This window comes from Leptodactylus fuscus, chromosome 9 (assembly GCF_031893055.1).
Source record: "Leptodactylus fuscus isolate aLepFus1 chromosome 9, aLepFus1.hap2, whole genome shotgun sequence".
Taxonomy (NCBI): Eukaryota; Metazoa; Chordata; class Amphibia; order Anura; family Leptodactylidae; genus Leptodactylus; species Leptodactylus fuscus.
The window spans coordinates 41,109,421-41,181,509 of NC_134273.1; positions in this window are offsets into that span (position 1 = coordinate 41,109,421).

The window sequence follows — 72,089 nt, forward strand, 5'->3', positions numbered from 1 at the left end:
AATAAAAAACAGACTTATTCAAAGATTACTGAGGCAATTTACATACAAAAGGTAGGTGTAGAATAGACTTTCTAAAGGCTATGCAAGAATGTACTTATCTAAAAATGACTTTTCCCAACGATAGAGCCCCTTTAAAGTCTATAAAACCCTCCAAAATAGGCTGGATTTTGCAGTAGTATTTCTTTGGCAGTCACTGCAGGTATCCAGATGCTTTTACCCGCACTAATAATTGACATGACGTGACATGAAACCCACAGCACAGGTCAATTTACTCTATGTTTTTTTGTTTTTTTTTGTTATTGTGGCATGTGGAAAAGATTTGCTTCAATCTCATACATTTTTCTACTGCTGTACATTGCTGTAGGAATGTCCCATGAGAACCCAACAATTTAATTCACACATGGCAGATTTGTTACCCATATTACTACAGCTGTCCCACTCATCTAATGGGAACTTGGAGAAATCTATGTGCTACTTGCCAAAACAATCCCATCCAGATGAATGGAACGGATTCTCATTCACAGAACTGTCTGCTACACATCTGCCACATGTGACCATCCCCTAATATTCTTTATAATGTTTTATGCTTACAATAATACAGGGCTTGTAGGATTAACCCATAGAAATACAATGGTAAAAGCATATGGTTCAATGATGTTTAAGCAATATTACCACACCAATAATCATGTACAAAAGATAGAACAAATTTACAATCATAAAATAATGGTATTACAGTCCATTTAAACCTTCCTTGAGGTAAGATTGATTCCTATAGGATTGAGTTTGTGGGAGGCAGGGATACCCATATGATGTGCAGGCATGGCGATATATGCTGTGCTATGCTGGCTGTCCTGTAGATTACTTCTAGATATGTATAACTGGTGCATTTGTGTGTATTGTGTGTGTGTGTGCGTGTGTGTGTGTGTATTGTGTGTGTGTGTGTGTGTGTTGTGTGTGTGTGTATGGTGTGTTACTGTTCCTATAAATCAGTAGATGGCGCCAAAGCTTATACTAAGCATACAGTGCTAAGACTATTACTGCAGTGCAGCTTTCTACAAGTACAGCCTGATACAAAATTTATGGCGACAGCTTTGTGGGTAAACATTTTAGTATTCACAGTTGCGCGCTAAGGATTCTTTATTCTGAAGTCTTCATTGATAAGTGTTGAAGATTGAGTAGCTGTTGCCATAGAGACATAAATAAGCAGTTTTACGGATCTTGACACCTGTCATTTGTCGTATTGATCATAGGAGGTAAATAGACAGTGTGTGAGAGTTAAGATATGCTCGTATAGCTTTATGAATTCTGATGCCATGTTTTGTTAAATGTAAATGCAACCCTATTCCCCATTCACCCTAACCATGTACTTTACTGTTATTCACTTATATTTGATATAAGATATGTTATAACCACTGGTTCATCTAGCGCTTCTTTACACCCTGCTGTCCCTGGGGTTGTGCGCAGTGGCTGAGAAAACTGTCCTCCCTCAGCCCCTTGGCCACAAAGGATGCCCAGGAACAGTGGTGGGCACCAGCCTTACCAGTCAGTTCTAATGCAGGCACTCATTACAAGCTGCAGGTGTCCCAGGAAGTGTAAGTTCACATCTCAGCACTCTTCTGTGCAGTTCCTCCATTCTCTAGGTGCTGAATGCTGACATTACAGAAGGTCTTGGTGCATAGTGGTGACTAATGAATGTAGCTCACCACTGGACCCTTAAAAATCTCTGGGTGTAGGGACACATTATACTAAGTGTGGGTGTCATTATACTAAGTGTGGGGCTATTATACCATACCTCCAAACTGTCCCGGATTCTGGATGCTGTCCTGGTCAGTAAAAGGCATGTCCTGACTTCAACGCCACTCCCTGCTCCACCATTTGGCCTCTCTGCTCCAGGTGTCTTGGAAGCAGTCGGGTTGATGTAGTGACATTACTTACATTGTACAATCTGCTTCCTGAAGTCTGTGGGAGCCAAGACAGAAGAGAACAGCAGGGGAATGGGGAGAGATGAATATTTTTTTATTTGTTTGTTTGATACTGTGGGGGTGCCAGGAGAGGGACATAATACTGTGGGGGTACTAGGATAGGCACATAATATTGTGGGGGCACAAGGAAAGGGACTTTATACTGTGGGGACAACTGGAGAGGGACATGAAACCATGCAGGCAACTGGACAAGGCCATAATACAGTTGTCGCACTAGGAGAGTGACTTTATACTATTGGAGTAGCTAGAGGGGGACTTTATACTGTGGGACAGCTGTAGAGGGACATTATGCTGTGAGGGCAAGTGTAGGGGGACATTCTAATGTGGGGGCATACTGTGTCAGAGCCAATATAACAGTGATGGTGATCCTTTTAGAGGCTGCGTGCCCGACTGCAACCCAAAACCCACTAAATTATTGCAAAGTGCCAACATGATAACCTTAATACTGTGCGGATCTACAATTGCAAATAGTTACGGACCCGCAAATTACAGTGATGTGAATGGGATTTTACAGAACTTTCAATAATACAGACAACTTTGTACTGAAAGGTAGAGGTCTCTGCATTTACATCGCACAGGATATGTTTTATTGTTACCGTACTTACCTTACTAAAATATTTAACCTCTCTCTCTCTTCTGGAATCTTCCCATCCTCCTTCAAGCATGCTGTTATAACCCCGCTACTGAAAAAACCCTCCCTGGACCCGTCCTGTGCTGCTAACTATCGACCCGTCTCTAACCTCCCCTTCATCTCTAAACTTTGGGAACGCCTGGTTTATTCTCGGTTAATCCGCTATCTCTCTGCTAACTCTCTGCTTGACCCCTTACAATCTGGTTTCCGCGCTCTGCACTCTACTGAAACAGCGCTCACAAAAGTCTCTAATGATCTACTAAAGGCTAAATCCAATGGTGACTTCTCTCTTCTTATTCTTCTGGACCTCTCTGCAGCTTTTGACACTGTTGACCATCAACTTCTCCTCACTATGCTCCGCTCAGTCGGCCTCAATGACACTGCGCTCTCCTGGTTCTCCTCTTATCTCTCAGACCGCACTTTCAGTGTATCATTCGCGGGCTCTGTTTCCTCCCCTCTTTCCCTTGCTGTTGGGGTTCCTCAGGGCTCGGTCCTCGGCCCCCTGCTCTTTTCTCTCTACACAGCCCCCATTGGACAAACCATCGCCAGATTTGGCTTCAGGTACCATCTTTATGCTGATGACACCCAATTATACACATCTTCCCGTGACATCACCCCTGCACTCATACAGAAAACCAGTGACTGTCTCTCTGCTGTCTCTAATATCATGTCCTCGCTCTATCTGAAACTAAATCTCTCTAAGACTGAACTACTACTGTTTCCACCATCTAACAGATCTGTCCCTGATATATCCATTGCAGTCTCAGGCCTTACTATAACTCCTAGGCAGCATGCCCGCTGCCTCGGGGTCATATTTGACGCAGACCTTTCCTTCACCCCTCACATTGAATCACTCGCACGTTCATGTCACCTCCACCTCAAAAACATCTCCAGAATACGCCCTTTCCTTACCAGAGATACACTAAAGACACTTATTGTCTCTCTGATTCATTCTCGCCTTGACTACTGTAACTCCTTACTAATCGGTCTAGACGCTACAGCGATGCCTCTGGTCTGTGCCAGTCACTACATTGGCTGCCTATTCATTATAGAATAAAATATAAAGTTATTACTCTCATCCACAAGGCTCTCCATAATGCCGCACCTCCCTACATTTCTTCCCTCATCTCTGTCTACCGCCCAACCCGTGTTCTCCGCTCACTCAATGATCTAACACTTACATCCTCTATTATCAGAACCTCCCACGCTCGTATACAAGACTTCTCCCGAGCTGCACCACTTCTCTGGAATGCTCTACCCCGGACAATAAGATTAACTCCCAACTTCTACAGTTTCAAACGCAAACTAAAGACGCATCTTTTCAGACAAGCCTATCACAATTCCTAATGCACAAAATTGTCTGAACACTGTATAAGCAATGCCGCCCCTGCTACCTCTTGTGTCACCCCCTCTACCTCATAGATTGTAAGCTCTTTTGAGCAGGGCCCTCAGTCCCATTGTGTGAAATGACGTTCTTTGTTATGTATGTCTGTATCTGAACCCTATAAATTGTACAGTGCTGCGGAATATGTTGGCGCTATATAAATAAAATGTATTATTATTATTATTATTACCGTACAATGTTATTACAGCCTGTACTAATATCACATCTGCTATAAAGGAGATACTGTATGATATAAATAGTGAAGGCCTCCACACAGTACAATATGCTCCACAGTGTCCCACACACAGTATTATATGCTTCACAGTGGCACCCAGACATTATTTTATGCTCCGCAGTGGCATCCAGACAGTATTTTATGTGCCACAGTGGTCCCAGACAGTATTACATGCTCCACAATGGCCCCCAGACAGTATTATATGCTCCACAGCACGCCCCCCCCCCACAGTATTACATTGCTCCACAGTAAGCCCCCATCACAGTATTATATGCTCCACAGTAGGCCCTCCTATGTCATCACACCTGCAGACCGTGGCCTACACTGACAGCTTTAAGCTGTATGTGCATTTGTACATACACCTGAAAGAAGTGATCCTTCACTAATAGGGAATATTGTACCAGATTCCCCATTAGTGAGCGATCTGGACAGCGGCGCGCATGCCAGCAGAAAGTGCTCTGTGTGCCTTCTCTGGCACGTGTGCCATAGGTTCGCCATTACGGCACTATAGGATCATTATACTGTGTGGTGGCAAAAAGCGATATAGATGGAAAAGGGAAGGAGTGGAAATGCGTGTCGCTAAATTTGATACAGAGAAAAATGGACCAGCCCCCTTGTAGGTTTCAGCCAAGAAGGAAACAGCGCTCGCCCGATAAAGATAATAGATACTCTTTTATTGACACACAACGCATTTCAGGCTAAACAGCCCTTTCTCAAGTGTATATGTAGCGCCCCACAGAGTGGGTCACTACAAATGTCATCTCATGTGATCTATACTGTGTACTGTGAAGGTATAGTGAGATCCAGTCAACCTGTTAGCACACACAAAGTTCCACAGCCATTATCTCTTTAATAAAAGGGGTGGAGCTATAGACTGGAAGAGGGTCTCTCTTTCGGTTTCAGGTCAGGGAGTGCAAGAGAGAGGAGAGGTGTGTGGAGGTGCAGTGTGTGCTCCAGTCGCATGGTGTGATAGAACAGCACAGGAGGCCGGAGACCTGCAGAGGTGAGACAGGACCTTGCAGGGACGGAGCTGCAGTCATAGGACCATCAATTCCTAACTAGTGTGAGAAACACTAAGAACATTGAGAGATTCACTAGACTGAGGCCTAGTGAATGCAAGTTACCTGGAGGCTCAGTAACATACAGAGCTGGGGTGAGTGTGAGCATCCAGCATCCCAAAGAACTCGCGTTACCTGCTGTCCAGAAGGGGGATCTACCCGGTTGAGCTCCTGGAACCCAGGACCAGAGGAAATCTATTAGAGAGTTTGAGCAGCAGTGGAAGGCTGAATCATACTGGTGATAAAAGGGAAGACTGGCATCTCACTATACTGGAGCAAGGGGAATTCTCCTGTAACATCTGTTATCTCCTGCTGACTACAGAAGTAAACTGTAAGTGTTTGGTTAACCCCTGTCTGGACTGTATTCTTTCATCGATCCTCTGTTACTCCTCCTGGAAATCATCCCTTCTTCACCTATATCATATATCATCCGGCCCTGGGACCTGCCCTGGTTGGGGAGGGTATAACATCTGGCACTGCATCACCACCTATTCCCAGAGGCCCTATCTACAGTGCCTGGCTTCACCTCAAGCCGAAACCCTAACTGGCGTCACAACAAACTTTTATTTTTCTTTATTTTTCTTTAATCCATTTTTGCTTAAAAATCCCCTTTTTCAAGGCGCTGCAGCCCCCGGTGTCGGGCGTGCTCACACCGTGAATCTACATAGGCCGAGCCGGGGCGACTCATATACATTTCTTTAGTATGTAAATTGCCTCAGTGGTTTCTGAATAAGTCTGTTTTTATTCATATGCTAATTAGACTGGTGCACGATAGATCTTACACACCTCTCCCTGTTGTTTTCTATGGGAGACTGCTGCTGCTGATGACTCAGCTAAATTTGATACGGCTTTGAAAATTTGATTTGCTGATTCCTTTGTAAATTGTGGGGGCCATTATATTATATGTGGTGGCAGTGAAATGGGTTATTATTTTACATTTGGGGCAGTGGGGCACTATGGGGGCCATTTTACTGAGCCTGAGTGCAAATATACTACATATGGGTCACTGAGGGGGTCATTACATGACCAAAGGTTCCAAACTAAGGCTTGTTTTGTTATAAGTGATCACTACACAGGGCTTCTCATTTGAGGCTTTTTCTCATTATACAGTAATTTTTTCCAGTAGTAGCTTGCTTCTTAGCCCATGCTTCTGATTGTTTCTATCCTGGGGTTCTCTTAGTATCTTGTTGCATGTCTCTTTCCTTGAGCTAGGGATATGTACCCACACAGCAGCAAAGCACAGGCAGCAACAAGATGCAGCAAGATAATTGGGCCTGGAGGGAAGCATAATGGGTGCCCTGACTCTGCATTTAGATGTCATCTCAGCCGCCCAGTGTTTCTAATCTATATAAAAATAAATCTGGCCAGTACATTACACTGATACATAGCCTGGTCAAGATGCTGTATTAAGAGTATCTGTATAAATATTTAGTCAGGGCCAATTCTGGCTTTTCTGCTGCCTGAGGCAAGAATAAAAATGTATTGCCCTCTCCCCTGAAGTTAGAAAATTAGGCTTGACTACTGTGCATGTGCACCGCTCAGCACTGAAGCCGCTTAAATGAGATACATCACTGAGCCCCCATTGCAAGAACAGTGATTGACAGAAGCTGTAGACATACACTTAGCCTCACTGCTTAGGGCTTATTCACATCTGCGCCCGGTCTACGTTCTGCAGGTTTCCGTTTCCTGCACAAAACAGAGGCAGGAGACGGAAACCTGCAGGACTCTTTCATACCCATTCATTTGAATGGGTGAGAAAGCTGTCCGGCAGTGAGCATTTTATGCTCTCCGCCGCTAAACCGTTGTTTTAAATCTGAACACAGAGTCGGACATGCAGTACTCTGTGTCCGGATTAAAAAAAACGGTTTCGCGGCGGAGAGCATAAAATGCTCACCGCCGTTCACGGCTGGACCTGGTCTGTGGTTTCCATCGTTTTGCATGCAGAAGACAGAAACCACAGAACGGAGTGCCGAACGCAGGTGTGAACCTAGCGTCAGCCTGCTTAGGGGTTGTCCAGAAATTGGGCAGGTGTAACAAAAAAAAAAGCCCTGTGCTCCATGTGGCTGCCAATCAGCGCTTGGTGGAGAGGGATAAGTGATGTTTGTGAGAGACATCACCAGTTCCTTTCCAGCAATCTCTGGGGTTGCCGATTGGCCTCAGGAGTTATGTGGGGTGCAGGGCTTCCAGGTAAAAAGGTGCAGTGTTCAACCGAATGGCTGCAGCAGCAGACACCAGAGCACCAGCAACAGGTACGGTAAGTATGTTTTTTTTTTTTTTTTTTTAGGTTATATCTGCCCCAGCCCCTCTGGAGTTTGTCCAAATCCTGGGAAACTCCTTTAACCCCTTCCCGCCGATGGCATTTTTTGATTTTCGTTTTTGACTCCCCTCATTCTAAACCCCATAACTTTTTTTTATTTCTACGCTCCCAGAGACATATGAGGTCTTAATTTTTGCGGGACAAATTTTTCTTCATGATGCCACCATTAATTATTCTGTAGAATGTACTGGGAAGCAGGAAAAAAAATTCAGAATGGGGTGGATTTGAAGAAAAAATGCATTTCTGCGACTTTCTTACGGGCTTTGGTTTTACGGCGTTCACTGTGCAGCCAAAATGACATGTCCCCTATATTCTGTGTTTCGGTACAGTTCCAGGGATACCAAATTTATATGGTTTTATTTACATTTTGACCCCTTTAAAAAAATTCCAAAAATGTGTTAAATTTTTTTTCTAAAAGTCGCCATATTCCGATGGCCATAACTTTTTTATACGTAAGTGTACGGGGATGTATAGGGCGTCTTTTTTTGCGGGGCCGGGTGTACTTTTTAGTTCTACCATTTTCGGGAAATGTTATTGCTTTGATCACTTTTTATTCAAATTTTTATCAGAATCAAAACAGTGAAAAAACGGCGGTTTGGCACTTTTGACTATTTTTCCCGCTACGGCGTTTACCGAACAGGAAAAATATTTTTATAGATTTGTAGAGCGGGCGATTTCGGACGTGGGGATACCTAAGGGTGCATTCACACTGAGTAAACGCTAGCTTATTCTGAACGTAAAACACGTTCAGAATAAGCGGCGTCTAAAGCAGCTCCATTCATTTCTATGGGAGCGGGGATACGAGCGCTCCCCATAGAAATGAATGGGCTGCTTCTTTCACTCCGTGCAGTCCCATTGAAGTGAATGGGGAGTGCCGGCGTATACGGCAAGCTCTGCTCATGCCGGAGCGTACACGCCGGCACTCCCCATTCACTTCAATGGGACTGCACGGAGTGAAAGAAGCAGCCCATTCATTTCTATGGGGAGCGCTCGTATCCCCGCTCCCATAGAAATGAATGGAGCTGCTTTAGACGCCGCTTATTCTGAACGTGTTTTACGTTCAGAATAAGCTAGCGTTTACTCAGTGTGAATTCACCCTAACATGTATGTGTTTCACAGTTTTTAACTACTTTTATATGTGTTCTAGGGAAAGGGGGGTGATTTGAACTTTTAATACTTTTTATATTTTTTTTAATTTTTTTTTGCATTTATTAGATCCCCTAGGGGTGTTGAACCCCAGGGGGTCTGATCACTAATGCAATGCATTACAATGCTAATGTATTGCAAAAAATCATCCTCTCTTTTGCAAGTGTCATGGCAACATGACGTCGGCCCTGGAGCATGCTCCAGGAGCCGGCGATCCCGGACAAAATGGCGGTGCCCATGCGCCGCCGGGAAAATGGCGCCTCCGGCACCTTTGATCGCGGCGCCGGAGGGGTTAATGGCATTAAGAGGCATTATTGCTGGTTGTCTACTGCTTAAAGCAGTAGACACCCGGTGGCTATGGCGGCCGCCTGGCTCCCGGGTGGTCGCCATAGTTACAGACCCGACATACGCCGTACTATTACGGCGCATGTTGGGAAGGGGTTAAGACTAATGTTGTATAGAGCACAGTATAATGTTCCATAGTAGCCTCTCCACACAGCATAATGTCTCACAGTAGCACTTCCACACAATATATTATCTCATTATGGCCCCACCACATAGTATAACGTCCTAATCTGGCCTCTATGGATTTTGTTACAAGTTTTCCATAAATTTTGGGCTATCCTTCAAGGGATACTCTCATCTAGGCCAAACATGGGGAGTATATTGTAAATCCTATAGAGGTATATGAGAGTTATGGAAACAACATTCTAATACTCTGTTTCCACAGCTTCACTTCACACTTATGGGATATATGGAAACAGGTGAGAGCAGTGCTGCTTGACTGTACCTGTATATCCTGCTCTAGGGGCCAGGACCTAGAAGCAGTTATACCCATGTGGTTGACTGAGATGGGAATAACCCTTTGAGGCCAAGGCCTCATGGGCCAGAAATGTCACGATTTGCGAAAAATCGTGGTGTTTTGCAGTACAGGCAAAGTGGATGGGATTCGAATCCCATGCTCACTTTGCGGTAAAAACTGCCGTACGGACACGCCGCGATTTCCAAAACTGGCCTGGTTTTGGAAATCGCAGCATGTCAATTATACCTATGGAAACGCCAGTGATTTCCCAATAGGTATAATTGCAACAGAAAGTCCGCAGAGGAAAACTCTGCAAACTTTCTATTTAAAGTGAAGAACCGTGATGCGTTCCTGCTGTGGTTTTTCCCTCAGCTCTTTATTGCCGCAGGACGTCCCGTGGAGTCTTAGCCTCAGGCACATGCACACAACTGTAATGGATTTTACTGTCCACAAACCTCAAAAAACATGTTCAGCGTGTGATCTGCAAACTTGAATCCACAAAAAGACTTGTATGATCCCCTACATTTGTCTATTCCACCAGTGCGGCCACGAATAGGACATTCTTCATAATTTGCAGTCCTATTCTATGGCTGGGAAAAACAGCCTCAAAAACTACGGTTGTATGTATGGGCTCATAGAAATGAAAGTGACCATACTATTATTGGCAATTGCAGATAAAAACTACAGTTGTGAGCATGGGTCCTGACTCTTTCAGTTTTATATCTGTGGAGGTCTAACTATTGCTTCTCAGAATAGCCAGCAGGGGGCTTTTTTTTACATGCTGTGTGCTGAACTGCTAGCTTGGTCTTTTAGCAGTGATGGTTATCAGTACTACAGTGGTGTCACATAGACCTGAATATGACACTTATACAGTAGCAATAATCTCTGTTACTCAAAGTGTGCTGAACACTCAGGAGGGCCAGGACTGATATCATGGGTAATATGTCAGATGTGGCCGGTTTGTAGAGAGGCCCTGGATCCCAAACATGCACAAAGCCTCTTTTTGATGTCCCCAACTACCCGCCCCCATGTGGTACCTGACAATGACAACAGACAACCAGGTCTCAGGGGTAGTCATTGCTCTTTCACTAGCAGGACAAGGTAATACAAATGTACAGATGGAGTAATTCTTCACATACAATTCTGTGATCACTGCAGGTAGTGTCTAGTTGATGCAGGTGATGGAGCTTGGAGCAGGAATACTTCGGGCTTGGTTAACTAGTAGTTGCTTGGGTAGTTAAACTTGGATATACTTGTAAAGATGGCCTGTATCCAGCGGGTTAGTCCTCAACAAACTGGGTGCACGTATGTAGAAGAGGAAATAGGGGTGTCGACAGCGGGAGACCCTCAAATTCTGTCAGACTAGCTATGGCCTCCTTAAATATAGATTTGTCCCAAAGACTTACTTGCATAGAGATACGTGTGGGGTTCCCAGATGTATGGTTAACAGGTCAGTAGACTTTAGTACTTGCAGACTTGGAGCTTCAGAGGAAAACACTCTCTGAGGAGAATCGTGTGCACAGAGGAAAAGACATCTCTGGTTGAAGTGCCCTGATGCTTGGCTCCCATTTTCAACTCCACATGTGTAGATCTTTTCACACACAGAACAAAGAACACAAGGTTTCCAACCCCCACTCTCTAGAGAGGCTGTAACTCAACTCCTCCTCCAGGCCAATCAAGGGAGCTTGATTGGTACTGAAGGTCACCTGATCATACTGGACACTCCTTTACAATAGCACACTAGGATGATGCAATCACGGACATAAATTACAATGGAAAGTATAGGCAGGTGCAGTTCACAAAACATCCACAAGATGGTGCATTAATAGACCCCCCCCCATGTGTGCTGGCTCCTGTGAAATAGATGGGGAGATACCTCTTTACCTTATATGCAAATGTCCATACCATCTCGGTCTGTAAGGACTATTAAAGGGAATGGGACGAGCAGGACCGGGACATTACAGTGCCTTGTCAGCAACAGAAGATATTGAGGCCAGTCTTGAGAAACCTTCCTCAATATCACTTTTTCAAGTGCCCAACACTTGTCTGCAAGTTCCACAGTCCACTTTGGGGTTATTGGCATGATCCACGTTCCCAGTGCTACATGTATACTTTGTTACCTAGATGTATTTCTCGGTCCCTGGTCTATTCTGCCATCCTTGGTTCTTCATTGTTCATCTGTTGCTGATTGGAGTAACTAATGTGAATATTAATGATTCACTATATAAGAGTAGGGTAAAGATAGAACACTACACTGCAGAACTTTAACCAACCACATGTGGATTTTATTAAGAGAGAAACCCAGAGAACATAGAGAGAGAGATTCAGGCTATTCACAAGTCTATAGAAGAGTTTTGTACATATAACCTATGTAGGGAAGGAGAGTAGATAAGCTCCTATTGTCAGCAGTGGATATAATGATGAGTTGAAAGTGTAGTTATCTACAGAGGTGTTATCTTATATTGTAATTCTGTCTGTGACAGTGGCGTATATACTGAGGTAGCAGCCACTGCCACAGAGCCTGGAACATTAGGGGGCTCGTCAGGGCCCTGATGCTTTTTCTTTTTAATATGCCAGTAGGTAATGGGCCTTATTTACTTACCAAGACCCGCTCCTGCTCACGGCCGCCTACGTTTCCCCTTTTGCATCCCATATCATGTTGCTTGGTCCCCCTGAAGAGCAGAAAGAGAGGCGGTTTCGACTGTGTACCGGTGCAGGGATCGGTAAGTGAGGCCAAGGGCCCGCGAACCCTAACAGACACTATCGTTATACTCGTGGGTCTTTTCAGAGCCCCGACAATAACGATCAGAGGCCCAAGGAAGGTGAGAGAGAACATAAAAAACAGTGTTACTTACTTCTCCTGCGCTCCAGCAGTCTTTGGGCCTCTTTGGTGAAGTCTCAAACGTCATGTGGCCCAGGCTGGCACCATTAAGTGTTGCAAAGTCAGCCTGGATCATGTGATGTTTGTACCAACATTGAAGAGGGCCAAAAGCATTGGGGAGAGCACCGGAGCCATGGAGAGGTAAGTAACAGTGGTTTTTATGTTTGTCACATCCCCTGGTTCTCCGATCATTATGTTCTGGGATCTAAAAAGACCTCAAAGTATAATAATTGGGCATAATGGTGTGTGAAGGGGCCACTATGAGACATAATACTTTGTGCAGAGGGGCCCTGTGTGACATAATACTGTGTGCAGGGGCCACTATGAGACATAATACTGTGTGCAGGGGCCACTATGAGACATAATACCATACCTCCCAAGTATCCCGCATTTGGCGGGACACTCACGCTTTCCTGCGGTCCCGCCCAGCCCCCTGCATGTCCCGCTCTGTCCCTTTAATGTTTTATTAAACAATCGTTCCTCTGATCAACAGATAAAAGTCTCTTGTGATCGGAGGTACGTTTCAGTATTGTAGAAGGACCTTGTGTGACATCACACGGTCATGTGATTAGGTGGGCGTGTCAGTGTCCCGTGCAGTGAAGAGATGAAGAGACGTGTGTAAGGTACTGACAGGGGGGAGGGGGGTGAGATGCAGGATGGAGACGGTGTGAGTGTCTGTCTGTCTGTCTGTATCATACTGGGGGCAGAGATGGAGAGGAGGAGATGAAACTGGGGGCAGATGAAAGGGGATATGAAACTGGGGGAGAAATGGAGGGAGGGATAAAACTGGGGGCAGAGATGGAGGAAGGGACATAAAATGGGGCAGATGAAGGGGGCACTTAAACTGGGAACACCTGGAGGGGGCATTAAACTGTGGGAGTAGCTGGAGGGGGACCTGTCTGCTTCTAGTTGCCCCCAGTTTAATGTCACCATCCAGCTACCCCTATGTCTGTTTCTAGCTGACCAAGTTTAATGTCTCCCTCCAGCTACACCTACGGTTTAATGTCTGCTTCCAGCTGCCTGAATTTAATGTCCCCCTCTAGTTGCCCCCGTTTAATGTCCCACATCAGTTGCCATTAATTTATTGTCCCCTCCAACTACCCCTACTGCTAATGTCCCCCTCCAGCTGCTCCAGTTTCATGTTTAAACTGGGGCACCAGGAGAGGGACTTAATACTGTGGGGCAGTTGAAAGGGATATTATAATGTGGGGGCTTATAATGTATGGGTGACTGTAGGAGGATTATACTGTGTGGGGGCACATGAAAAATAAATGAGAATGGGTGGAGTCAATGTAAAAGTGGGCGGAGTATATACTATAGGGCATAATATTGTGTGCATGGGCCACTATGGGGCATAATAGTGTGTGTGCAGGGACCATAGCGGGACATAATACTGAGTGCATGGGCCATGTTTGGACATTATACTGTGTGTAAATGGGGTGTTATGCTTTGTGGAGGCCAGGAAAGGGGGCGTTATGCCGTGGGGGGTCTAAGTCAAAAGTTTGCTGTAGGGCCCAGCAGTGCCGCACCTCCCATGAGGGGACCTAAAGCGAGCGCTTCAGGCGGCGCTATGGCAGGGCCTCAGGGAGGGCAGCATTTTTTCTTACCTAAGCCAGTCCAGGACAAGCTGTCCTGGACTGGCTTAGTACGGAGCGGTGGATTGGGGAGGCCACTGAAGCAGCGCTGCTCCGGCAGCCTCCCCTCACACTCAGACAGAGAGCAGGCCTGCTCTCATGCCTGTGAACGGTGCTAAGCCCCACCCCTCCGCTAAGCCCCTCCCCTCCGCTAAGCCCCGCCCCTCCCCGGCGGGGGGGGGGGCGGCTTTCTCTTGTTCGCTTCGGGCCGCGAGAGGGGCAGGTTCACCCCTGGGGCCCAGTCTCTGCTAGTTACGCCACTGGTCTGTAATGCAAATGAGGTGACTTCTGCAAATGCAAAGAATCCCAAGAGAAATAACAAGTGCAAGATATCATACTTTTTCATATCTATCTATCTGGTCTGACATAAGAAATTGTTAAAATATCATCAAGCATTTTTACTAAATATGTTTAACATGAAAGCTCAGTATAAAAAAAAAATTGATCTTTTCCTGGTGATGCATTCCCTTTAAATGATCACATGTTGCAGATGTATTACAGTGTATGTCCTATAAGCATAGACTTTCCATAATTACCTCCTACAGTAATAAGATCTCTAAAGATCTACCAGCATTCATTCTATATCCAGTATGTACTAAAGAGATAGCTTGTTATTTAGTCTACAGTACACGGTCTCTCCCATACATCTTATTTCTCATCTCAGAAAAACATACTGTAATATCTAATATCATTATGGTACGTTCATATGTAGCAAGGGTTGACATAACTCATAGCGCATTCACAACACTGTGGCACTCTTTCAAATGGTTTACAAATAGCTTTTAGTGTCTTCAGAGATAACATATCACGCTGCAGAAAGTCGAGTCAAACAGCGCTATCAGAATTACTGTTTTTTTCCAGTGCTGGCAGATTAAGGCAATGTTCACATTAGTGCTAACTTCCATTATTCTGATCTGTTATAGAAGTAAAGTAAGCGTCGGTTGATTAAAAAGATGGACCCCAACAGGGCCCAAAAGATACCCTTGTCTGTAATAGACTTCCGTGCCAGTACCGTCCCTTTTTTTGTGCACAATTTTTAAAAGATTCTGTGATAGAATCGCCTAAAAGAATTTCCAGCGCAGATGTGGATTTACCCTAAATTCAGTAATGCTGAATATGCTGCAGATCTTATTTTCCATTTCCAGACTCAGTATATAGTAAAGGTTATGTACAACCGGCATAGTGCAGACTATCGGCTTCTCTATTTCTGGAGCTTATAGATATTCTGTCTTCCAGCATCTTCAAGGTTATTTGACTTGTCAGCCTATTAAATCTAATTGGAAGAATAGGAAACAAAGTGCCAGCGTATGAGACACATTGTCAGTTTGTGAGTATAGATTATTATTCTGTTTTCATAAGCAATTACACCGCAATGTTGTAAATTTATAGACATTTGTAATTCCTATCCTACATATCTCTCTGTAGGAAGCCGGTGCCGGGGCCCACGTGGCGTAAACGTTTTATAGTTACTGCAAAGTTGTTAGGATTCTAGCGAATACCATCCACACATTGCAGAGAAATATGCGCAGCGGAAACACTGAGATTTCCAAAAACGTAGTGTTTTTGGACATTTCAGCGTGTTAATTATATCTACAAAAACACCGGCGGTTTCCCTATAATGGAAGCAGAAAATCCACGGAGGAAACCTGTGAATTCTCTGTGAAAGTGCTGTGGGAAAAAACGTCATACGTTGCTGCCACGGTTTCTCTTGCAGCACTTTTTTTGCTTCAGCCTGCCACATGGGGCCTTACCTTACCCTTGGTTCACATCTGCATTTGGTAATCCGTTTAGGGCAGGGCTAGGGAACCTTCGGCTCTCCAGCTGCTGTGAAACTACAACTCCCAGCATGCTCCATTCACTTCCATGGGAGTTCCAAGAACAGCAGAGCAAGTGTGCATGCTGGGAGTTGTAGTTTTGCAACAGCTGGAGAGCCGTACGTTCCCTACCCCTGGTTTAGGGGGTCCGCATGGGGAACTCCCAAAACAGACTACCGAACGCACTGGCAAGTGGTGTGTAGTGAAAGCACATGGACTCCATAGACTATAATGGGGTCTGTGTGCTTTCCGCGTGCTGCCCGCACGAATCATGCGGACATGAAAGTAGATCGCGAGGTCCCCATGCGGACTCCCCCTAACGGATTACCAATGCAGATGTGAACGAGGCTTTAAAAGGAGTTTTTGGCCACTGGACCAAAATTAAGGAAAAGGAGGGAAAGAGGTAAATTAAATATCTCCGGCCCTCCCACTGAAGTGTGAGAGAGCCATCCACCAACAGTCATGTGCCACACATCCAGGCTGAATGTGCAGAATGGGAAAAGACCTCCTGTTCTCACCTTATAGCATAACCCCTATAACTTCTAATAGTTGCGCTGCTGTAGCGTATAGAACCATGGTGCAGTATGAGAGATGAGATTCTCAGTTTTAAAAGGACACCAAGATCATGGGTCTAGGTTTTATGGAACCAAACTTAGGCAGCATTCACACTGAGTAACACTGGCGTTTTTTGTGCTTATTTTGGCACGTAGCGCCGCGTAGACGCAGCGTTTTCACCGTGCTATTTTGCGGTAGCGTTGTACGGCGCAAACGCGGCGCTATGTGCCAAAATAAGCACAAAAAACGCCAGCGTTACTCAGTGTGAATGCTGCTTTATTGGCATCTTAATTGATCACCAGTATTTTCTGGCCTCCCAGTGTGACTCTTCTCAGCTTATTTGCATACAGACTTTTTATAGGTAAAGGGGTGTTCACACTTGTGTCCGTGTCCACCCTGTGTCATTCCGCGGGGTTTCCATCCTAAGCACTGGCGAAACAGGACAGAGGAACGCTTCCCAGTGGTCAGTTTTAAAACCCATTCTTTTGAATGGGTTTTAAAAACAAACCGCAGGTGTCCGTATGCAGCCTCTCCCAGGGGAAACCGTTTTATTTGGCCGGATACAAAGTCAGACATGCAGGACAATAGATAAAGAATTGACTTCATAAAAAATTCACTAAAAATTCTCTTTTTATGTGACCAAGTACACCCCTGATGAGCGACAATTACAGAATCTGAACAAGAATTTGGGGTGCACTATTAGCGTAACTACCAGCTGAAAAATCTAGAATATACTCTGAAAAAGAAAGAATTCTATGACTGCAAGAACAGGATTTAGGAGCCAGAAAATAACCTGAATTATCCTGACAGTTATCCATATATGAGACCGAATGCCACATCAACATCATATTAGCAGATTGACAAGATACACAATTTTAAAAGAAATATTTGTGACATGCCTGGCCTACCAGCTGAAAGAGCTAGAATATCTTCTGAAAGATGGGAGGCAGAAAAGAACCTGGATGATCCTGTCTGTTATCCCAATATGGATGCTCCAATGATTGACAATTTACAGAATTTCAAGAAAAAATGGTGGCATACCATCAGTGTGCCTAGCATGCTAGATGAAAAAGCTGGACTATCTTCCAAAAATGATCATGATGAGGTAGAAGTCCTTCTACTTCCTCTAATAGTTAGGGAGCGTTCACACTACCGTCGGTGTCCGACATGTAGTGTCCGCTCCTAGTGTCCGCTCAAAATCTGTCACGGACACTAGGAGCGGACACTAGATGTGTCCGTGACACCTGTCATTCACTTTAATGGGCATCGGGTGCGTTCTTTTGCACTCCGTGCCCGTCCTTTCCTGTCCGCAAGAGAAGATGTCCGACTTCTCAAGCGGACAGAGGAACCCTGCATGCAGGGTTTTTCTGTCCGCTTGAGAAGTCGGACATCTTCTCTTGCGGACAGAGAAGGACGGGCACGGAGTGCAAAAGAACGCACCCGATGCCCATTAAAGTGAATGACAGGTGTCACGGACACATCTAGTGTCCGCTCCTAGTGTCCGTGACAGATTTTGAGCGGACACTAGGAGCGGACACTACATGTCGGACACCGACGGTAGTGTGAACGCCCCCTTATTTGCTCCATTGTTTCAGTGGTTTGTTGCATACAATAATCCATCATATACTGCTGCTCAATCTGATGCCACAGCAAATGCCATTCAATGTACACTTCACCTTACAGCCATTTAATGAGGGAGGGGAGTGTAAGCAATGGCTTGCCCTGGTGAAGTTGGGGGCAGGAAATGGACCAGTGTGAAGGAATTACAGGAGGCTGATGGCTCCTATCTGGTGTTGAAACTGGGTCCACACCCATAGGGTGATGTCGGTACTGGAAAGTACCTGGTCTTGCTCTATTTCTAGACTGTGGCCACTGATGCTCAAAGCATTGACCCAGAGCTATGTATTGTCGCTTGCCATAATTGCTGCTCCATGTGTTGATAGTGGTGTGCGCTTTTACCCACATGGACATTTGCAAGGAGAGGTCCACACCGTGATATCAAGCAGGCACATTTCCATGAGAAATAACGGCAGCTAGGTAATCTCTACTGAGACTGTGCGCATGTCATCAATTGGCGAAATGCAGTGGAATCCGCTAAGTGGCACTGTGGTGACTGCACTAATTTGGCCAGGGTTGCAGAGTTGGACATACATTCCTTTATGGATGATGACTGCCATTGATGTGGAGGCAGTAGAGAAGCAGATGGTGATAATAACAATGTCCATGTGTCAGATGTGAATATCACCTGCCTACAAAAATGAACATGGGAAAATGAATGGAATTGTCTTTTCACTTGGTGCCACTGCCAATTCCATTTTGCCAAATGAGCAGGTGATGCCATTTCATTTGAGTACAGAGAGACCTACATGTGTGCCAGCACGCCCATGGTTTATTATCTGCTTGCACCTTGTCATTGATTTGTCATTTGGTAATGTACAAAAAAATTCCCATATTGAGATGACTACACATAGCTGCTGCCGCCAACACAAGCAGTTGTGGAAACATGCCTGCTCCAAGCAGGTTTTTTGGATGTTGGGGCTGAACAGTAGATGGAATTCTTATTATTGCAGCTACCACCACCGTCTTCTTGTGATGTCACCCTGTCCCTGTTGCCAGATCTAATCTGCAGTAGAATCATCACTGGATTCAGTAAAGTCATCATTTTCCGCACTTTTTTGTGGCTTATCATAGCAATAGGAATCCTCTATGCCTTCACAATTCCTAACAGACTCCCCCCCCCCCCCAATGCCCCTACCAGGTTGACGATTAGTAGCACAGTCCCTGCCACTACGACCTCCACTAACAGCCATGTCTTCCACCTCTACGTCCTCTCCACTTTCTGTTCTCATCCAACTTATCAATAAGTGGAAGTCTTGGGCTATGAAGAATATTTATGCAGATTCCACACAACTACTGTAATGGGATCTAAATCAAGGGAAATATGGAAGAAATGGTTCTCAATATAAAAAGACAATGGTAAATTATGTGTTACAACAGAGGAGGAGGAACACACATAATAGACCTTTGGGGGGCATTTAGCCCCAGTTACAGGGAGGAATGCAGCCTCCTAACCTGGCCTGCAGTGCTGATCTGGATCCTCTAGAGTTCACACACTTCCTAGTCATCATTGAGCGCAGTGTACACAGTGATTGGGAAGGCAGCGATGGTAATAAACTGTCCCTGTCTTCTCTGTAGGCGCTTCGGTTGTAATTACAGCCGCCTCCCCAATTCTGCAGCTGCATATTTCGTGCAGGTGCTGGACACTGCAAGGACGTATTAGTACATCATGGCAGGGGTAAGAGTGGACCACTCAGACGTATAGTAATAATGGGTGGTCCAGAACTGGTTAAATCATTTTTGGATAATGAGTGACTGGATATTATTTGTATATTTTTGGCTTATATATTGTTACATTTATACTATTCTTGCTATCCCTATAGTCTGGAAGGAGATACAATAGTCATCATTGCTGATGCACTCGGAGGAGCTGTGAGTCACACAATTCCTTCAGAATATATAACTAACACCAGCTTCTCCTTATTCAGCAATATCAATCTGCTTTACCTTTCCCTAGAGAAAAATACATGTAGAATATTAGGATGGCTATAACGTGTGACATATGTTGTGAAGCATAAAGGGTAATGCTCATGCGGTAAATTTTCTTTGATCATCTTTCTTTTTTTTTATCAAACTGTACATGACAATGTGCATAGTGTAGCTTGTAGAGAACCTATCCTATTAGGATACTGTGTTTGCAATGCATCTCTGTATTCCCCATGTATATGGCTGTATTACAGCACTCTCTTACATTAAAGGGAGTCTATCATTAGAATCCCATTTTTAGCTAAACCCACGCTGTAATAGCCTTAAGAAGGGCTATTCTTCCTGTACCTTTAGAAGTCTTCTCTGTGCTGCCGTGCGGTATATATTCCCGGTTTTTCCCTTATGGTAATGAGTTCTCTCGCAACACTGGAGGCAGTCCTCTGCCCCCAAACAGCACTGGGGGCGTCCCCTGTGCTGCAAGAAAACTCACCAGCATCGCCTTCTTCTTGTTCTTTGCCTTTTTCTTGATCTCCCGTTCAGCCACAGGAAAATGGCCGACGGATATGAACAGTCGGCCATTTTCCTGTGGCCGAATAGGAGAGAAGAGACAGAGGAAGAGAACAAGAAGAAAGCGGAGCTGGAGGGTTTTCATAATATTGTTCATATTTGGCTCCATTGTATGAAAAGTTTGTAGAAAGTAAAAAGCCATTAGCAGAATATGATTTACTGCCATTCAGTTACTAAACAGTTTTATTTCTCCTCTATGGCCTTGAATGGTTCCCTTTTAACCTTCCCATATAAGTTATTATCTGATTTCTGGCTCATATCTAGTGCTTTGTTGTCAACATCACAAATTCGATTCTTTGCAATTTAGAAGAAATGTCAAGGTTATTATTTAGTATATGTTTAATGTGCCCAGAGAACATGTACTTGTATTTATTTGTAAATAAAGATGTCAACCCAGGAGAGCCCTCCACAGGGCATTTGAGGAATGGCCTATAACAGAAATGTGGGAGTGCCCTTTTTTAGGGGCGTGGTCTTCACGAAAAGGCAAGCTACATATGTTCAGGCCCCATAAAATAATATTAGATCCCAGATTATTTGTGGTTAACTAAAATAAACAATTGCACCATTTATTTTGGCCATTAACTAATCACATTAAATATTGTGTAAATTGTTTTGTGTTATTAAATGGTTTTGGCTATAGTGAATATGTCTATGTTCTGTGACAATTAATAAAATGTATTACTAAAATTAGTTTATTCTAATTTACTTTGCTATGTTAAAGCTTTACGCTAGGCTCACACTAGCGTTCGAGTTTCCATTCCAAGTGGACCCGATAAATGGAAACCCTATCCATATAAAAAGCAGTTACATATGGACTTCATAGACCAGCGGTCGACAACCCCTGGCACGTGTGCCAAGAGTGGCATATGTGGCATATCTTGCTGGCATGGCAGTCAGCACGGGACCTACATGTATTGAAAGAAGAGGGAGCATCCCTTCAGTGCTCTGCTACAGCAATGGTATAGGAGTCTCCCTCCTCTCTTGCTAGACAGAGAGGAAAGCCTAGGAGGTGGAGTTCATCACTATACAGAACAAGGCCCTGCCTGCTACAAAGATGAGTTCCTGCAAAGAAGAAGAGAGGAGAGGAAGGTCTGTAGAGCAAAGTGAAAGTAAAAAACACACAGGTACATGTTAGAGTTACTGTTCCTAGTAATGTCAGAAATTTGAGGTTATTAATTTAGTTTTAGTAACTCCATGTGACTCACATTAATTGCGATTGACCCCATCATGTCCCTCATATTAACCCCTGTGTGCCCCATATAAGGGTTACTAATATGTGAGACATATGGAGGTAATAATAAAGGACCTTAATAATGAAGATACCTAATTATTACCTCCATATGTCCCACATATCAGTGAGGCACACAGGGGGTTAATGTGAGGGACATGATGGGGTTAACTGCTATTACTATGAGGCACATGGAGTTACTAAGCTGTAATGCACATTACCAGACTTTCTATCTGCAATGGTGGATAAAAATTTGAATTATATTTCAATGACCTGTACACATAGATGCCGTCACTTTTGCGGCCGTGTGTCCGGGCCAAATTGAAGAGCTGCAAATGATGGAGCAGGTCCTATATGTGTTCTATATCTATCTGTATTTGCGGCCTTGTCAATTCATTTTTAATGTATAGGTCAGTGAAAACAACATTCGTGCCATTTATGTGCAGAAGACCTAAGACTGAAGCCCTATTTTGCAGAAATGCAGCATTTTTGTTGCAGATTTTGCTGCGGTTTTTTGAGGCAAAGCCAAGAATGGCTACTAAAGGAATGGTAAATATCTAGGAAGCTCTTATATGTCTCTCTTCTACTAAATCCACTTCTGGCTTTAGCTACAAAAAACCCCCCAAAAAAACAAAAAAAACCCCAGCAAATTCTGCAACAAAAAAAGTTGCATTTCTGCAACATGGGGCCTCAGCATCAGAGGGTTTCTTTTTCAGGTTGTGACACACTGTGTAGCCAGATGCGGCTATAACCAAATCCAGTCCCTGGGCATTAGTGCGCATACTTTTGGGTTAATTGTAACACCCATTAATTCCTGGCTGTGATTTTGTTGTTGCCACATCACCATCACCAAGAATTAAATGTACCTGAAATTAATCCGCATTTCACTTACAGACAAGTGAAGGTACAGGTGGCCGGGGATGCAACATCCATTTACATAGTGTGTCGTCATCCTATTCACTCTGTTCCCAGTCACATACATTTACCACTAATTGCAGGTTACACATGTACTTACATTGCTTCAAATGGAAAAGTACAGTTGTATCAAGACAAATAGCAGTAAACGCATGTGTCTAAGTGAGCAGTATGGCAGCACTCCTATGTTATAGTTTGTGCTATATGGCTATAGTATAGGCGTCGTCAGCCTTACGACTTTTGCTTGGCACTCTTTGAACTTCAACTTTGATTTTTTTAATTAAAATTGGCACGCTGAACAAAAAAGGTTGTCCAGCCCTGCCATAGACTATAATGGGGTCCACTGTTTGTTCTGCCTAAAATGAATATTTTAAGCGGAATGGGGGATGTAGTCCCTGAACGGTCACCCAATGCTAGTCTTAGTAATTTCTACAGATAGATATATCTTGTGGCAGAGTGTTGACTCTGTCAAAGGGCTTCAATGGCTTTTATTGTCTTATGTGATAAGATATCATAGTACAGAAAGCTATCAAGCATCAGAAAGTAACGTTAAATACGGCTACATCTGTACATATGTATAGAGGTAACATTAACCCAACTTCTGCAGTGTAATATCTGGTCATAGAAGACCACAAAAAGACAATGAAAAGTTATTAGAAAAAGACATTTTTCAGAGACTTTTCATAGTTTTTTGGAGTCTTCTATGATAAAATATCACACTGCAGCAGTGTATACAGATGTAGCCCTGTTTAACTTTACTTTCTGCAGCGTGATAACGTTCTGGTCCATGCAGTCTCATATCCTAATAAATAGAGAAATAAGTAAGAAAATATTGTTAAATATTAATCATTGTCATTTAGTCATGTGTACTATCACCCAGAAAAAGGGATCCATGGAAAGCAGATGCCTTTAACATATATCTATACATAAACAAATGGTGGGCTCTGACAAATATTCTAATAAAAATGTCATGGAAATCGAAAAATAAAATAAAAGTGCATATGCAGCTTAATAAATCTATATACAAGTATTTATAAATAATAGATGTCTAGGTGGGGAACATCCCAGACTGGTGTAGATTTGTATTCACATAAAGTCTGTATATTATTATCTTCCTTGGAGATGAGTCTCCTTTCAATTTAATAAATATAATACAAAACTCAGTATCTGCTATCCTATATATGTCTAGTTGTATAACAAGTTTCATTTGTTCATTCCGAAAAAAGAAAATTACATAAAAATAAAACCAGCAGTTATCAAGGGCAAAATACAGTTAAGCAATAGGATGTAAACAATAGCAAGGTCCCTAAAGAAAAAAAAATCCAAGAAAAACTAAAAGCACAGACATGGACAGTATAAACAAAGACAGAATGGGAGGGGTATGGGAGGTCTAGCTGGCATCAAAAATGGCAGGAATGGTCATATAGAACAAAGCGCACGAACAGATGCTCTCAGAAAAGTCATCTGCCAGACTCAATTAACATCCCAAGGCCTCTACTCCATTATGCAACAGGGCCATCCACCTGATATAACCCATCCTCGTGTGATATGAAGGTCTGATGGAGGAGCAGGGCATCTCTGACCTTATGGAGACACAATGTAAAAAAAAAGAAAGAGAAAACAGTAGAAAAGTAAAAAAATAAAATTTAAGTAAAATAATTTTAAAAATAAATAAAATAACATGCTCTTATTACAGGTTCAAGCCCCACCCCTAATGACACGATACAAAATAAAAATTACCGTAGTAGAGACCAAAAAATATTGGTAGCAAAAATAACAAAAATGGAAAGTGAGAAACAGACAGGTTTTCCCTCCTCTTTTATTTATATTTTCCCAGATTTAAATTATATTTAAAAAACATGCAAAAATAAAGAAAAAAACATAAAAATAAAGCCCTATGTGTCACCGAAAAAAAAAGACACAGAAATTAATTGAACAACGAATATGAAATAGCTCTCAAAACGGCACATACAAAGAAACCTGAAAAGGTCTCTGGTCCTGAACCAGAAAATGGCTCGGTACTGAAGTGGTTAAATATATGGAAACACTTAGCTACGGCTCTGCCTCAATATTTTTTAATTTAATTTTTTTTTTTTAATGTAGATTGTGAGCTCACAATGTACATTTTTTTTCCCCTATCAGTAAGTCTTTGGAATATGGGATGGAAATCCATGCAAACACGGGGAGAACGTACAAACTCCTTGGCGGGATTTGAACACCAGGACTCCAGCGCTGCAAGGCCGCAGTGCTAACCTCTGAGTCACCGTGTGCCCCAGATTTTTTAATTTTATTTTTGATCCTTTATATTGTATTTTGTGAACTAAACTTGGATTGAAAGATCCTACAAGATATATATTATTGTGTCTATAAACCTTCTTCTAAGCTAGATAAAATATCTTACTGAAAGGATTACAGTTTACCTGAAATTGAGGATTTTATCAAAATTATAAGTCTTAGCTCACTGAGTATCAGGAGAACAAAAAGTATTTCCCCTGCCATTTTCTAGATGAAAAACCACAATAGAAAAATGCCACCGTGCCTGTACAATGCAATGAAGCAAAGAAGTAATCCAGATACACAGATTGTTTCCAAGAAAGCGGCGTCTCATCAATTAATTCATTACTCTCAGTGCGGAATTAAATGAGAAGCTCTAGAGCAATTTCATTAGGTGGAAGGGGTCACATGAAGAAATGGCTACACTTCTTAAAAGGGAAGACTCTCATGACATAGAACAGGCACTGCCGAAAAGGTGATTGAATGGAAGCATGGGTGCAAGTCTAATAAATTAACTTCTGTTCATTATACAGCTAAGCTTTCACCTTCATTGCTATATAAATTTTTTTTTTTGAGGAGTCTTCAGTAGTTGATACCTTTTTTAATGGCTAACTAAAAATGATGACATATTGCAAGCTTTCAAGACTAGTAAAAAGGTCCCTTCATGATACCAGCCTGATGAAGGGACCTTTTTAGTAGTCCCGAAAGCTCGCAATATGTTATCATTTTTAGTTAGCCATTAAAAAAGGTATCAACTACTGAAGACTCCTCAAAAAAATGTTTTTTATATTTCATATCCACTGGCTAACACGGTACAAAGATATTTTTCCTTCATTGCTATGTGTAGGCAATAAACATTATTATCCACCTTAAGTAAATAGACTGTGTAAATATCCCTTTAAAAGTATTGGTGTTATTTTGATGTTGTCTTGTTACTGTATATATGCTAATATATTTAATATGTATACACTGTGCACATTTTTAATTAGCATAATAAAATGCAGCCTCGCTCCCTATAAGTAGGCCTAGAGCCCTCCCCCTTGCGTGTTTTTTTTTTTTTAACAAGTAATGTAATACACAATTTTTAGGGAGGGAAAGCTTGTGCTGCTGATAGGACTAAGGGTGAATTCACACTGAGTAAATGCTAGCTTATTCTGAACGTAAAACACGTTCAGAATAAGCGGCGTCTAAAGCAGCTCCATTCATTTCTATGGGAGCGGGGATACGAGCGCTCCCCATAGAAATGAATGGGCTGCTTCTTTCACTCCGTGCAGTCCCATTGAAGTGAATGGGGAGTGCCGGCGTATACGGCAAGCTCTGCTCATGCCGGAGCGTACACGCCGGCACTCCCCATTCACTTCAATGGGACTGCACGGAGTGAAAGAAGCAGCCTATTCATTTCTATGGGGAGCGCTCGTATCCCCGCTCCCATAGAAATGAATGGAGCTGCTTTAGACGCCGCTTATTCTGAACGTGTTTTACGTTCAGAATAAGCTAGCGTTTATAGTGTGAATGCACCCTAAGGGGAAACAGATTATCTACATAATCCTTCATTCTCTTACGTCCCCAACAGCAGCACAACATACGGGGATTTGACAAGTAATACCCCTAGGGAGGGTCACTCATTTCACAGCCTCAAGAACCACCCGCCCGAAGGCGGAGGCTTCAGTAGTACGGGATGACAATCTATAATGGCGTATAAAAGTTAGATAAGATGACCAGGCGGCTGCCGCACATATCTGCTCTAGCGGAAGGGCTCTACTCTCCGCCCAGGAGGTGGAAACAGTTCTTGTGGAATGAGCCTTTAGAAAGGACGAGGAGGTTTCCCTTGAAGCTCAAACGCTAGTTTGATAGTCTCTTTGATCCAGTGGGCAATAGATACTTTAGAGGCCTTCAGCCCTTTCTGTTTGCCGGCTGTACTAACTAGAAGATGCTCGGATCTTCTAAAATCTCTGGAACGGTCTATGTAGATCTGTAGACAACACACCACATCTAGCTTGTGCAATCTGTCTTCCTCAAGAGAGGAGGCATCTGGAAAAAATGTTGGTAGAACCACCAACTGAGATAAATTCTCTACAGAAGGCACCTTTGGCCTGAAGTTTGGGAGAATGCGAAGCTGCACCCTATCTTCGAAAAAAGAAGTATAGGGGTACTCAGATGAAAAGGCCTGCAGCTCGCCAACCCTCTTTGCCGATGTAATGGCGAGGAGAAAAATGATTTTATACGTTAGATGTTTGAGATCTACATCTTCCAAAGGCTCGAATAGAGGTCCAGAGAGAGAAGATAGGACTGTTCCCAAGTCCCATTGTTGTGCTGGGGTGGCCACTGCAGGCCTAATTCTTGTAGCACCTTTTAGAAGTGCACTTATTACTAAGTGCTGAGATAACCACCTCCCCAGATAGACGGAAAGGGCAGCCACATGTACCTTTAGAGTGGCAGGAGAGAGCACCTTTATCTAGGTCGTTCTGCAGGAAGTCCAAGCTCACCGGCACCAGGGGATCAATGGAACTCAAGTCATGGTCCTGACACCACCTCTTGAAGACTTTTACAATTCTTCCATAAGATCTGTTGGTGGACTCAGCCCTGGCACAGGCGAGCGTCCTCAGAACGGCCTTAGACAGTCCTCTATTCCCTAATAGGGACTATTCAACCTTCATGAGCTGAGCAAACCAGGTTATCTTTGGCCAGAATGAGATTATTAGAATTACAGAGATCTGGTCCTGTCTGAGTTTCATCAATACTCTTGGTATCATGGAAACTGGAGGCAATATGTAGACCAGCCTGAACCTCCATGGGAAGGACAGGGCATCCACTGCCAAGGGATTGTCCTGCCTGTAAAGGGAACAGAATGTCTCTACCTTGGCGTTGAGTCGGGTCGCCATCAGATCCACTTCTGGGAGATCCCATCTCCCGACGATCTGCTGGAAAACCTCTGGATTGAGGGACCATTCTCCTGATACGATAATACCCCGACTCAACTGATCCGCTACTATGTTCAGGGAGCCTCTGATGTGAACAGCGGATAGGTGGGACAGGTTCTTCTCTGCCCACGTGCAGATCATCCGGGAGACTTTGAGCAAAGCTGGAGATCTGGTTCCTCCTTGCTTGTTCAGGTATGACACCGTGGTCATGTTGTCTGGCCATACCTTGATCGCTTTTCCTTTGATGAGTGGGGCGAAATGTAGTAAGGAAAGGTAAACAGCTCTGAGCTCCTTGTAATTGGATGATGTCCCCACTTCTGATTTGTTCCAACATCCCTGGACTGTCCTGGCGTCCAGATGGGCTCCCCATCCTGTCTGGGATGCATCTGTCATCAACAGGGTCCAATCTGGTTGGACCGAGGACCTTCCGTCTTTCAGGTGTATCCACCATTTGAGGGAAGGACGGGTACTGGGAGAAAGGCAGATCTCTTTGTCCAGGGCCCGATTGGTTCCAATTCGTCAACACTTCCATCTGGAGGGGACATAAATGACATAAAGCCCAGGGGACTGCCAGGGTCAAGGATGACATCAAGCAAAGGACTTTCATTGCTGTCCTGACAGAGACACGGCGGGTTCTGTATAGGAAGTGGGTGGCCCGTATAATTCTCTGTTTTCTTGGAATGGTTAGAGAGATCTGCAGCTTTTCGGAGTCTAGGAGGAAACCCAAGAACTTCCTTTGGGTTGATGGCACAACCTCCGATTTCTCCCAATTAATCAGCCACCCTAACCTCTGGAGGAAGGAAATGGCTGTCTGAAGATGTTTCAGAAGAACCAGGCTGGACCGAGCTTTGATGAGCCAGTCTTCAAGGTAAGGGACGATGAATAGACCTTGCAGTCTTAAGGCAGCAGCAACTCGGGCCACGACTTTTGTGAACACAAAAGGGGCGGATGATATGCCGAAAGGAAGGGTGGCAAATTGATAATGCTCCTGGTGACCAGAGATTTCCACAGCAATTCTTAGGTAGCTTCTGTGTGGGGAAAAAATGGGAATGTGCAGGTAGGCGTCTTTTAATTCCAGCATAACCATAACGTCTCCTTGTTGAAGGAACGAGGTTACTGAGGTTACCTATTCCATTATGAAATGTTTTCTTCTTATGCAGCGATTCAGAAATCTCAAATCGATGATCATCCTCCAGCCGCTGGTAGCCTTTGGAACTAGAAATACCAGGGAGTAGACCCCTAATCCGCGTTCTGTAAAGGGAATTCTTTCCAGGGTCCCTTTCTTAACGTATACCGCGATGGAGTCTTCCAGGATGGATTGACGGTCTGGAAGGAGAGAACAGGTAAGCACGAACCGATTGCGGGGAGGCCGGATGATTTCTATGGCGTAGCCCCGCTCTATTACCTGCAAAACCCAAGGATCCTGAATGGAATCCTTCCAGGCCGCAAAAAAAAAAATGGAGAAGGCAGCCTCCCACAGGTACCTTGGTCACTGGGAGCAGCGTCCCATCAAAAATTGGGCTTCTTCTTACTATTGCCCCTAGAAGAGCCATGAGCCTGGTAACGGGAATGACTTAATCCTTGGGGTCTGCTTTGAGAACCCCCTTCCTCTGCCAAGACCTGGGGGTCTACGTCTGCCTCTGGATCCCTGGGGAAGGGACTTACCCTTGGTGTCTGCCAATCCCTCCATACGCCCGTCGAGGCCCTTACCGAAAAGCCTACCCGGCTCGAAGGTTAAGGAACAGAGGGAGGCCTTGGAAGGGAGATCTGCCCGCCATGGCTTAAGCCATAAAGACCTTCTGGCAGCTGTGGAGAGCGCCATGGACTTTGAGGCTAGACGAAGCTGCTGGCATGAGGATTCACCCAGAAAATCCGCTGCCAAGAACAGAGAACGCATAGAGGCAATAATGTCATCTCTGTCAACTCCAGTATAGATGTCCTGTTCCAGACGAGAAAGTTGGTCCCTTAGGCTATTGGCCACCTCATAGGATGCAATTGAGACGGAAGCTTGAGCGGCCGCAGCAGAGTAGCTCTTCCTGAGTGTGGCGTCCACTCTCCGGTCTAATGGGTCTTGGAGGTTCGAGCCGTCCTCGACCGGAACCACCGTGCAGCGCGATAGCTTGGCCACCACAAGGTCCACCTTGGGGACCGCTCCCTGCCTGTCAAGATGTGCAGGAGAAACAGGGTACAGTGTCTTGATTTGACGGTGTTGGTGGAACTTCTCAGGGCATTTCCATTCAAGCTCCATCTGCTTGGCCAGAGCAGCGTCCAAATGGAAAACCCTCTTTCTCTCAGAGGTGGACGTGGAGGCTTCCCCATCAACATCCTGGCCCCTCGGCCGGATGGATTTCAGCAGCCTAGGGAGCTTATCCACCAGAAATATAGGTCTGTGGTAAGGAATGCAAGTGTAGTGAGCAAGGGGGTGCACGATGGTGGTGGTAGTCCAGGGCTGATGGGGGTAGTAGTCACAGTTGTGTCACAGGCCTGAATGGTATACAACCCTGTTCCCCTGTCACATACATGTACCTTTCCTTTCACTATAGCTGTTACTTTTCTACAGTGTACAGGCTGGGATGACTTCTGTGACGGGACATACCTCCCGCCGACCAGGACAGGACACCAAATTCATGAATGTCCCGCGGAAATTGGGACGGTTGGGAGGTATGCCTAGAGGTCCGCTCCACCTGTTCTAACACACAGGACAGAAAAAAAACACGCAAGGGTAAGGGCTCTAGGCCTTTTTATAGGTAGCTAGGCTGCATTTTATTATGCTAATTAAAAATTCCGCCTGTCCTATTAGCACACAGGGGAAATACCCCCGTATGTTGTGCTGCTGTTGGGGACGTAAGGGAATGGAAATTTTTACTGGTGTTTTGCACCTCTTTTGTGTGAATCTTGCATTTAGGAGAGACCTGTTTACTGACGGTAACTTAGACCACACTCCAACAACAAGCACTGAGGTTTTGGTCAGTTAAAACAAATAAAAAGAAGAGGTGAAAGAAGGCAGCCTTGTCCGCCCCCGGAAAGACTGGAAATTGCACTCTTCGTCATGGATTGCATATGGTTTTAACGTTAATTTTCTTATCATGAAGATTGCTCTTTGACACTAAAAATGTATATTCACTATGTCACTAACCGCCCCTACAACAGCATACAAGTGTTCTGGAAATGATTTGGGTGGTGGTAGACCACCTTTAAAATAGTGACTACAGCTTAAAAACTGTTCACAGCATGGAATCAGGCAAGAAGTAGAGCCCTTAGTTGTATTAGTTGTTCACATTGGACAAAAGGAAAATATGTATTACTGCATAGCAGGATGTTTTATCAATTGGAACTACATATGACCTGTTATGTGTTTGACAATTGGTAAAACACAAAAAAAAAAAAAAAAATCTATATTTCCAGTGTGGGGACCAATTATTGTACATTATGTTCTGGTACACTAAACTGTAATTGGAAGCTGCCAAGTTTACTTACTAGCACGTCAGTATTATTGGTATATAGGCTACTGCAGTTTATTTATTTTTTTTATTAATGTTACAAGAGAAAGAAAATTACTTAATTTGTTTGTGGCTGAGACAATAGACGCAGCACACTGGAAATAAACTACATAGACATGAACAAAACCTTATAATTGAGACGATACCTTTCATTGTAATCCAGCCTGTGATGATAATGAGATTATTGCTGTCCCTGGACTCTGACCTATCCTTCAAATCGCACATACAAACCCTCAACACTTCCTGATGCCTCCAACTCTAGAACATCCATCAAATCGGCTCCTTCCTCACCCCTTAAAGAGGACCTCTCATCAGATTGGGCACAGGCAGTTCCATATACCGCTGGAAAGCTGACAGTGCTCACACAGCTCGTCCATAGACGAGTATTATCAGGAGGGGAGGGGGCGTTCCTCCCCGCTCACACTGTACAGCGCGATGGGCGCTGCTGGGCAGAAGGACATTCCTGACAGAGTGTCAGGAACACCCTTCTGACTGTAAAGCACTACGGTACAGGGACCAATAGCGCTTTACCCGGGGCACAGATTGGGAAAGCCAATAGTGTGCTGAATTCAGCGCACTGTCAGCTTTCCAGCAGTATATAGAACTGCCTGTGCCCAATCTGATGAAAGGTCCTCTTTAAACCACAAAGATGCTAGTCCATGTCCTCAATCTCCCTTAGACTACAGTAACATCCTTCCCCATGGCCTCCTGGAGAATACTCTCGCTCCTCTCCAGTCCACCTTAGGGCTAGTTCACATGGGGCAATGAGGCAGATTTTGACAGCGTATTTCACCTCAAAATCCACCTCCGTACAATGGTGGTCTATGGAGACTGCCAGCTTTTGTTTTTCTGCTAGCAGTTTTTTGTGCTAGCAGAAAAAAGAAGTGACATTACCTTTCTTCAGGCGGATTCCGCCTGAGGAAAGCAATAGAAGTGAATGGGACGCGTTTTTTTTACGGTCCATTCACTTTAGGGGAGGGGAAAACTGCCTGGCATTTTCTAAAGCAGTTTTTACCAAAAACTGCTCCAGAAAACACTCCAAAAACTGCTTCCTAATTAGGAAGCGTTTTTTTTTCTGGACCAAATTAAGCCACACAATTTACATGTGAACTAGCACTGAAACTGTGTGTGTCTCTTAATACACCCCTACCCTATTCTTAATTTGCCATTCCCCTCTGCCAATCCCTTCACTGGTTACCCGTTATCCAGCGAATAGAATTCAAGTTACTAACGCTGACATACAAAGCCATCCACATCCTGCCCCCTCCATATATCACTGAACTAATCTCCCACTACCTACCCACATGTAACCTCCGATCCTTCAAAGACCTTCTACTGCGCTCTGCTTTTATCTGCTTTTCACTCAACCGTTTCCTAGATTTCTCCCATTGTTATGGTCAGCAGGATTACTAAAAAAAAACTAATAAACAAAAACCCTGCGGAGCCCTACTGGGCTCTGAACCACAGGAACACCCTAGCGTGAACAAGGTCTGGCCGTTAGCACCACTGCAGCCCACTACACCAACCGGGTGTGCTCTGTTAAATCATAGAGACCTGTGCAGCTCAAAGCACCCACTACTACAACAAGTCAGTCTAGTCAGGACCTCTGAACTAGACAAAGATCAGTACCCAGTGTGTGCTACCAGTGAACAGAAAACAAGGCAGCTTACTGCCCAACTAACAATGGCTTAACTGGCTCAGGGGTAATTTCTAGCTAAGGTCAACTAAAGATTGTTCAGGCTGGAACCCATTCACACACACACAGGAATGAAAATTAGGGCAGCGGGCTGAGGAATCTAGCTCCTTAAATAGGGCAAACAGCCCAGCTGCCCACGCTGAGCGCAGATTGGCCGACACCCCAGTCAGTCAGCAGACCAGCCACGCCTATCGGCTGCAAGGGGATTAACCCCATGCATACTGGATGCAGCCAAAATAGTGGAACAGGCTGCGACTGTGATATCATGGCCTCAACCTGCTGCACAATCCTAACACCCATGCATCCCCCATACTCTGGAACTCCTTACCAAGACACATAAGACTGACCCCCACAATCACAGGCTTCAAGAAGGCCCTGAAGACTCACCTATTCAGGAAAGGCCTACAACCTCCAGTAACACTACTGTCACCACACCACCATCTGAACAGTCTCTACCCTCACCTTATGTCTCTACCCCCCCCCCTTCCCCGATAGATTGTAATCCATTGCACCAGTCACTGTTAGTATTATATTTGTTTTGTATATTTTATGTACGGTATGTAAACCCCCAGATGTAAAGCATCATGGGATTAATATAATAACGTACAGCACCATGGGATTAATATAATAATGTACAGCACCATGGGATTAATATAATAATGTAAAGCACCATGGAATTAATGGTGTTATATAAATAATAATAATAATAATAATAATAATAATAATAATAATAATTAATAATAATAGCAATTAAAAAGTGATCTTTACAGAACAGGAAGTGTCAGTGTATGAAGCCCAGAGGACAGAGTGAAAACTGAAAGATGTGAGGATTATTTTTTTACTAAATAGGTTACCAAAGGGAAGAAAAAAAACAATTTAAAAAAGTGTAATATAAAAACTAGATTTAATAGATTATTCTGAAGATGTATTGAATTTAAACTGTATGTAACCCTTTAGGCCATGCACTTTACTGTGTAAATTCAAGTTCCAGTTCAGTTTCCAATTCCTATCTAAAATTAAAAAGTGAGGCCATGGGCTGTGCATTAGCCCTATTCATGTGTTGGTTATTCACTACATTTATTTTCTTATAAAACAGAGTAGGAAGAGATTTTAACTATTGCAGCTCTTTACTTACTCCAAGCTACTAATCCCTATTTATATTTCAATGTGTTTTTATAATTTAATTTAGCCTTAAAAGACAATAAAAACTTCTTTATTATTCTTCAATCTGTTATAATTCCTGTCGGCTATACTGCTGATCAGGCATCAATATACTAGATGGTTATAATATCTAGGCTCCTGACGCTAGGTTCACACCTGCGTTCAGGGTCTCTGTTCTATGGACTGGGTCCGGCCGTGAGCGGCGGTGAGCGTTTTATGCTCTCCGCCGCGAAACCGTTTTTTTTTTTATCAGGACACAGAGTACTGCATGTCCGACTGTGTCCGGATTATAAAACCCGGTTTCGCGGCGGAGAGCCTAAAACGCTCACCGCCGCTCACGGCCGGACAGCTTTCTCACCCATTCAAATGAATGGGTGAGAAAGACTACTGCAGGTTTCCGTCTCCTGCTCTGTTTTATGCAGGAAACGGAAACCTGAAGTACGGAGTGCCGGCGCAGATGTGAACGAGCCCTTACCTGTAAAGATTTAGCCTGTAATAACCCATCACCCCATATGCATCATAATTCTATAGCCCATAGTTTTTATTAGAAACACCAAAATGGATGTCAGTTCATGCAAAGGTATAGAGCGGCAGGATGCGTGCAAGAGAAACATGCAGGTAAGTTGCAGCAAAAACCATCAGATGTCTTTCTTGTGAGAAAATATGCTACAAAATTTCCCTACAGGAAATTCTGCTGGGTATTTCCAATTTGTGACCCTTGTCTAATGGGCCAGAGAATAAAGATGTGCTTCTTTAAGAAACTGCTTATGCACAATGTAAGAATTAGAGATGAGCGAGTACTGTTCGGATCAGCCGATCTGAACAGCACGCTCGCATAGAAATGAATGGATGTAGCCGGCACGCGGGGGGTTAAGCGGCCGGCCGCCATCAAAGCGGAAGTACCAGGTGCATCCATTCATTTCTATGGAGCATGCTGTTCAGATCGGCTGATCCGAACAGTACTCACTCATCTCTAGTAAGAATAAAGGGGGCCATTCACATCACATTTTTCAAGTTTGTTTGAAGTTGGATCCATTATATTAAAAAACGGATGCAAATCCATTTGTATCTGTCACACACTGACTCTAATGTAAAAAAATGGATCTGTTGTGGATGCATTTATTTGAAGCATGGTAGTACATGCTTTTGTGTCCATCAGAAAATGTGGATAGAGACGCACAACCTCAATAAGGAAAGCAGAATTGATTTTTTTTTCCATTAGAGCAGACAATGGATAGGTCTTTATAAACAAAACAGCTATAAAAATGTATTGGACTTCAATAATGTGATGTGAATTGACCTTTGCATTGATCCTTACATGAACCCTCCGGACAAATCTGATCTACTGTGATTTGCCTGGTTCAGGGTTGTGTAGGATGTTTTGATGCAAGGAACACCAAAAAAGAGAATTTGGTTGTCATGCTCGAGGTCATCCAGGATCAGGATATCAGCCGATGTGTTCCCATTTATGGGAAGTTGACTATTTTTACATGATTTGAAGATTTGTGCATTGAAATTGATGTAAAGAAGGACATCTGTTTTACATAGAGCCCAATTTTGGACAATTTTGGTTAAATGGATCGGCATCAGGTTTTAGAGTCTGTTAAACTATAGGGGAAATGCATTAAGACTGAGGCCCGGTTCACATTTATGCATGGGTTTCCGTTAGGGCGTCTGCTTGGAGACCCCCCGAATGGAAACCTAATCTACATAAAAAGGTGGTTACCTTAGGAAACCTGCGGACCCCATAGACTATAATGGGGTCTGTGTAGTTTCTGCGCAAAAAAATGTGCTTGCAGCACTTTTCTTTCCGCATTTTTCATATGGAGAGGGGAACAGGGTCTCTGAACACAGATGTGAACTGGGCCTGAGCGCCCACGTTAGCCATGGGACAGCTAAAAAACTTTGTTAAAAAAATGCAGAGGAAATTTTTCGGCAACGTTTTTGCTGCAATTTCTCTGCAACTTTTCTTCCCTAGTTAAATCTATATGGAAAATGCAAGCACTTCTGCAGTTAAAATTGAAATACTTAGCTGTATTTCTAAAAAAAAAATCCTTTTCTGCTGCTTTTTTTTTCCACATTGTGTGGATGGGATTAACCAGAATTTCATTCACTTTGCTGGTACTGAAAGATGTAGTGTTTTTTTCTAATTTCTATAGCATTTCTGTAATGTGGGGCCTTAGTCTAAGACTGTACTTTCCTAAGCCAGTTTTAGTCCTTTCCCCAGCTTGTGAGAGATGCACCAGCTTTGTTAATATGCTCTGGCGCTGTGCACCAGAACCAAAATCTACATATGTAAGGTACTGACTTCAATTTTAGGTATAACTCACAACATTTTTATGATATGAGATGTAGTAAATTTGATGAGCTGAAGAGCTCCCCTTGATCCCTCGCCCCTGCTCCATTCTGCTTACTTCCTTAAGGCCGGGGCCCCACGGGACGGAAACACCACGATTTGCCTGTAGTGGAAATGCTGCAGAATTTAACTGTACGGGCAAAGTGGATGGGATTTTAGCAAATTCCATGCCCACTCTGCGGTAAAAACTACTGTGTGGACACGCCACAATTTCCAAAACCGCTCCTGTAAGTTAAAACTGGAAACAAAGCATAAAAAAAAAAAAAAAAAAATTATCTTGACCGCAGTATAGGAAAGAAAAGAATGGTGTACTAAGATATATGCTGTAAACAAGCACATTCCTTGTAAGCAGCTATTTGTACATAGTGTAATATGCAGTACTTGTAATATATTATCTGTAATGTAAAAATTGTGAGCAAATGCATAATAATCCCAAACTATTCTGAGAATACAGTAATAGTGGAGCTGTGACATATGGAGGAATCCGTCATGCGCACATTCCTTGTCTGCTCTGACTGCAGAGTTGCTCCTTCTTATGGACTTGAGGCAATTCTGTCCCTTCCGAGACCCTCTCCCCGTGTGTTGGTACAAGAGTATAATATACAGACAATTTTCTATACAAATATACATATTTGTTAAAAAAAGTTTTTTTTTCTTCACAATAGTCATTGCAAAAATAGGGCAGGAAGCCTTGTGCCGCTGTTGGGACTAAGGGAAAACAGATTATCTACATAATCATCCATTCCCTGTCGTACCACCAGCGGCACAATACGGGGAGATATCAAGTAATCCCCTAGGGCGGAGGCTTCTGCAGAACAGCTACATAATCTGTAGTGTTTGGTGAAAGTGGAGTCTGAGGACCATGCAGCAGCGACGCAGAATTGCTCTAGAGGCAAAGCCCACCTCTCGGCCCATGAGGTCGCCACTGACCTCATAGAATATGCTCTCAGGAAGGCAGGTGGAGGCAGACCCTGAGCTGAAAGGGCAGTTTTAATAGCCTCCTTCACCCACCTGGATTTGGTGGGTTTAGACGCCTTGAGGCCCCTCTGTCTTCCTACGAGGTTGACGAGGAGGTTTTCTGCTTTCCTGAAAGGGCAAGTGCGCTCTATATAGATCCTCAGACATCTGGATAAATCCAAAGGTATAGTATCTGATTTCATCCGCTGAAGACGGAGACTGGTGGAATACCGGTAACGTAACCAACTTGGGGAGGAACCTCCAGTAAACTCCTTGACTCATCCTCATGAGCTGGGCAAACCAAGTCCTTTTAGGCCAGAACGGGATTATGGCGATTCCCAAGACTTGATCCTGTTTTATCTTTATCAATACCCTGGGAACTGGAGGGAAAATGTATACCAGCCTGAACCTCCATGGGATGGACAGGGCATCCACTGCCAAGGGATTGTCCTCCTGGTACAGAGAGACCTCTGGGAGACCCCATCTTTGGACGATCTTTTGAAACATGCCTGGATGTAGAGACCATTCTCCGGATCTGTAGGATCCTCTGGACAAGGGGAGCGGATTCCAGGGGGGAGGAAGGGGCTGTGAGACCCTGTTAACCCAGCGAGTAAGCAGGGAAAAAACTGACACGGCTAATTCTTCTTTTCAGGAAGGAGAAACAGCAGAGCCAACAGGACTTCTGCTGAAGGACTACTGAAGAGGATAGGGGACTTCAGGACCCGGTAAGCCCTGGAGCTGACCCCTAAGGAGGACAGAAAGTCCTCCCCCACCTGTACCACACAGGTCAGAAAAAAAACACACGGGGGGAGGGTCTCGGTGTCCTTTTATAGGGGCCAGCCATGTGTAATTTATTTGGCTAATTAAAAATTCCACCTGTCCTACCAGCACACAGGGGCAGAAAATACTCTGTATTGTGCCGCTGGTGGACAAGGAAAGCAGTATACAAGCAATCTCCTACAGGGTACAATAACCTAATGGAGCAGAATTCCTAAAGCGCACTATTATCTTTCCCATTTCTTCTATCCTTAAGTATATACACTGTCATTATTATCATAAGTAGCTCACTTTATTCTTACTCCCCACAGGGACCATTACCACATAATGTACCCTGCACCATATAAAGGACCTTGCTCCTCATGGATTAGGTGACTTGTGACGAACATGAGAGATTTATTAATAAATGTCCATCCAAGCTCAGAGACCTGAATATGTAATAGATGAGAAAGAGTTTCATAAAGATTGTTGTAAGACCCTAGGCCACTGAACTGAATAATCATGTTAGCGATATAGAATAATAGTAATACAATATCACAGTATTAATAGTCGGAGCTGTCACAATTCTTCAGTATTAATAATCACATCCAGAAATGAAGATCATGGGGAATACCAGTTAGTTAGATTGGACTGCACTGAATACATAAGGAAGATAAATATTATTATTATTTATTTATTTATTTATTTATTTATTTATTTATTTATATAGCACCATTAATTCCATGGTGCTTTACATTTGGGGGTTACATACAATACACAGAATATACAGGTAGATATAATACTAACAATGACTGACTGGCACAGTGGGGTAGAGGGCCCTGCCCGCGAGGGCTTACAATCTATGATTGTAATCAATTATCTCTCAGTTAAGACATCGCAGAAAACATTTGCACAGATGTTGTGGTTACACATGGTTTCCACTATCTACACTAGAATATAATCCTCTCATAGCTGCAGCTTTTCAGCAATATAAATATAATTTATCAATGCAAAAAAGCAAGGATGACTTTTTTGCAATGCATGGTAAATGGCTCACCATTACACATATATATATTCTTTCGTGTTGTGCGTCAATTCTTACCGGAATTAAAGGTGTATTAATAAGAAAATTTGGTGACGCCCAGTACGCTGAAGAATATTAATGTGAGTGACCATTATCTTATTTATTTTGCTTGCTTATAGACATATTCTGCAGCTCTTCATATTTGTTGTCATTGTTGACTGTCCCATATAGAGCTCACAATGTAAATTTTCTGCCAGTATGTCTTTGGAGGGTGGGACAGCTGTTATTTATAAGGGGAGAATATTAGAATGGGGAAATATTATAAATAATAGACCCCTTAAAAATAAACGTTTCCCCTTATAAAAGCCCTAAAAAATAAGTTTCCCCCTCATAATAGTTCTCCCTTATAAATAGTCCTCATGAATATTAGTTCCCCTCCTTATAAATAAAGGGGAACTAGTATTTATAACAGGGAGGGGGGCTATTATTATTTATTAAGCTTACTTGTATAGCGACATCATATTCCGCAGCGCTTTACAGACATTGACAGTCACTGTCTCATATAGGGCTTACAGTCTACATTCCCTATCAGTATGTCTTTGATGTGTGGGAGGAAACTGGAGTACCTGGAGGAAACCCATGCAAACACGGGGAGAACATACAAACTCCTTGCAGCTGTTGTCCTGGGTGGAATTTGAACCCAGGACTCCAGCGCTGCAAGGCTAACCACTGAGCCACCATGCTGCCCAATATTAATTATAAATGGGGACTATTATTTAAGAGGAGGGACTATAAGGAAGTACTATTATTTATAAAGGGAGGGCTATTATTGATCATGGGGACTATTAATTAGAAGGGAACTATTTAGAAGGGGGAACTATTAGTAATAAGGGGGCTATTATTTAGAAGGAGGGACAATTACTGGTAAGCGGCGCTATTTATAAGCTGGGACCCTCATTTATAAGGGGGAGTTATTATTTATAAGCAGGGATTATTAATAAGGGTGCATTATTATTTATAAGCAAGGAATCTTAGCCCCCCCCCTTTAAATAATAATCCCTGCTTATAAATAATTAGAATTATTATTTGTAAGGGTGCAGTTAGCTGTGAACAGGACATATTATTTATAAGTGGGGGACTACTATTTATAAATGTAGGGGCAAGGCGACGTATGTTGTATGGGGCCAGTAAGAAGGATTTATACTATGTGGGGAGCATTTTAATTTGGGTGGGTCAGGTATATTTAAGTGGTGGCGACGGGCCACTTATGAAACTTTTGCACTGGGCCCACCAATGGGTTAAAATGGCCTTGCCCCTCCTTACTACATAGGGCGGGTTCACATCTGTGCCCGGTCTTCACTTTGTAGGTTTTTGTCTTCTGCTCAAGAAACTGGACAGGAGACGGAAACCCGGCACTCCGTGTCTGCGGCGAAACCGTTTTGTTTTGTTTTTTGTTTTTTTAACTGGACACAAAGTCCTGCATGTCCGACTTTGTGTCCGGTTAAAAAAAAACAAAACGGTTTTATCGCGGAGAGGCAGAAAACATTCACAGGCACTCACAAAGCGGACACTTTGCAAGCCCATTCAAATGTATGGGTTTGAAAAAAGACTTGTGGTTTCCGTCTCCTGTCCAGTTTCTAGGGCAGAAGACGGAAACCTGTAAAGCGGAGACTGGGCACAGGTGTGAACCTGCCCATACTGTGGAATTGTAGAGTTCAATTTATAAATGTACGCAGTAACGCCTTAAGATGCCCGAGTGGTGTCTGCAGGTAACCAGATTTGTATCAGAATATTATCAGAATTTTTAAAGGGTTTAACCAAGATTACAATTTATCATTCACAGGATAGGTGGTAAGTCCCAGACTCAAGGATTGTCAGACCTCTGAGACCCCCACCGATCATGATTACAGGGGATTTTCTGGTGACCTGTATGAATGGAGAAGATAGGTAAAGAATTGCAATCTTAGGAAAACCCCTATAGCTCTAAAGAGAAGATGGATATTTGAAGTGTTCTATAAGGAAATGGGTTCAGAGTTCTAAGAATACATATGAAGAAATCAATCGGCATGCATTGTGGGACCTAAACACTACAAGATGGTAAAAGCCAGTCATTTACATTAAGGATGTGAATACTCTTATATACAGTATAATACATCTGTAGTTTGTGATTGTGGTCTTGTTAGGTGGATGCATAATTATGTTGAAGCAATCGATGCCATATATTGAATGTTCTGCCATACTATACCTCCCATTAGGATGATGTCTCATTTTCTGTTGTAGTTGAGTTACACAAAGAATGATAACATCAAATGTCAAGCATTGCAATGAATAGATGATAGTTTTATTTCTCACCACTTGCTATGCAGGTAGGCATGATTTATGAGGACTGGTATATGCCTCGAGCCGAGGTGGAAGGAAGTTGTCATCACATTAACTACGTGTCCAGCATTAATTCTCTGCTATGAATAATTTGCTATGGCGGGAGAGACTTTCAGAGCAAACAATGAATGCAGGAACATTTATAGCTTTACTGGTACTTTTACTGTCTGCGCTCTGCAGATTTATGCCTAGGACAATTAGGAATAGTCATTTGCAAGTTCTCTCAACACATAATCTGTATTCAGGACACGGCGCAGAGACCAGTAATGAAACCAATGTGACCTAATGAAATAACAAGGTAGAGCATGAAAATAATTATTAAATACTAATAATAAACTACTTATACTACTTATATGCTGCTGTAAGGGCTGCTATTTGTATAGTGTCCTGGTGAAGCCTTGCCAAGAAATCCATTTTTCAGCTGAGGCCCCACATTGCAGAAATGTAGCTTTTGTTGTTGCAGATTTTGTTGCAGTTTTTCGAGCCAAAGCCAGGAGTGCATTGAGTAGAAGGAAGAAGTATAAAAATGTCCTATAGATTTCTCATCTCTGCTGAAGCCATTCTTAGATTTGGCTCTAAAAACGACAGCAAAATCTGCAACAAAAATGCTGCATTACCGCAACATGGAGCCTCAGTCTTAATCCATATGCAAGTGAGTAGGTCGAGTGTCTGCACCTGCCAGAGCACCTGCTTTTTCCACAAAAAAAAAATGTATCTTCAAAGTAGCTGGTGAGCACTGGGAAGGAGGTGGTCAGCCATAGAACTGGCCAAGGACAGGTAGGGAATGTTCACATGGTGGAATTTGGCTCTAAATTTGAGGCTGATTTCACCTCAAATTCAGCCTCAAATTCCGCCTAAAACCAGATGGAATGGGAGCTGAGCAGCAGATCCTGATTTCTTCTGCTCAATCTTCAGGGAGATTCCAGATTTGAAATTTGATGCGGAATTTTACTTAGAAAAAAAATCTGCTGCAAATTCATGGAACTGAATTTTTCAGCTAGAAAAAATTCCCGAAGCTGAATTCCACCATGTGAACAAATCCCTGTAGATTAATTAAAGGGGTTTTCCAGACAAAAATGGATAACCTATTTAATGTTTAAATCAGCTGGAGGCAGTGAAAAAAATAAAATAGTGCAGTCTGGTCTTCTTGGTCCAGAAGTCCTAGCCACCCAGGCCAATCAGCAGCTTCAGCAGAACTCAGGAAAAGACCAGTGAGATGAGGCTGGAGCAGAATTACTGGACCGCATCGGGAGGACACTTGAGCACCAGGGACAGGTGAGTATGATTTTTTAATAATTTTTTTTCACCTCCCTCAGAAATTAAAAAAAAAAAATGCCTGGACAACCTCTTTAAGAACTTAGAAGGTTGTAACTAGCTGATCAGTTATGACACAGGAGAAGGGGAGTAGGACAGGAATGTGCAGGCCCTGTCTTCTGCTGATCCTTCAAGCTGACCCTCCAGAAAATTTTTTATTATATTTTCTGGGAAAGTAGTGTCCTAAGCGCAATTTTTGGGCAAAGCCACTCCCCTTTGGGCACTAAATGTTCTGAACACTCACTAGGAAACCAATATAAAAATATAAGCCACTGACCAATCTACCAGTGGTAATCTATGTGGACCAACTTAAAAAAAAGACAAACTAGCGGTAACGGGTCCATTATGGAGAGAGGGAATAATAAATGGTACCATTATGAAGAACTATTTGTCTCACAAACATTAAACCCTCATATCTGTGAACGTTAAAATAAAAACTTTATGGGGGTTTGGAAGGCAAGAAGTCAAAAATGAAAATCGAAAATTAAAAAATTCCTCTAGTGGGAAGGGATTAAGTTTAAAGTACAATACCAGAAATACAACTTTAATTTAAAAACCATAATTACAGCTTGGCCATAAAGCCTTAATACAACACATCAGGGCATCTGTCGACTCAAATAACCCCCTTCTATTAAGGCTGTGACATAATTTCCAAAAAGATAACAATATGGCAGAGTGGCTTCTTGAGAACAGCGCTGGAGTCTGACCCAGGTCATAATCACTAGATCAGAGAGGAAATCTTCATAGAGACCTATCAGACATTGATCCTAACTAGAGATGAGCAAGTACTGTTCGGATCAGCCGATCCGAACAGCACGCTCCATAGAAATGAATGGATGCACCTGGTACTTCCGCTTTAACGGCGGCCGGCCGCTTAACCCCCACGTGCCGGCTACGTCCATTCATTTCTATGCGAGCGTGCTGTTCGAATTGGCTGATCCGAACAGTACTCGCTCATCTCTAATCCTAACATCTAATCACAGGCCGTCACTGGAACCAAACATCTGCCCAACTAGGTGACCAATGGACAACAATAATCCCATGATGCATCTTCCTCAAGGTCCATGTCCTCCTATTACCGCAATTTAAAGCTACACACAGTTCAGCAAAAAGGCGCCCTGTAAACCCAATCTAAGGGTAAGGACAGGCAGATTATGTTGATGCAGCTTTTGAAAACAACCAAAATCATGTATAGTCCATAAAGGGTAAGAACTTAAAAAGGACAAATTCTACTTCTTTCTTCAATCCAGACCAGGTTTTAACTTCAAAAACTGCATCAACAAAACCTAAATGCATGTCCTTACGCTGGGTTCATACCAGCGTTTGGGTCTCCGCTTTCAGTTTCCGTCTTCTGCATGCATTTGAAAATCTAAGCTTCAGTCGGCCTCCATCTCTTATCTCATCTGAGAATATTCTCAAGTTCAGGCTTCTGCGACACAAGGCATTTTTAATGATTCAATGGGGATTTCAGACCATCAACTGCACATATTGTACAAAAAGTGGAAGCTGTCTGTGTACAGTACACTTAGCAATTATTCACATGGAGCAGAGTACACACCCAAATAAAATTATATGAATATTTTCAGTTGTGAAACCTGATTACTGCCAGGTTACTGCCAAACTGGTCAACCCTTTCACCATTCACTGCTATAGGACTTCAAGGATTGCCCTGTCTCCATGCTCAGAACTTGCATAGAAACAAATGGCTGCTTTCACTGCTGCCACAAGACAGAGGACCAGCATTTTGGGGTTAGGTGTAGCTCCCAGAGATCTGTAATAATAATTTTAACCAAAGGTAAAACCATTGGGAGGGCTTGGTGTTACCAACCACATAGCCCCATTTCTGTGGATTTCATTTTGCGTGTGTATATATTGGGGTGTCACAGATCAAGATCTGGAATTTTTTGTGTCCGCACAATAACTACAAATAGTACATGTTTGTAGGGTAAAAGGAGGTAAAGTATGGATTTGGGGCTGACTGATATCACTAGAGCTCAGAGGCATTACTTCAGTGCAAACTCTGTAATGGACCCCTGCCTACCTAGTGTCATTTAAAATAGTGGTAGGATCTATGAGGACCCTTAGGGTCTAGGGCTTGGTAGCGACTGCTACAACTGCACCCTATATAGCTTCGCCCTTGCTGGTCCTTATTATCCCTGTTGTCTTACCAATAAAATGGTAAATATCAGGACTCTGAAGCAAGAACGCAAGGTTAACTAACAACAAAAGCATAGAAATGATATGTCAGTGGCTCGCTGGTGTTGTATGGCTGAGTAACTGATCTCTTTTTATGTCCTATTCTATGCTAAAATAGCGCTAGGCTTGTACTGTACTGACTGATACCGTATATTGCATATAACATGCTACTTCTTATCTCTTGCTGTAAAATCTTAATGGATCACCAAAGTAATATCACAGCAGAGATCTGTCTGGTCCTAGTATTCTTATCTGGAGAAATCACTTCAAAGACAGGAGGTTATAATATAACTGTGAATATGGGCCATGGAGTGAAACATTGCACATTATACAAGGCTGTGCTTGATAGCTTGCCAAACATGAACTGGCAGGGGACAAACTAGAAAATTCACAGAAAGCAAAAGAAACGCGGCATGGCGGCCCCACCAACATAAACAGTTACATTACATGGCTTTACAGATGGACTGCTCTAAAGAGTTTGCAGTCAAATTGTTTTTCAGATTCAGAGAAAATCTTGCCTTTTTATCCCAATGATTTCCTTCCTTAAGGGGAGACTGTCACCAGGGTGTAGCATATTATACCAGTTACGCTGGGTTCACACCTGCGTTCATGTCTCCGTACTATGGTTTCCGTCTTCTGCATGGCAGAAGATGGAAACCATAGACCGGGTCCGGCCGTGCGTGGCGGTGAGCGTTTTAGGCTCTCCGCCGCGAAACCGGATTTTTTTATCCGGACACAGAGTAGTGCATGTCCGACTCTGTGTCCGGATTATAAAACCCGGTTTCGCGGCGGAGAGCGCAAAACGCTCACTGCCGCGCACGGCCGGACAGCTTTCTCACCCATTCAAATGAATGGGTGAGAAAGTCTCCTGCAGGTTTCCGTCTCCTGCATCTGTTTTATGCAGGAAACGGAAACCTGCAATAAGGACCGATGAACGCAGATGTGAACGAGCCCTAACACAGATAGGTCAGACTCACCTAAATGAAACTGGAATGTCTCTGCCTGTTCAGGATTCTGCACCTCTGTGTTCAGTTATTATTCCTTGCTTTAGGTTCTTCTTGTAATGTCTGAATACTGTCCTATTCCCTCATCTCTGTAATTGAGTTTCCACCACACCCATCTCTTACACCTTTGTCTCCTCTGCTCCTCTAATATTTTATCTTAGCCTTACCTGTGTGATTGTCAGCCTATCTGCCAATCAAATCTGGGGCAGGTTCTGGACTTCCTATAAACAGGTCATCTCAGCAACGGAGACATGGATTTTCATGGGGAAAAAGATGATACATTCAGGTGAGCTCCACCGATATATCTGTGTCACTGGTTTAATATGCTTCACCCTGGTGTCAGACTCCTTTTAAAATCTCAACTTTATCTAGTGAACCTAGACTTCTAAACTGTTGGTTTTCTGGCAACATATGTGTCATCAAATTTTGTAATACACTTTATTGACAAATTGTGGTTCCTTTATGTGAAATCCTTAGCTGAAATCCATGTTCTGGCCCTTCCATAAGTTCTGCATTCCTCCTTTTCCAGTTATCCATGTTGTAGGGTTTCTGATGGCTGTGTGTGTATGGGTGCTAGCCGTAGGAGGCTGCAGGCTGCATATCACCTAGGACAGTGGTTCTAGTTTTATATTAAATTTAAGATTCTCAGTCATAGCTGTGACACCCTCCGCCATGTAACGCTGGAAAAAGAGAAAAAAGAAGGGCCAGAATGTGGATTTCACAGTGAGGAGCCACAATTTGTTAATAAAGCATATTGTAACATTTATTAATGACACAAATGCTGTAAAACAATTATATATTATTAAATATATAATTTTAATTTGTAAGTCATCTAGAAAGTAGAGACAATGAGGCTTACATTCTCCTGTGTCTAAATATTGTATGTTCGTCAACACAATAGACAGTGATACTGGGAGAGAAGCAAAAGAATATCAGTGGGCGTAATAACAAATATGTAACAGCAATATCTATTAATGGTAGGTCATGTAATGAATACATGTGCCAGGTCTGCCAGGGCACATACACCTCTATGACATTTATATCCTGTACAGAGGGACATGGACTGAGCTGTCAACTTAAGAAAACCTTTTAAATAGAATAATGTGTTTACAGCAGCCTTGGCACTAAATTGAATAGCATATAGAAGTGTACAGGGGGAGGGAAGGGGGGGGGGGTTAGAATAGTAATTGTAATGTGAGCTAACAGACTTGTAGAAACAGTGACCTTGACTGGGTTGTAATTCCACTGTATCTGTAATATGCAGACAATAAGAACTATTTTAATAAAGTATGAAGAAGGAAAGGTCTGCAGCACAAATGGCCAAATGTAGCTGGCTTCTAATAGAAGGAGCACAGTGAAGTTTTTCACTGGAGGTACACTTTCATTGTAGTACACTAAGGGGCGAACCTTTAATGAGGCGAAGTGAGCGGACGCCTCAGGCGGCACTATCATAAGGGGCGGCATGGAAGAGCGCTGGTCTGCATGCGACCCGTGCTGGTCTGACGTGGCTCATGCAGCCTTGGCTGCCCTTCTAATCCTAGGCTGCCCCAGGACCACTGCCTCTGTGTGTCCCACCCAGTGGTTGCCATTAATATATGCTTTGCCGTTAACTAGATCAGCATCTGCAAGACACCGATCTAGTTAAAATTCAAGCTGTGACTGTCTTGTATATTGCAAGCCACTTCAGTCCTGCAGTTTACAAGACACTGAGAAGACAGACACAAGACATCTGCTTCTCAGTGCAGGCAGGAGTGATGACGTCATAGCATCGCACTATGAGACACAGACATCTTGTTCTTGGTTATCTTGGGTGAAGAAGAGGAAATGGTGGCTCTACTGTATCACACACAGTTCCTGCTATTTTAAAGGTGTCATTAGGAAGGGGCACTTTATATAAGGGGGCTTTATGAATTTAAGAGGTGCCATTTATGTTTAAGGGGCATAACTACTGTGGTAGACGTGGTAGTGGCTGCCACAGGGCACGGGACATTAGGGGGCTCAGCGGGCCCTGATGTTACTTTTTTTTTTTTTTTTTTTTAATAGGCTGTTACCTGCTGGAGCAACTAATGGGCCCTATTGACTTACCGATCCTCGCTCCCGCTCACGGCCGCCAGCACTTCCCCTTCTGTGGAAGCTGTGATCAGGAGTGGGGGAATCGGTAAGTGAGGCACCCCCCCCCCCCCATCCCCGAGTATAATGATTGGAGGGCTAGCAGAGGTGAGGGAACATAAAAAACACTTACTTACCTCTCCTGGTCTCCAGAAGGCTTCGGGTCCATTTGGTGATGTCCCAGACGTCTCATGGTCTGGGTTTGCATCATAATGCATTGCAACGCAGGCCCGGCTCAAGTGACATCTGGTCCATCATTGAAGATGGCTGACATCAGCGGTGAGTGCGCCGGAGTCAAGGAGAGGTAAGTAACAGTGGTTTTTTTTGTTTTTATTCTCCCCTTGGTCTCCGATTATACTCTGGGGTGGTCCACAATAGGGCATAATACAGTGTGCAGGGGTCACTATGGGGCATAATACTGTGTGCAGGGTCCACTATGGGGCAAAATACTGTGTGCAGAGGCCACTATGGGGCATAATACTGTGTGCAGGGGCCACTATGGGGAATAATACTGTGTGCAGGGGCCACTATGGGGAATAATACTGTGTGCAGGGGCCACTATGGCGCATAATAGTGTGTGCAGGAATGCGGTTTGTACTCGGGGGAGGAGGGTTGAGTTGGTTGGTCACTCAGTCGGGAAGGGGGGGGAGCCATGTTAAATGGTCGCCTTGGGGCCTCGCCATTCCTAGTTACACCCCTGGACATTATTAATAAAAGGGGAGCTATTTATATAATGGGCCACTAGGGATTATTATATCTATAAGGAGGTGGTTATTTATATACAGTAAGGGGGCATAAGGGAGCATTAAGTATATAAAAGGAGCTGGTTATTTATATATTGGGGAGTATTTATATATATGGTTATTTATATAATGGGGCATTATGGGACATTATGAATGGAAGGGGGCATCATTTATGTAAAGGGTCATTAGAGGAGTAGTATTTATGACATGGGGGGAAATCAGGGGCGTAATATAAGGGAGAAAATTAATTAAAGGGGTTGTTCGGGATAACTACTTTTAATATGAGACCAGGAAAGGTGAAAGAAAAAAAGAAAACCCGCTTGCCTGTCCCTAGTGCTCCTAGTCGCCTGTCCTAATGTCTCCCACTGCAGTCTGGTTCTGCTGCAGCGGTGTTTACTTCTAGTGGAAATCCCTGCTGCACATAAGGAGTCTGCTGACATGGGACGTCACAGTGTTGTGGGAACTACCGCAGGAAGAAAACACCAGAGCAGCAGGACTGGACTGCACTGAGAGACACTAGAGCACCTTCTCTGGCCTTATATTAAAAAAGTGGTTATCTTGGAAAGCCACTTTAAGGTGGCAATTGAGCTTTATTAAAGGGGTTCTCCAGCTCATTTTTATTGATGACCTATACTTAGAACAGATTATCAATAAGGGATCAGTGACTCCCCACTGACCAGCTGTATGAAGGGGCCATGCCGCCTGTTTGTATCACACGCTGCCTGTTTATAGTGACCGTGTGATGTCATTAAAATCATATCACATACTATAGACATATAGGACGAGGCTGTAATTACATTACATAGCCACTATGAGATGAATGATGCTATATAAACAGAGAAGCAGTTATGGTACTTACACAGGTACCACGGTTTATTCACACAGCTAATCAGTGGGGGTCCAGGGTTTTTGAGCCCCATTAATTTTTTTTATTGGTAACCTGGAAAACCTTTTAAATAGGAAACACCTGGGGCAATATTAATAAGGGCCACTATTTAAAGGGGTATTCCCATCTCAAGGATCCTCTATACTGGCAGCTTATGTAAATTGACTTTTCCGAAATATATTGCTTTTGCAATGCTGCTTTGTTTTCCTGCTATGTAAAATTATTCCTCCCATTGTTTACACAGCGTTAACATAGCACCGACCTGTGTGATAACCAGGACAAGTTATGTCACTCACTGCTCTCACTGTTATCTACAGCTCTGCAGGTCAGATAATTGGAGTTTGCTGATAAAGTCCTGTCTGTGATCTCTCTATGTAAACACACAGATAATACGGAGTCTATTTTCTACAAGCATGTGCATATTATCTAATCTGCATTTATATTATATTTCTAGTAATCATAAGTATTGTGATATTTCATAGTGTCCATTTCAGCAAGCTGGGAGTGTGTGGGGAGGGGGGATATGGGAAGTGAGAAGAAGAGACAGTAAGCAAAGCTGCTGAAACAAGGAGATGGGGAAAACCCCTTTAAACAGGGTACGCAAGGGGCAATATTAATAAGGGGCACTATTTATACAGGGTATACATGGACATTAATATCAAGATGTACTTAGGAGTATTATTTATTATGGGGGGGTTATGTCAAACACACATGGACAAAATTGTTGGTACCCCTCATTTAATGAAAGAAAAACCCACAATGGTGACAGAAATAACTTGAATCTGACAAAAGTAATAATTAGTAAAAATTCTATGAAAATGAACAAATGAAAGTCAGACATTGCTTTTTGCTTCAGCAGAATTAAAACCCCCCCAGTTTTCTCTGGTTTTAAGGGTGCCTTTACCAGATGGCATGTTTCAGCTTCTTCTAAAGATGCTCATAGGATTTAGGTCTGGGTTCGTAGAAAGCCACTTCAGATTAGTCAATTGGTTTCCTCTTAGCCATTCTTGGGTGTTTTTAGCTGTGTGTCTTGGATCATTATCCTGTTGCAAGACCCATGACCTTTGACTGAGACCAAGCTGAGACTGCAAAGCACATTTCTCTCTAGAATCCCTTGATAGTCTTTAGATTTCATTGTACCCTGCACAGATTCAAGATGCCCTGATTCAGGAAAGCAGCCCCAGTAGGGACAGTGCTCTTTTAAAGATATGCTTCATTTTTCCATCTGTGAACATAGAGCTGATGTGCCTTGCCAAAAAGTTTGATATTTGTCGCATCTGTCCATAGGACATTCTCCCAGACGCTTTGTAGCCTGTCAGCATGTGGTTTGGCAAATTCCAGTTTGTCAGATTCAAGTTATTTCTGTGACCATTGTGGGTTTTTCTTTCATTAAACGAGGAGTACCAACAATTTTGTCCATGTGTATATATTTTATAACTGGGGTAGCAGCAGGATGGGGGCTTTGTGTAGATGAGGACAATGTGGTTGTCTGGAGAAGTGAGGAGACAAATATGTCTGTGCTGCAAACTTTAGAGACAAGTCACAGCTGGAAGAAGCGTTCATGGCGGTCCAAAGGGAAGAGAAAGGAAATGTGGGTGATTAGTCAGAGACGTCACTTGTAAGTCACAAAATGTTACTGACACTGAAGTAATACAGTAAGAGAAATTCTTAAAAACTGTTTTGTAACTTTGTGTATTGTGTATATTTATTGTGCGACAATAGCAGTGTGTGAAGCTAGTAATATGTAAGCCCTTTTTTTTTTTTTTTTTTTTTTTTTTGTGGGGGAGGGAGCACCTTTCTATAGTCCACATCAGGCAGCAAAGACGCTCGGTTCACCCCATAGCAAACCCTACAGTGTAAGGCTCACAGGAGGTTTTGGTCATGTGACCCTGACACAGGGGGCAGTGAAATGTAGCATTTAGGTGTTTTCAGGTGACTAGGCATGAGTTCTGAGAATCACATGGGGCAGGACTAAATTCTTCTACAAGCCTATGCATTTTAGGCTCAACCCTTTCACCACAAAGACATGACAGAATAGACAAAGTGAGAATCATCTGCAAAGTCTCATCACTATTTTTATGTGAAAAGCTACTTCTTCCTAAGGATGGAAAAGACCATACCCTCTGTTCCAGTTACAGACCGATCTCTCTCCTTAATACGGATGCTAAATTGTATGCCAAACTACTGGCTAACCGACTTGGCCCACACATGGGGGACCTTATTCACCCTGATCAGGTGGGTTCTGTCCCCTGCAGGGAGGCTCGCGGCAATACCCAGAAGGCCTTCTCCGCCATCCATCACGCTCAGCGCTCATGTACACCTATGTTACTCCTTTCCTTGGACGCAAAGAAGGACTTTGATAGGGTGGATTGGCAGTTTTTGGAAGCCACGCTGGTTCAAATTGGCCTTGGCCCGGCTATGCTTATTCGCATGCGGACTCTTTATAACTCCCCCATGGCGCGGGTTAGGGTTAACGGCTCGCTTTCCTCACCCTTTTCCATACATAATAGTACCCGTCAGGGCTGTCCCCTATCCTCCTATTGTACGCCTTGGTCATGGAACACCTTCTGGTGGCACTTAGGACGAACCCCAACATAAACGGTCTGAAGGTTAGCAACCTACACCTAAAAGTCTCCACGTTTGCAGATGATGTCCTTCTTTTTGTCACGCAGCCCCTTACGTCCCTCCCCTCTATCCTTAAAGAGCTTGATGCTAATAGCTTTTATAGCAATTACAAAATAAATTTGTCTAAAAGTTCTGCGCTTAATGTTTCCTTACCAGCGACGGTCCTCAGCACCCTACGCACCTCCTTTTCTTTCCAATGGTCTCACAAATCCATTAGATACTTGGGGGTGCAACTCCCCTGTCTCCTTGCGGATTCTTATGCCCTGAATTTATACCCGCTCTTGCGTACACTGCGATCCGACCTTGACCGTTGGGATGCTAGCTGTCTCTCCTGGTTGGGGCGCATTAATCTCCTGAAAATGAACATTTTGAAGGATTTTGTTTTGTTTATCCTGTGGCTTTCCAACAGCAGTGTATGCACTACATGTGAATAAAGCCTGAACTTGTGTGCAATCCAGTGTCTGTGTCCCTGTTTCCTGCACTGCTACAAGCATCTACCTAAGCAATTCCCCACAGACACTTATAATCTGTTTTTTTCAAACGGACAGAAAAGTCCTGCATGTAGGATTTTTTTGCCTGCTTGAAAAAACGTACATGGTTGTAGAAAAGTAATTCTGTGTAATTCCTACTTTTCTTTCTGTCTTAATTTTAATCTAATAAACATTTTTTTGTATATAGGTGTTTTGTCTTGTGGGTTTTCTGGTTTCACAACTTAAAGGTGGTGTAGGGCAAGCAGCTTTGGGCCTGAATTTTGATGCATTTTCATTAATAAATTTGCCCCATTGAATTTCCAAGATGACTTGTCTCCGCATTCCTCTCTAGCACCTTTGCATGACACAGGAGATACTTTGAGACCTATTGTTATGAGACTCAATGTAAGCAATGAGCATCTTGAATACTGTTGAAATACCATCTAAATAAAATAAAATACCCTATATTGTATAACATATTACAACACGTTCATTATTCAGAAACTTGTATTATATTGTGAATTGCTTTTACAGCCTGTTCAGATTGCAGCCATGACACTAACCATTGCATTGCAGACTCCAGCAGTCTGTCAGTATTAGGCTGGGTTCACACGATGTATTTTGGCACGTAATGTGGCACGTAGACGGCGCGGGAGCTTTTGCGGGCCGTATACTCTCCCATTCATTTCAATGGGAGCGTGGATAGTATACACAGCGCTATTTTGCGGCCGTGATTTTGCGGCAGCCACAAAATAGCGCCGCGTATACGGTCCCGGCTCCCATTGAAATCAGAGGCTGACATTATACTGCATGCCTCCCTGGGAATTGTAGCCTCTAAGCTCCGTGCCTTTAAGTGACAGTGCAACTGCAAGCCTTGTACCCATTTGTGACTATAACTGTGAAGCTTAGTGCCTTCTATTGGCCACAGCTTTGCCACACCAAACAAACACAGCTCTGCTTCATCACTGGATGACCTCAATCTGTTCATTGCTAACGTACCACCACATCCATCACCACCAAGCTTGCTACTTCCAGACATTGGGAAATTAATGGACTGTGGCTTAGCAGATCCACCACACCCAATGTGAACACAGCAGGACTGTAGATACAATCGACTTGGTGGCTCCATTGGTTGTACTGTAATAAAGGTATCATCTGTAAGTGAGGATGAAGGCTTCTGTAGAGGTCTGTTCAGACCTTCTGCTACCATGTGGTATCTCTGTGAACTCCTCTGGATGTAAACTGCCCCCCCCATTTGGAATAATTACCAATATCTTTAGATTTCCTTGCCAGGAGGATGTTAATATTTTATGGTACATCTCGCTAAAATGATCACATAGAGATTGTTCCTTATATCAATGGCTAGACCAAGGTGCACAAATGGTCCAGCTCTGGTGGGATTCTCCTATGTTGACTGCTATTTCCGATACATATAGTTGAAATCTAAACTATACAGGGATCTACAGTAAATACTTCTGGCATCAGTAAATTGTAGGCTTCACTGAACCTCAGGAGATGGAGACAGCTAGAAGGCAGTAATGACGGATCCATTCCTCACGACTTCATTAGCACTGCGGCAAAAGCTTTAACCGTCTATTCATGGAAGAATCAGTGAAAGCCAGGTCAATATGTACATAACACACACGGCTGCTCTAGTCAATTATCTATTATGTCTTCTGCTTACAAATAGTTGTCCAAACAATCTCTCATATTTTTCTCATTAAATTGTCTTTAGAATAATGTAAAATGAGATATTTCTATGTAGAATACACATTTAGCTTTGTGCAACCTCAAATCATAGTTTTAGGGACCTGCCATTAGCACGCCTTACACAGTACCCCCATGGCAGTGGTTCGTCATGGGTGTACTCACCATTCATCGTTGGAATCATTATGATGTGTGCTATGGATTCACAGTACAATTGTTATGATGAAAATAAATTTTCTCCAAAATTGTCTAAAAAGATATTGCAAACATCCTGCCATCAATTTTGTCTTCATTCCCTGCTCCATCGTTCATTGTTTACAACAGTCCCACGTCCATTTGCCACAATATTCTTGAGTGGACCCACTGAGGTCTATGGGAGAGTTTTCTAGACAGTCTGTGGGGACTAGAGAAGCTGTGATATCATCTATAGTCAGCAGTGGATGGGTGTTATGTGGTGTTATCTATAGAGGTGTTATCTTCTTTTGTAAATCTGTCTGTCTTGTCTGTGATGTAATGAGGTGATGTCTACAAGAAAACCCCTACAGAAATAGAAAGTGTCAATCTATTATTAGGCTTAGTGGAAAGAGTTCAAACTACAGGACATAATTACATGGAAAAATGTAACAAATCACCAAAGATTATTTTTCAAAATATGTTTGACAAAAACTCAATTTAAAAAGAAGGCAATTTTTGTTGACAGATTGGACAGTATTGCGCCTGAATTATCAAACGGCTTGACCTTTAGCAGGTTCCTCTCAATGAGCACATTTTTTGTTGTTCTTTGAATTTTCAGCATTTTTAATTTTGTGCTTCGATACGTATTTATTGTACATGTGTGCTTGTGTTGTAGGTGTGCACTGTACAAGATATTTCTTCACAAAGTTTACATGATTGTCTTTAATTCTCCTATTTTCAATGTTTTAGATTAAAAGTAAAGTCATCAAATCTTTGCAACATAAATGGAATTATCCAAAATAGTCAACCTTTGTCTTGTTAGCATGGAGCGCCCACTATAATGGTCCTTTAGCGATACCTATACCGAAATCGCATTTGGCATATCAAAAATTTTATTCGCACCCACCACTCTGTCTGCAATTCTCCAAACGTCTCGGACATCACAGGGTTTCTAGCAAATTACACATATTAATTCTTCCTAATTAGAGTGGGTTTAATGGAATAATAATTATCCTGTGAAAATGACTTTTAATGCAGTAGAATTTATGAGACATCTCAACCTCATGTGACCTGAGAAAACAAATTTAATGGAATACTTTATGACAGCATGTTTTTTTAAAGCATTCACTATACTAAGGTAAATAGTATGATATACAGTCCTATGAAAAAGTTTGGGCACCCCTATTAATCTTAATCATTTTTAGTTCTAAATATTTTGGTATTTGCAACAGCCATTTCAGTTTGATATATCTAATAACTGATGGACACAGTAATATTTCAGGATTGAAATGAGGTTTATTGTACTAATAGAAAATGCGCAATATGCATTAAACCAAAATTTGACCGGTGCAAAAGTATGGGCACCTCAACAGAAAAGTGACATTAATATTTAGTACATCCTCCTTTTGCAAAGATAACAGCCTCTAGTCGCTTCCTGTAGCTTTTAATCAGTTCCTGGATCCTGGATAAAGGTATTTTGGACAAACAATTCAAGTTCAGTTAAGTTAGATGGTCGCCGAGCATGGACAGCCCGCTTCAAATCATCCCACAGATGTTCAATGATATTCAGGTCTGGGGACTGGGATGGCCATTCCAGAACATTGTAATTGTTCCTCTGCATGAATGCCTGAGGATTTGGAGCGGTGTTTTGGATCATTGTCTTGCTGAAATATCCATCCCCAGCGTAACTTCAACTTCGTCACTGATTCTTGAACATTATTCTCAAGAATCTGCTGATACTGAGTGGAATCCATGCGACCCTCAACTTTAACAAGATTCCCGATGCCGGCATTGGCCACACAGCCCCAAAGCATGATGGAACCTCCACCAAATTTTACAGTGGGTAGCATGTGTTTTTCTTGGAATGCTGTTTCTTTTTGGACGCCATGCATAACACCTTTTTTTATAACCAAACAACTCAATTTTTGTTTCCAAAATGAAGTTGCCTTGTCCAAATGTGCTTTTTCATACCTCAGGCAACTCTATTTGTGGCGTACGTGCAGAAACGGCTTCTCTCTCATCACTCTCCCATACAGCTTCTATTTGTGCAAAGTGCGCTGTATAGTTGACCGATGCACAGTGACACCATCTGCAGCAAGATGATGCTGCAGCTCTTTGGAGGTGGTCTGTGGATTGTCCTTGACTGTTCTCACCATTCTTCTTCTCTGCCTTTCTGATATTTTTCTTGGCCTGCCACTTCTGGGCTTAACAAGAACTGTCCCTGTGGTCTTCCATTTCCTTACTATGTTCCTCACAGTGGAAACTGACAGGTTAAATCTCTGAGACAACTTTTTGTATCCTTCCCCTGAACAACTATGTTGAACAATCTTTGTTTTCAGATCATTTGAGAGTTGTTTTGAGTAGCCCATGATGCCACTCTTCAGAGGAGATTCAAATAGGAGATCAACTTGCAATTGGCCACCTTAAATACCTTTTCTTATGATTGGATACATCTGGCTATGAAGTTCAAAGCTCACTGAGGTTACAAAACCAATTTTGTGCTTCAGTAAGTCAGTAAAAAGTAGTTAGGGGAATTCAAATCAATAAAATGATAAGGGTGCCCATACTTTTGCACCGGTCAAATTTTGGTTTAATGCATATTGCACATTTTTTGTTAGTACAATAAACCTCATTTCAATCCTGAAATATTACTGTGTCCATCAGTTATTAGATATATCAAACTGAAATGGCTGTTGCAAACACCAAAATATTTAGAACAAAAAATGATTAAGATTAATAGGGGTGCCCAAACTTTTTCATAGGACTGTATGTTATAAGTATGATAAAATCTCTCACTGTGCAGGGTACCATATACTGAGAAATAATATCTGAGCTTGTGCGTAACTAAGATGTATGTAAGATAATGATTTCCTTCTTGAAACGATACCAGTGGAGATGAGCAGAGACAAGATGAAAGGCAGACGTTCCCCTAGTGTTAGACAGCTTTTTAGTAGTTTTTTGATGACTATTGCGTTCTTCAAGGTGAGCTCCATGCCATGAGTAAGTACAATCAGTCTGACTAATCCACACTAAGTCTCAGTTATATTTTATTAAACCTTAATGGATATCACGAAGGTCGATCATCGTGTATTGCAAGGCTGCAATTTCTAATACACTTCGGGGGCAATTTACCAATTTACAAACTCTGCCAAAAAATATTCTACAAGATATGTCTCACATCTGTTACGTGCGTAAGACTCTTTTATGGGGACAGTTGCAGGGAACAGCATTGCATCTTAGCCCCTTCACATGTCAGCCCTGGGACTGGAAGTTCCCACATTCTGTTTTAATTCATCACCATTTTTATCATCTTTGCTTACTGACTGTAAAGGTAAGCATTATAACTACAAAATCTACCTACCCCTATTAAAGTGGGGCCAAACCAAACATAAGAGGCACGGCACTGGAGTTCTAGGTTCGAATCTGACCAAGGATAAGATCTGCAAGAATTTTGTATGTTTTCCCCCGTGTTTGCGTGGGTTTCCTCCAGATACTCCACTTTCCTCCCACACTTCAAAGATATACTGTTACTAGGGTTGAGTGATCGGGATCGGAAAAGATTGGATCCTGATCGGCGATCGAGTAAATTTCGTGATTGCTATCAGGTTCCAATCCCGCCTAAAAGAGATCAGAAATGGAATTCTGATCCCGATCGCTCAACTTAACTGCACAAAAGTGCTGCCACTCCCCGTTCTTCTCGCTCCTCTTCTTTCTCCTTCACATGCTTTCAGAGCGCCCTGCACACCCCGCCTCCCTAGACTAATGTTAGAAATGCTGGGAGAAAGCGGGGCTTGTGAGAGTGTGGGCGGGTACTGGGAGTGGAGACATGAGTGATGCACTCACGTCATCCTGCCCACACTCTCCTAAGCCACAACAAGCCCTGCCTACTCCCATCATCTCTAACACTAGCCTAGGGAGGTGGGGTTGCACATGGCGCTCTGAAGGCATGTCAATGAGAGAGGACTGGACCGAGAAGAATGGGGAGCGGCAGCGGATATGTGCAGGTAAGCAGACACCAGGGGGGCTAAGTAGCCGGGGGATTTTTTTTTTTTTAAACACTACACAGCATGGAGTCCAAAAATTGAAAAATTTTTGGACTCCATGCTGTGTAGTGAATAGGATCGTTTTTAAAATCCGATCTTTGATAATTAAAAAAAATCCCATTCACTTGCATTGGGATTGGGATCAGGTTCGAATGGAAAATGATCGGAAATTGGATTTTAAAAACGATCCTGAAATTTCAAGATTGGCTCAACCCTAACTGTTACAAACATTGTTAGTCACTGTCCCACATAGAGTTTGCAATCCAATGTCTGTAAAGTGCTGCGGAATATGATGGCGCTTTAAGGGTAAGAGAAATAAATAATAAAAGTAACACATATGATATTATAATATCCAAAAAAGGCAAGCTCCTGATCTTAAGGGGGAAGGAAAATATAATATAGGAGCGGTATTAAACAGTGAAATTAGGTCATGAAGAAAGTATAGAATTATATTATGGGTCACCGCTACAGTGAGGGTGAGGAGACACTAGTCATAAATCAAACTACTTCCGCTCCTGTGTAATGCCTTTGTAGCATCTAATATACAATCAATGTTTTGCTCTCAGCGGCTCAGTCTTTATTGACATGAACTGATCTTCTAATAATAGGAACACAATGCAGAAAAAATCCGAATAAAAGGAAGTCGACACCTTTCAGGTAGTGCTTCGAGTATTAACTCCTTTCTGCTCTGCGCCAGAGTATTTAATCACAATGTGTATAGGCAACGTTGAGTGTATAGTCAACGCCAGTGGCATAACTAGGAATGTCAGGGCCCCTTGGCGAACTTTTGACATGGGACCCCCTGACCATCCCCCTTCCCCCTGAAGACCCTGATCAACCAATCTTCCCCCTCCCCGCATGCATTAATATTCCTCATAGTGGCCCCTGCACACAGTATTATTCCCTATAGTGTCCCTTGTACACAGTATTATTCCCCATAGTGGCCCTTGTACACAGTATTATTCCCCATAGTGGCCCTTGTACACAGTATTATTCCCCATAGTGGCCCTTGTACACAGTATTATGCCCCATAGTGTCCCTTGTACACAGTATTATTCCCCATAGTGGCCCTTGTACACAGTATTATTCCCCATAGTGGCCCTTGTACACAGTATTATTCCCCATAGTGGCCCTTGAACACAATATTGTGCCCCATTATAGGGGCCACACGGTGGCTCAGTGGTTAGCACTGCAGCCTTGCAGCGCTGGAGTCCTGGTGTTCAAATCCCGCCATGGGCAAAAAACCATCTGCAAGGAGTTTGTATGTTCTCCCCGTGTTTGCATGGATTTCCATCCCATATTCCAAAAAAAAGACATACTGATAGGGAAAAATGTACATTGTGAGCTCTATGTGGGGCTCGCAATCTACATTAAAAAAAAAAAAAAAAATATTGTGCCCCATTGTGGATCACCCATGAACAATTATTATATTTTGTTGTTTTTTTTTTTTTTTTTTAAGACCCCAGAGTATAATAATCAGGAGAGGATTCAAACATAAAAAACACGGTTACTTACCTCATTTGGGCTCCAGTGCACTCCCCGCTGATGTCGGCCATTTTCAATAATGGAAGAAATGTCACTTGAGCCAGGGCTTGCGTCGCAACGCATAAGGACACAAGCCTGGCCGACGTGATGTTTGTGATGTCACCAAGTAGGCCCAAAGCCTTCCGGAGTCAGGGATGGTAGGTAACACTGTTTTATATGTTCCCTCACCTCTCCTGGGCCTCCAATCATTATTCTTGGAGGGTCTGAAAAGACACCCCCCCAAGTATAATGATAGTGGTGTCTGTGGGGAGCGTGGGCCCATGGCCTTACTTACCGGTCCTGGCTCCTGCTCGTTAGCAAGAGCCAGTATTGGTAAGTAAATAGGGCCCAGTATCTGCAGGTAATGGCTTATTATAAAATTTATGACAATCTGCAGCGGCTGCCACCGGGCCCCCTAATGTCCGGGGCCCTGTGGCAGCGGCTACCGCTGCTACCCCGATAGTTACGCTCCTGTTTAATGCTCAAAGTCATACTAGTCCGACACTCTCATGCCGCAGGCACAGGAACTATGCCTTACGGGTCTCGGTTGTATTACACAGCTGGGAAATATGACTTATTTATTTATATAGCACCATTAATTCTATGGTGATTGTGATGTTGTTATAAGTATGTTCTGTATGTTCTTTTCTGCTTACTTATTTTGCTTTGACTGCCTAGAAACAGTGAGGTAGTAAGAGAGGAGGAGTTGAGCTTAGGAGGAGGAGTTGCTAGACAGGGAGCCATGATGGAAGCATAGAATAAAGTGTTCTGATCTGTAAAAGTAACTATCGCATAGTGGAATTATTCTAGAAGACCTGCATCCTCACTACAACACCACAGTGCTGTACATTATTATTAATTCCATGGTGCTTTACATTTGAGGGTTTACATACGGAACACAAAATATACAAACAATACAATACTGGCACAATGGGATAGAGGGCTAGAGACAGAAGGTGGGGGTAGAGACTGTTGTTGGTGTGGTGCCAGTAGAGGTTGTAGGTGAGTTTTCAGGGCCTTCTTGAAGTTTGTGATTTTGGGGATCAGTCTTATGTATCTTGGTAAGGAGTTCAGGACTATGGGGGATACATGAGAGAAATCTTGGAGATGGTTGTGTGAATATCGGATGAGAGTAGAGCGGAGTAGGAGGTCTTTGGAGGATCTGAGGTTATGTGTGGACTGGTAGCGGGAGATTAGGTCAGAGATATATGGAGGGGACTAGCTGCTGGAGTCAGAAAATACTCAGACTTTGGCAGCATAACTCTCAGATGCCGTGATCAATAGCAATCATGAACTCTTGAAGGTTTGGGGGCATAATTCCCCCTCCCCTCCCAATTCAGTCTCTGACCCCTGTGATGAGATCTAAAAATGTGTGATAAACTGTAATATAGAAGCAATGCAGCACATTGCACTCACTGGGGTTCAATAGATCTCAGGTTCTAGTTCTCTTTTGAGACAGGAAAAAATAGTGTGAAAAAGTGCTAAGTAGACATTTAAAAAAATCCCAAAACATTAAAAAACACCTTCTTTAGAGTTTTAGAAATAATGTAAACAAATGAAGAAAACAAACATATTCGGTATCTCCATGTGTGTATACGTCTATCCAAAGATAACATTATTTATCCAGTATGAAGCACCATATTTTTTATGTGTTTATATTATCCCTTATCTCTGTCTTTAGATATAAAATACTGCTCCAATCTGCAGTGTGTGAACTAAGCCACGAGATATCCTGATGGTAATTAATGAAAACCCGTTGATAGGATTGTTCGTTACCATAGATGCTCCAATTATCTCTGATGCTTATTTTAGTGAAACTGGTTGAATCAGTAATACATTTGTATCTCACTTGGAAGGTAATGTAATAATGTAAGCAAAAACATTTAGCAACTTACTACATCTGCAAATGTTCAATGCAAAGATCAGACAATTATAGTTATCAGTTGTGTATTAAGTAGACCATAAGCCCTGAGCTGTTCCACAAACTTGGACTCCTCAATCCCCGACTGCCAATCCTGCCACATTGTATCTGTACACCTATACATATGCATCTATACACTGTGACACATGTGCTCCTACATTCAGTAGGATAGGGGATAAATACTTGAAAAATCACTTCACTTTTTTTCAGCAGAAGCTTACCTGCTTCTGCTCTTCTGCCTGCACAGCTGTCTTGTCACTGGAGACCGCGTAGGAGCGCAGGCACATGTAGGGTGCGGGCCTGATTACGTGGGGAGGAGAGGGAGGAAGAGGGGGCGACGTTAACATGCAGAGAGCAGGCAGGGAGACGACCTGTTCTCTGCTAAGAATGAGATGCGGCTTGTCCTGGACTGGCTTAGGTCAGTAAAAATGCAGCCCCCGGCAAAGCGCCACTTGAGGCAATTGCCTCACGTCGCCTCATTAGAGGTGCGGTGCTGCCACTACTCACACTTCGGACACATGCCTGACTTGCAAGCGCTACTCATGCCACACATGCACTTCTGCTAGGTACATAGTAAACTGTTACTGTGAAGGGTCTTGGGGCATAACAATAGCTAGTGAGTAGGAACCACTTGTAAACACCGTACACTTTATCTCCTACTATTTTGTCTCCCCTCTATAATACTGCCAACTGTCCTTAAGGCTAAGGCCTCACGTAGTGGGCTGCAGCCAGAAAGCTCTGCAGGAAAAACTGTGGTGGAAACAGATTGCGTTTTTTTTCCTGCAGCGCTTTTCAAAGAATTACACAGAGTTTTCTTCTACTGACTTTATGCTTCAATTATACCTATAGGGAAACCGTCAGTGTTTCCGTAGGAATAACTGACATGCTGCGATTTCCAAAAATGCAACAGTTTTGAAAATCACAGAATTTCTGATATTTTTGCAATGTGTTGATGGGATTCGCTCGAAAGTATAGTTGGGATTCGCAATTCCATTGGGGCCAAACCCCTGCACCATATTTGCACCATATGTGGGCCGCGGCCTTAAGAGGTTTTCCAGGCTGGATTCTGTCCAACTATTCTATGCTTCCAGAGAAGAATATTTCTAACATACATCACTATATAGAGCAGCCTAAATGTGATGTGTGCACAGCAACCTTACTGGATACTTAAAATTTCATTCCTTGTCCAGAATAAGTAACCATATAAGAACTCATATAACTGATTCCCAACATCTTTTTCCATACTCAGAGAATACTTATTATATGCTCACTGACAGATCATATCTTTGCAGGCTGATGACTGACACTCAAAATAATTTATGAAACCTATTTGAGTACGTATATCCTATCCTATCCTACTAATATTATATGAAAGTTTGTGTTACTCAATCACGCAAAAACGGCTGAACGGATTTGGATGAAATTTGGCACTTAGATAGTTTATAACTTGGATTAACACATAGGCTAAATCCCGGTAAATTACATGGCTTCACGACTGTTATGAATTTATGTTCATATACTATATTAACCCCTTCCCGACATGCGCCGTAATAGTACGGCGCATGTCGGGTCTGTAACTATGGCGACCGCCCGGGAGCCGGGCGGCCGCCATAGCCGCCGGGTGTCTACTGCTTTAAGCAGTAGACAACCGGCTCTAATGCCTCCGATTGGTCCCCGGACCGATCGGAGGCATTAACCCCTCCGGCGCCGCGGTCAAAGGCGCCGGAGGCGCCATTTTCCCGGCGGCGCATGGGCGCCGCCATTTTGGCCGGGATCGCCGGCTCCTGGAGCATGCTCCAGGGCTAACGTCCCGTTGCCATGACAGCCGGGAGCCTGTACAAGGCTCCCAGGCTTGTCTGCAAATCCTCTCTTTTGCAGGCTGGTCTATGCAGCCTGCAAAAGAAAGGATGCTTTTTTGCAATGCATTGCAATGCATTAGCATTGTAATGCATTGCATTAGTGATCAGACCCCCTGGGGTTCAACACCCCTAGGGGGTCTAATAAATGCAAAAAAAAAAAAAAAAAAGTTAAAAAAAAATATAAAAAAATATAAAAAGAATTAAAAGTTCAAATCACCCCCCTTTCCCTAGAACACATATAAAAGTAGTTAAAAACTGTGAAACATATACATGTTAGGTATCCCCGCGTCCGAAATCGCCTGCTCTACAAATCTATAAAAATATTTTTCCTGTTCGGTAAACGCTGTAGCGGGAAAAATAGTCGAAAGTGCCAAACCACCGTTTTTTCACTGTTTTGATTCTGATAAAAATTTGAATAAAAAGTGATCAAAGCAATAACATTTCCCAAAAAAATGGTAGAACTAAAAAGTACACCCGGCTCCGCAAAAAAAGACGCCCTATGCATCCCATACACTTACGTATAAAAAAGTTACGGCCGTTGGAATATGGCGACTTTTAGAAAAAAAATTTTTTAACACAGTTTTGGAATTTTTTTTAGGGGTCAAAATGTAAATAAAACCATATAAATTTGGTATCCCTGGAACTGTACCGAAACACAGAATATAGGGGACATGTCATTTTGGCTGCACAGTGAACGCCGTAAAACCAAAGCCCGTAAGAAAGTCGCAGAAATGCATTTTTTCTTCAAATCCACCCCATTCTGAATTTTTTTCCTGCTTCCCAGTACATTATATAAAATAATTAATGGTAGCATCATGAAGAAAAATTTGTCCCGCAAAAATTAAGACCTCATATGGCTCTGGGAGCGGAGAAATAAAAAAGTTATGGGGTTTAGAAGGAGGGGAGTCAAAAACGAAAAACGAAAATCAGTACTATGGCAGTAGTGGCAGTACTATCAGCTAATTGTTTGCTGATAAAACCTGGTCTGTTATCTCTATATGTAAACACACAGATCACACTAAGTCCATTATTATTATCTGATCTGCATAAGTGTTCTATTCAGCCAGAGGAGGAAAACAAATACACTGCAGGCAGAGTGCTGACACACTGAGATGGGAAAACCCCTTTAATCCAAATTGGCAGTTTCCCAATTATAAACATGAAATGAAAAGAAAATCTAATTTGTTGCAAAATTCTCAAAAAAAAAAAAAAAAAAAAAAAAGAGCTAGGAAGGTATCCAGAAGTCAACAGATTTCTCAAGCGGAGCTGAGGACGATTGAACAAGCTAGGTATCAAGCGGCTCTTAGAGCTGCTGAAATGCTGGAGCAGGCGGATCGATGCCAACAAAATGCTCATTATATGGCATCCCAGCGAGCTGCAGAGATGTCAGAACAATCACAGGCATGGCGCAAGGAACAAGTTCAGTGGCAGGCCAGCTTGAGAGCTGTCGAAACGCCGGAGTAGGCAAACCATTGATGGCAGCAATTTGCTGAATATAGGTGGATCATCAAAGCCAACAACACACAGACGAAGTCACGGACAGAAGCTAATATATATATTGAGTAGTATTGAGACACCCACTGGTCCCTGGGCTGAGATGGTGATGTGGGTGCCAGTGCTCCCTCCAACAAAGAGTTTTTGCCCAGGGCTTAGCTGCAAGGAAGGCAATGTCCAGGCCAGAATCAGTTGAAGTACTCACTGCTTTATTGTAACAGGCATCTGCTGGTTCACTTGTCCTGTAGCAGTGAGCTGTGGCACAGTGGCTTGTAGCTGACTGAAACCTTCCCATAAATTAGCAAAGAGTCTGAGATGTCTGCAGGTCCAGCTTCTGGAACTTCTGCAGGAGTTCAGTTACCTTGTAGAGGTAGGTGCAGGCTGCCAGGGTTGTAGCTCTGCTTAGCCTGATATAATCCTGTCCTCTTACTGATAGTGATGCAGGGCGCTGTCACAGCTTCTCTGCCCTGCTGCTGCTGTGGCAATCCTCACAGCACACAGTGTCTTAAAGGGGTATTCCCATGTCACATACTCACCAGTCTTCGTTGCTGTAAAATCTTCTGTCCTCCTGCTTTGTTGCGTCATTGGTGGGCGGGGTTACATATGCAAAGCCAGTGGCGAGATGCTGCTGGCCCTGCATGCACGCTCATAGACCAGTCTAGCCTTCACAATGCAAATACAGACCCGGCATCCGCCTCTCTCTATTACAGCGGATGCCGGGTCTGTATTCGCATTGTGAAGGCTAGGCTGGTCTCACCATCTATGAGCGTGCACGCAGGGCCAGCGGCATCTCTCTGCTGGCTTTGTGTATGTGAATACAGACCTGGCATCCGCTGTAATAGAGAGGCTGATGCCGGGGATGGTTAGGCGCCGGCACAGATGCCTGCAACATCGCTATGCTCCTGTCCTGCATGAAGCCAGCATACTAATATAATAAAAACACCTAGTATGCTATATAATATAGTGGTTCTTTGTTATACATATTTGACCAAACAATATGAAGCCCACGAGCCACAAGGCGACCTCATTTAGATGGGAACCTACACTAAACAGACATACCTCTCTTGGACCTGAACAGTTCTACAGTGTGAACACAAGTTGAGTAGAGTCCAGAGCACACTCTATTTCAAAATAAAGTTGCCTTGTTGTGGCTTGTGGGCTTCATACTGGTCAAATATGTATAACAAAGAACCTCTATATTATTATATAGCATTTTGGTCCCTAGATGTCTTCATTGTCTATTTCTAAAATGTCTTTCCCATTGTTGGACACCAGCATTACTCCTTCACAAATTCCTGATCCCCAGCATGGCTCAACCTCTTATTCCTGGTCTGCAGCACAACTACTTCTCTCACTCCTGTTTCCCACCATGGCCCCCTTTCTTTTTTTGTCACTAGCTTAGTTTCCTCTCTCATTTCTGTACCCAGCATTGCTTCCCCTTTCATATTTGCTATCCAGCATAGCTTTCCCTCTAATTCCTGTTTCCCTGCCTGGTTTCCCCTTTTACTTCTGGTTCCCAGCATGGTCCACTTTTACATTCATAGTCCCCAGGATGACTGTGTCTCTCATTCCTGGCCCCAACATAACTGCGCCTCTCATTTCTGGTCTCCAGCATGGGTGTCTCTCTCATTTCTGGTCTCTAAAATGATTGTTCCTTTATTCCTGGTCCTCAGCATAGCCTCTAATCTCTATCCTTCTCTTTGTCATAGCTCTTCCTTAATTTCTGGTCCCCAACATGGCCCTTCTCATGCCTGGTCTCCAGCATGGCTCCCCCCTCATTTCTTGTCTCCAGTATGGCTTCCCCCTCATTCCTGTTCCTCAGCATGGTTCCACCTCTCATTTGTAGTACCTAGTTTCCTTAGCAATCACATGGGCTATTCACTGAACTATGGCATTGGCTAAAGACTCTTTGCTCCTCCTATGACATAGGGTGATTCTGGCACCCTTTTTCCCCTGATGTCCTGCTCCTACTCAGGTCAACCCAGTGATATGACACATCATGAACCTGTATCAAAGCGAATCGCAATGCATTTGTTTTCTATTGAAGTGGGTTCCAACTGAAATATTTGCTAAAGTGGTCGTTGTTTGGAATTGGGGTTGCTTGCTTAGGGGAATCTGTTAGCATATAATAGGGAGAAAATTGGTCACCAAAAATATAGGTGTGGTCTTTAGGAGAGGTAAATTGTTTGTCACTAATACCACCTGTCCAACATTTCAGATGCCAACCACTTGGACAAGACATTGCCCATGGGTCACTTCAGATCCAGTTCTACAGACCTGCACACATTTGCAGATACTAAAACTATCAATAATACAAAGGCAGAATGTATTTCTATCTCAGGGACAATGAGCTCAAGAGTATCCTTATGGACCTTTACATTCATTTACTCAGCGTGTGCTATGTCTACACCCTTAAGCCTGGATGAATGACGTGTAATTAGTTGACATCTATTGTCTGTAGTCCTAGATCACTAGTGTGTACGTTGCAATTCATCCATCAAGGTCATGACAGTAAGCCTGGACAAACTAATTCAAGATAATAAAGGTGTTTTGCTTGATAAGAATTGAGTGTGGATCTCCGGGGGGTATTGCGGTGTCATTTGTCACTTGGACGTAAAAAAGCCCGTAAAAAAAGAGACTCCACATGGAACCTTTAAATATAAATGTGAAGTTCGGGGACTTTACAAGGTCTCGTTGGCTGCTATAAATTAACCAAATAAGAAAGATTTATTTTTTTTTTTAAGTTTTTAGTAATTTTTTTTAGTATAAGCTGCAGTGTCTGTACATGAATAGTAATACTATTTCTTGCATTTATATGTCTTGTATTGGGCATCTGTACTATTTTTCACCTGCAGGATCTACTTGTAATTTGTCTCTGAGCTGTCAGGTAGACACTAGCTGCCATTTACTAGCTGCCCTATGTGACACTCAGGACCTCCTAAGAGCACCCAATGCATGACAAATAGGGTACGAAAGAGAACTGGAGACAGGTGAGAATGCATTTTGATTCCTTTTACACCCCCCGACGGCTCCACATGTTGCTTCAAATCCTGGACAACCCATTTAATGCCTAGATGAATGAATAGATGTGTTCTGCATGAAAGTCATCTTGAAATCTATGTGACCACCCACCTTTCTTCTGTCATGTTTCCACCATTTTCAAGGGAACAGATAACAAATAGGGATAAAACATCCACAAGTACTATTGTTAAAGAAATTCTCTCCTGTATAAAGATGACTCTACAGCAGTTTTTGGACTTTGAAACTGGAAATCAATTAATCCTTTTCCGATATCCGCCATATAATAGTGCGGCGTAAGTTGGGTCATTAAAAAGATGGCGGTCGCTCTGAAGCAGAGTGGCTGCCATAGCCACTAGAAACTAATGACCATGATGCATTGTTTTATTTTATGCCCCTCAAAAGATCTCTGGAGCTCCCCCATACCAGTTTCCACTACCCCTGCACCTTTAACATTGCAGGAGCTGGCTGATAACAGCGAGTTGTAGAGACAGCTATTTAAAATTAGCACAGTACTGCGAGCCAAGATGGATCCCCAGATGCCTTCACCAGAGCCTGAGAGGCCAAATGGACTTTAGCTGAGAGTCTGAATTGTATCAACAGAAGGATGCACCAATAATAAATGCTCTGCAAGCTGAAACCAAATCAAAACCCACTATCAACTTACAGAGCAGACCTGGAGCTGGTGAATGGTTGTACAGGTAGGGTCAGTACCATGATAGGACGTCATAGACAAAATCAGAAAACAGAAGCGATATCCAAAAAGAAGGTCAAGTGTCATAATCTGAATGGGTACGTCACAGGCAGAATCAGCAGGCAACAGAGTATCCGAAAACAAAGTTCATTATGAAGCTAAAATAAACAAAAAGAAACATAAAACTAAGTATACATCACCACATCCAAAAAGTCCCAGTCTACAAAAATATGCAAATATTTTTTTCCCATATGGAGAATGCCGTAGTGGGAAATAAAATCAAAAGAGCCAAACTGACATTTTACCTCCCATAAAAATTTTAATTAAAAGCAATCCAAACATCAGATTCTCCAAAATGGTATAAAGAAAAAGTACATGTGGGCCCGCAAAAATAAAGATACCCAGTACAGCCCCTTTGGTGTTTTCACAAAAGTTGCAACCATCAATAGTACGTACATCAAAGCTGAAAAATAAAAAGTTATTAGTGTCAGAATTTTTTTTTGCAAAGCTTTGGATTTTTTTTAAGGGGTTAAGATTTAAAAAAATCTATATAAATTTGGTATCCCTGGAATCATTCCAGCACAGTGAATGCTGTAAAGGTAAAGCCTTTAACCCCTTCCTGACATCCGCCGCACTATTACAACGGATGCTGGGTGTTTAACTATGGCGGCTGCTCAGGAGTTGTACACAGTAGACACCCAGCGCTAATGTCATCTATTGATGCCCGCACTGATCGTGGGCATTAACCCCTCCACCGCTTCGGTCAAAGCTGACCGAGGCACCATTTTCCCGGCGGCGCATGGGCACTGCCATTTTCCCAGTGATCACCGACACCAGGAGCAGGCTCCAGGGCCGGTGTCACATTGCTATGACAGCCTTGTGAGATAGCCTTGTGAAGGCTCCCCGGCCTGTCCTTCACCGGATTCTATGGCTGGCTACTCTATGTAGCTTGCAATATAAGCCCCGGTATTTTGCAATGCATTGCAATGCATCAGAATTGTAATGCATTGCATTAATGATCAGACCCCCTGGGGTTCAAGACCCCCTAGGGAAGTGGTTCTCAACCTTTCTAATGCCGTGACCTCGCAATACAGTTCCTCATGTTGCGGTGACCCAATTCATTTTGGAACATGCGTCCATAACGGTGTGCGTTCCAGCTGAAGAGTGCTGCTGCAGACAGTAGCGCGGCTTCTCAGTGGCTAAAGCCATCAGAAATATGTATTTTCTGATGGCTTTAGGCATACCTCGCAACTTTTGAAGATTAGAAAGAGGGAGAAAATATGCGGCGCGCGCAGCGCCTAGAGCTTCATGTCCCTCCATCTCTGCCCCCAGTGTCATGCCGCCCCCCCATTTATCTGCCCAGAGCTTCATGTCCCTCCTTCTCTGCCCCCAGTGTCATGCCGTCCCCCCCTTCATCTGCCCAGAGCTTCATGTCCCTCCATCTCTGCCCCCAGTGTCATGCTGTCCCCCCTTCATCTGCCCAGAGCTTCATGTCCCTCCATCTCTGCCCCCAGTGTCATGCCGTCCCCCCCATTTATCTGCCCACAGTTTCATGTCCCTCCATCTCTGCCCCCAGTGTCATGCCGTCCCCCCTTCATCTGCCCAGAGCTTCATGTCCCTCCATCTCTGCCCCCACTGTCATGCCGTCCCCCCTTCATCTGCCCACAGTTTCATGTCCCTCCATCTCTGCCCCCAGTGTCATGCTGTCCCCCCCTTCATCTGCCCAGAGCTTCATGTCCCTCCATCTCTGCCCCCAGTGTCATGCCGTCCCCCCCATTCATCTGCCCACAGTTTCATGTCCCTTCATCTCTGCCCACTGTATCATGCCGTCCCCCCATTCATCTGCCCACAGTATCATGCCGTCCCCCCATTCATCTGCCCACAATTTCATGTCCCTCCATCTCTGCCCCCAGTGTCATGCCATCCCCCCTTCAAAATTTAGCTCCGCCCACTTTTATGTTGACTCCGCCAATTCTCATTCATTTTTCATGTGCTCCCACACAGTATAATCCTCCTACAGTCACCCGTACATTATATGTCCCCTCGCCATCTCTCCCCAGTTTCATATAACCCCTTCATCTGCCCTCAGTTTCATGTCTCCCCCTTCATCTCTGCCCCCAGTTTCATGTCCCCATCAGTTCCCCAGTTTATGTTCCCCCATCTCTGCCCAGAGCTTCATGTCCCTCCATCTCTGCCCCTAGTGTCATGCCGTCCCCCCCTTCATCTGCCCCTTCATTATGCTCCACCTTAATGTTTAAAACAAAAAAAAAACTCTAACACTCACCTTCCAACGCTCCCCCGCCGCTCTCTCGCAGTCTCGCTTACTCATATAGTTGTAGCCGCGATGTGCCGTCATCACATCGCGGCTACACATACAGAAGCCGCAGCACAGCGTTAAAGCAGGAGCTGGCTGTGACAGCTCCCGCTTTAATCGCCTGTGTTTTCAACTCATCGGCGTCCTCCGGGCGCTGATCAGTTGAAATCGGGACATACCTCCCACCGACCGGGATGGTTGGGAGGTATGTGGCGACCCCTGTGTTTTGGTTGTTCGACCCCCACCAGGGTCGCAACCCACAGGTTGAGAACCGCTGC